Consider the following 52681-nt stretch of genomic DNA (forward strand, 5'->3'; position numbering starts at 1 on the left):
CTTGTTTAACAAAGCACACCCTGCACAGCCCAAAATCCTTTAAACCTTGAGTCACCATAGCACATGTCTCTTGCAAGGACAAGGTTGGGGGTAGGGTCACAGATTAACAGCATCTCAAATACAGAACAAATGGAGTCTCTTATGTCTACTTCTTTCTATATAGACACAGTAACAGTCTAATCTTTCTTTCTTTTCCCCACACTCCGCAGGCTGAGGCAGGAGAATCACTTGAATCTGGGAGGCAAAGGTTACAGTTAGCTGAGATTGTGCCACTTCACTCTAGCCAGGGTGATAAAGTGAGACTCCATCCCAAAAACAAACAAACAAACAAACAAAAGGTAATTATAAAAGGCAGCATAAATGCACATTTCTTTTACTTTCTTAATAGATTTAAAAAGCAATTGTATAATACAATATGTACATATTGTGTTGTTGGCCATATAACACGGAAATATAATATTTTTGACAATAGCAGCATAAAGGAAGTAAATGACAGCAAAGTTGTATTGGAGTAAAGAAGCGATACATGATAGTAACTAGAATTCACAGGAACAAATAAACAGAAGTAGAAAAATAGTTAATAAAAACACATATTAAAAAACCTATATAAATATATATATACTCTATTCAGTTTCCTTAATAGACATAAACCTATATAAGTGTAACAATGTATTATTGAGTTTGTAGCATATATAGATGTAATAATGTAGAACAATAATAGAATTAAAGTACAATAGATTAGAGCTATATAGCAGTAACATTTATATATCTCACTGGGATCAAGTTAGTATAGCTCTGAAGCTGACTCCAAGATACATATATGGTAAATCTTATAGCAGCCATTAAAAACTAACAAAAATACCATGAATAAAAAAGAAATTAAAATGTGTTATTACAGAAAATTAACACAGAGGAAGGCAGTAAGGGAGGAAATGTGGGAGTGGGTGAACTATAATACAGAGAACTATAATACAATACAACATGGCAAATGTAAGTCATTCCTTATTAATAGTTACTTTAAATGTAAATGGATCAAAGTTGGCAATCGAAAGACATAGATTGGCAGACTGGATAAGAGAATGAGATCCAACTAAATGCTATCTATAAGAAATTCACTTTAGATCTAAGGACACACATAGTTTGAAAGTGAAAAGATGAAAAAAGATATTTCATGCAAATAGCAATTAAAAAGATGGGCATGGCTATATTAACATCAGACAAAATAGACTGTAAGTTAAAAAGTGTTAGAAGAGACAAATAATATGCAACAAAAGGGTCAACTTACCAAGAAGATATATCAATTACAAATACATATACACTAAACATCTGAGCTCCAAAATATATGAAGCAAACATTGACAGAATTAAAGTAAGAAATAGTCATCTATATAATAATAGTAGGAGACTTCAATACACTGCTTTTAATAATGTATAGAATAACAGGACAGAAGTTCAATAAGGAGATAGGGGACTTGAACCAATTGGACCTAACACACACATATGTATATATATAACATTTCCTCCCAACAATAGCAGAATACACATTTTCCTCAAGTACATGTGTATTATTATCCAGGATAAACTACGTCTTAGGCTGCAGAAGAAGTTGTAATTTTAAAAGATTGAAACTAGAATTCAATAGCATAAATAAAACTGTAAAATCCACAAGTTTGTGAAAATTAAACATACTCTTAACTAGTGGATCAAAGAAGAAATGAAAATGAAGTAAATGAAAATACAACATACCAATTTTATGGAATGCAGCAAAAGCAGTGTTAAGATAATTTTGTAGATATTGGTGTTTACATTAAAAAAGAAGATTTCAAGTCAACAACCTAACTATGCCCTTAGAAACTAGAAAAGAAGAAGAAACTAAATCTGAAGCTAGTAGAAGGAAATAAAAAGATTAAAGAATAACATATTAGATAATAAAAATAATAAAGAAAATTAGTAAAACTAAGGGTTGATTCTTTGAAAAGCTCAACAAAATTGTCAAACCATTAGCTAGATTGATTAAGAAAGACCGAAATAACTAGGATCAGGAATAAAACAAAGAACATTATTACCAATTATATAGTAATAAAAAGCATTATGCAAGAGTACTTTTAACAATTGTATCGCCGGGCGCGGTGGCTCACGCCTGTAATCCCAGCCCTTTGGGAGGCCGAGGCGGGCGGATCACAAGGTCAGGAGATCGAGACCACAGTGAAACCCCGTCTCTACTAAAAATACAAAAAATTAGCCGGGCGCGGTGGTGGGCGCCTGTAGTCCCAGCTACTCAGGAGGCTGAGGCAGGAGAATGGCGTGAACCCGGGAGGCGGAGCTTGCCGAGATCGCGCCACTGTACTCCAGCCTGGGCGACAGCGCGAGACTCTGTCTCAAAAAAAAAACAAAAAAAACAATTGTATGCCAATAAATTGGATAACCTAGACAAAATGGAAAAATTTCTAGAAACACACACGTGACTAGGACAATCATGAAGAAACAGAAAATCTGAATATACCTATGGCCAGTAAGGAGACTGAATAGTAATTCAATACCTCCTAATGAAGAAAAGCCAAGGACTAGATGGCTTCACTGGTGAAGTCTACCAAATGATTTTAGATCTGTATTCTTTTCTAGCAATATAGGCATGTAAAGCTAGAAATTTCTCACTAAAAACATGTTTAGCTGCTCCAAAAATTTTGGTTGTTTTTGTTTTTATTAAAAATACATTCTAGGCCAGGTGCGGTGGCTTGTGCCTGTATTCCCAGCATTTTGGGAGGCTGAGATAGGATTGCTTGAGGCCAGAAGTTTGAGACCAGCCTGGTCAACATAGCGAGATTCCATATCTATTTTTAAGAAGTAAAATAAAAAAATTCTAATTTCTCTTATAATTTTTTCTTTGATCCATGGGATATTTAGCAATGTGTTGAATAATTTTAAAATATTTTTGAATTTTCCAAATTTCCTCAATTTTTTATTTCTAACTTAATTTCTTTGTGGTCAGAGGATACACTTAGTATGACTTTTTACAACTATTATGATTTGCCATATGGTCTAGTATATTATTTAGTTTAGAAAATGTTGCATGTTGAGTATGTATTTTATTACCAGTTGAGGGTTCAATAAATATCAGTTAAGTCAAACTAGTTGGTAGTGTTGTTTAAGCCCTCTACGTCCTTGCAGATTTTCTGTCTAGTTGTTATATTTATTGAGAATGGAGTGTTGAAATATCCAACTTGTATTGTTGAAATGTCATTTTCTCCCTTCAGTACTGTCAGTTTTTGTTTCATGTATGCAGTCTCCTGTTTTTAGGAGCATATATGTTCATTGTAGTTATATTTTTCTGATTAACTCACCCTTTTTTTTTTTGAGACAGAGTTTCGCTCTTTTGCCCAGCTGGAATGCCATGGTGCAATCTCGGCTAACTGCAACCTCCACCTTCCAGGTTCAAGTGATTCTCCTACCTCAGCCTCCCGAGTACCTGGGATTACAGGCATGCGCCACTACGCCTGGCTAATTTTGTATTTGTAGTAGAGATAAGATTTCTCCGTGTTGATCAGGCTGGTCTCGAACTCCCGATCTCAGGTGATCCGCCCACCTTGGCCTCCCAAAGTGCTAGGATTACAGGTGTGAGTCAGCGCACCTGGCCTAACTCACTCTTTTAACATTAAATAAATGTCTCTCTCTTTCCCTAGTAACATTTTAAAAGTCTATTTTGTCTGATGGTGGTATTAACCATTCCTGTTCTCTTCTGATCACCATTGGTATGGTATCTATTTGTATCTTTTTCCATCCTTTTGTTTTCCATCTGTTTGTTTTCAGCTTAAAAAAAAAAAAAAAAAAACCCTAATATACATCTTAGCTTTAAAAAATCTAATTGATATTGTTACTAATATAGTATTAACAGTGGCCAGGCATGGTGGCTCACACTTGTAATCCCAGCACTCTGGGAGGCCGAGGTGGGAGGATTGCCTGAGGCTAGGAGTTCAAGACCAGCCTGGGCAATATAGTGAGGCCCTGTCTCCACAAAAAATTAGAAATAAAATTTTAATCAAAATAGATTAAATAATACTAATAGTATATAGAAAGTTTGCTGTAATATAGATCCCTTCCTCCCCTTCCTTTGTGCTATTATAGTAATACAAATGTGACACAAATGACAACTTTATACATTATGAACAAAACAATTGTAAAATTATGGTTTTATGCAGTTATCTTTAATCAGTTAAAGTAAAAGGGTAAAAGTGTATATTATCTTTTATTTACCTATGTAATGACTTTAATCACTGCTCATTATTTCTTTGTGTGGATTCAAGTTGCCATCTGGTGTCACCTTTCATCCCAAAGAACTTTAATATTTCTTTTTTTTTTTTTTTTTTTTTTTGAGATGGAGTCTGGCTCTGTCGCCCAGGCTGGAGTACAGTGGCCGGATCTCAGCTCACTGCAAGCTCCGCCTCCCGGGTTTACGCCATTCTCCTGCCTCAGCCTCCCAAGTAGCTGGGACTACAGGCGCCCGCTACCGCGCCCGGCTAGTTTTTTGTATTTTTAGTAGAGACGGGGTTTCACCATGTTAGCCAGGATAGTCTCGATCTCCTGACCTTGTGATCCACCCGCCTCGGCCTCCCAAAGTGCTGGGATTACAGGCTTGAGCCACCGCGCCCGGCCTAGAACTTTAATATTTCTTATTATGAAAGTCTACTGTCTACCGGCAACAAATACTTTTTAAGTTTTTATCTGCAATTCTCTTGGAGTGTGTTCACATTTTGTATTCTAAGTATATGAGGGTGTGTGTGTGTGAGTGATCAACTTTGCAAAGAGTTTGGTCATTATTTTTCAAGCATTATTCCTTTTTCTTTCCTTCTGTCCCTCCTGCCATATGTATGATGGTGTTTTTCTTGGTATACTACATATCTCTGAGGCGTTCTTCTTTTTTTTTTTTTTTTTTTTTTTGTGAGACGGAGTCTTTCTCTGTCACCCAGGCTGGAGTGCAGTGGTGGAATCTCAGCTCATTGCAACCTCCGCCTCCCAGGTTCAAGCAATTCTCCTGCCTCAGCCTCCTGAGTAGCTGGGACTACAGGTACCCACCACCACACCCAGCTAATTTTTGTATTTTTAGTAGAGACAGTTTCACCATATTGGCCAGGCTGGTCTCGAACTCCTGACTTAGTAATCTGCCCGCCTCTGCCTCCCAAAGTGCTGGGATTACAGGTGTGAGCCACCATGCCTGGCCTTCTTCATTTTTATTTCTTCTTTTTTTCTTTCTGTTCTTCAGACTGCATAATTTTATTGGCCTATTTTCAAGTTTATGAATTCTTTTATCGGGCTAAATCTGCTATTGAGTTCTAGTGAATTTTTAATTTTAGTTATTGTACTTTTCAACTCTAGAATTTCTACTTAGTGCTTTCATTGCAGTAATAATTTCCATCTCTCTATTGATAGTCTCTGATTGGCAGGACATTATTGTCATACTCTTCTTTAAATTCTTTACATATGGCTTGTTTTAGTTCTTTGAACATAATTAAAATAGTTGCTTTCAGATCTTTGCTAAATCCAACATTTGTGCTATCTCAGAGACAGTTGCCTACTAGCTGCTTCATTCCCATCCCCTCTGAGTGAGCAACTTGGATTCTTTAGCTCCTGTGAAAGTTTGTTCATGCATAGATAGATGTTTAAATTGATGTTTCTGTGAGAGCTAAGTGCTGGAAAGTTCCATTCTGCTATCTTGCTGACATCACTCCCTGTTAAGACTTTCTATTTTTTCTTCAGTCAGTGATAGTTTGTGTGTTTCTAGGAATTTTTCCTTTCCATTTAGGTTATTTTGTTGACATACAATTGTTTATCATTTTTTTCTATGATCATTTTCATTTTTGTAAGGTTAGTAATGTCTCCACTTTCAGCTCTGACTTTAGTAATTTTGGTGTTTTCTCTTTTTTCTTGTGCCATCCTGCTATAGTTTTGCCACTTTTTTGATCTTTTCAAAGAACCAACTTTTAATTTTGTAAATTTTCTCTATTATTTTTCTATTATATTTAATCTAACCCCCCTGTTATCTTTATTATTTCCTTTCGTCTCCTGACTTTGGTTTTTTTTTTTCTATTTTTCATATTCTAATTCCTAAATGTACAGAGTTAGGTCATTGATTTGACATCTTTCCTCTTTTATATAGGCATGTAGAGCTATAATTTTTTCCCTGAGTAGTAAGCATCTCATAAACTTTAGTAACATGTGTTTTTATTTGTATTTATCTAAAATGTTTTCTAAATTCTCTTTTTATTTGTTCTTTGACCTTTTGGTTGTTTAAGATTCTGGTGATTTGGCACAAAACAGTGATATCATCTATCCTCACTACTATTCAGTATAGAAATTCAACAGAGTTTCAGTTGTCAGAACTTGCCAACATGAAGACAATGGGATTTAGTTCTACAAATTAAGGAAGAAGCTGAATGAAGTAATGAAATAACATATTATATACAGGATTTAATTTTGAAATTCTTCAATTTTGCATAGGAATTTCTTCAGCTATGGCAGTAGTCTTTTGATGGTGCTCCCATTTTTAACTGGATACATTTACAATTTGTGCTAGAATGGAATTCTATTGAGAAGGTTTATATTTCTGTAACACCTAAATTTGGCTTAACATTCAAAGGTATCATAAATTGAGCCAATTTGTTTGGCTTTAGGAATAATTTTTAAATAAATGTACCCTTCCTAGACTAAGTGGCCAAAAAAAAAAAAAAAAAAAAAATAGAGATGTACTGTGAAGGCAAAATACAACAACTGCTAAAATATTTGCAATCTAGTATTCCATATTCACAATACTCATGAGGATATCTTCCATTTCATTGGATATATTCTAAGACTTCTGATTACCTTAGTATATGCAGAGTATATATCTCAATTTAAAAGATATGGTGTTCAGAGAAGTGCCTTTTGAAGGTAGTTATAATTTCAAGTTTATTAACCATAAAGTCCAACGTTGAAGAGTGCATACAATTTTATCAAAGTTTAAAAATAATAGACTGCATTGAAAAAATGTCCTTAAAAATACGGTGATACTGGCTAAAAAACTGATTAAAGCATTGGAATATATACCAAAAATAATTATTCTGCTCTTTAATGTATAGTCAGTATAGATAGCTTAAAATTTTTTCCTTACTACAAAACATTATTTTGTTTTAATGCAAATATGTTATTGTTTACCCTTTAGGATATAACAGAAAATTATGATTCATAAAGGAAACTTTCAAACATTATATAATTTCAATTATCATAGTATTCATACATTTTCAAATTTTTACTACTTTGAACAATATATAGTGAGCTGTTATTGATTTCTAATTTAATTCCATTTTTGTCAAAAACATGCTTTGTATGACTTGAGTCCATTTACTCATTTATCGAGACTTGTTTTATGGCCCAGAATATGGTATATGCTGGTAAGTGTCCCCTGTCCACCTAAGATGAATTTTACTGTCTTTGAGAAGAGCGTTCCAGAAGTGTAAATGAGATCAAGCAGGTTGATATGTTGTTTAGATAATCTACACCCTGTTGCTTTCCTGTGTTAGTTCTATCAATTACCGAGAGAGATGTTGAAATATCTGATTGTAATTGTGGATTTGTCTGTCACTTTATTAATTTAACAGGTTTTTACTCACATACTTAGAAGCTGTATTATTAAGGGCATAATTTAGGTTTGTTCTTTCCACTGGAGAACTGTATCCTTCATCATTATTATGATGTAACTTTCTTTATCCCTGATACAGTCTTTTTGTTGAAGTCACTTTGTTTTTAATATAGCCACTCCAGCTTTCTTTTGACTAGTGTTAGGATGGTATATATTTTTCCATCATTTTATTCTTAACCTATTAGTGCTTTTATATTTAAAGTATTACCTGTAGGTAGCACGTAATTGGGTCTGACTTTTAAAAAAACATCCAACCCGACAACCTTCTTAAGGTGTTAAACCAGTTACATTTAATGTGATTATTGGTAGAGTTAAGTTTGTTATCTTGCTATTTGTTTTCTGTCACAGTCGGGAATGAAAAGACATTTTGCTCTTTATTATTCCATGTTTCCTCCTTATGTAGCATAGGAAACTACAAAAATCATTTTGAAAGTTAAATTTTGCTAGATTACAACAGTGAAATCGAGCTCTTCCTGCAAAAAACAAGCCCCCTTTGGCATTTGTTTAGACTATTTTAAGAAAATGTGTTAATTATTCATCCTTCAAGATAAGGCAAGTAATTCTCTGTGTACTTTTTTATCCATTACCATGCCGTCCTGAATCACGTTTTTCTCTCCAGATAACAGGAAGATTGTCTTTAAGAATCAAGTATATTTGATTCTGAAATCTCTCATGTAAACCACACTTCCTCTTCTAGTAAAACCAACATTTTTTTTTTTTTTTTTTTTTTTTGAGATGGAGTCTCGCTATGTCGCCAGGCTGGAGTGCAGTGGCGTGATCTCAGCTCACTGCAACCTCCGCCTCTCGGGTTCAAGCAGTTCTCCTGCCTCAGTCCCCCGAGTAGCTGGGATTACAGGCGCCCGCCACCACGCCCAGGTAATTTTTGTATTTTTAGTAGAGACGAGGTTTCATCATGTTGGCCAGGATGGTCTCAAACTCCTGACCTCGTGATCTGCCCCCCTCGGCCTCCCAAAGTGCTGGGATTACAGGCGTGAGCCACCGCGCCCGGCCTCTCCAACCATTTCTTTAGTTCAACTTTTTCAAATTTATCCTAAGTCCCTTCAAACAGCACAAAGTGGAAGCCTATGCTGGGATCTGAGACGAAGAGGTCAAAGCAGCTGCATCTTGACGTAATTTTACTTTAAATTCTTCTTTAAAAGTTCTGCTTATTTGCATTCTTCTGCGTGGAGAGAAAAGGTAATTTACACTGACTCACCGAGAAGAGCAACGCTTCTCTCAGACGGGGATCCTCGCTCGGGGCCGCAACCTCTGCACCCCACGGTCTGGAACTCCCACAAATCCATTAGGCTCGGCTCTCTTAGGAGCCTCCAGTGTATGCTGGGATCAACCTGAACTGACTAGAGCCCAAGGCTTCTGAGGCGCTTTCTGCTCAGGACTGCATTTCCCAGAGGCCACCGCACCGGAATTAACGGTTCCACTTCCGGCCTCCTGGGGTTGACGATTAGCTGGGTAAGGTCTTCACGTCCTAAGAAGAAATCGGTGGCTGCGGGAGGTCTTCGTGGACTGGGACTCGAACCTGACCGACCCGGCAGTGCGGGTGGGCGAGAGCGAGTCGCTCAGAGGAACCCGGGGCGCAGACGGAATCTGCCAGATCCCTAGGCGTGCGTGTGCGCGGGCATCAGACGAGGGGGATTGTGTGATCTTGAGTGACGGAAGGGACTGTGTGAGTGTGTGCGTGAGGCCCTGTGCACAGGACCGGGAGGGCTTGTGGACGCAGTGCATTTTGCTGGGGCTGTGTGAGTGTCACTGTGCAGTGGTACTAGGCTCCTGCTGCTTCCTCCGTCTTTCCCCTTCAAAGCTGCGGAGGCTGCAGCAGAGGAATTGCCCCAGTAGGGAGGTCAGATATTGAGCCGAGAATGAAGCTTTGCATAAGAAGGCGCAGATCTGGACTCGGAGTGGGTATTTGAGAGCTGGAAGTGTCTCTTGAGAGTCCCCCAGGAAGGCAGCTACATGGGAACCCAGCATCCCTTCAGATATCTGTCTCCAGGAACCAGCTTCGAATTCGGACCGATTCCTCCTTTTATTTCCTTCTCATTTCGTACGAAGTGAGGGCAGTTGTGGCCATGGAGGGTGCTTTCAAACTTAGTCTGCGCTCCAAGAAAAGCCTAGAGTCTCACGCTTGCCGTATCCTTTCCCAGTCGTACCATTATCCAAAAGAAGGACCGGGAGGAGGATGAGAGCGTTATTGCTGCACACTTAAGTCAAGGGTGAGTTTGTGCTTTGTATTTGTTTAAGACATGCGTTTTTGATTTCAGAGTATAGAAGTTCCTGCCAGGCGCCGTGTCTCACGCCTGTAATTCTAGCACTTTGAGAGGCCAAGACGGGCGGATCACGAGGTCAGGAGATCGAGACCATCCTGGCTAACACGGTGAAACCCCGTCACTACTAAAAATACAACAACAAAAAAAATTAGCCTGGCGTGGTGGTGGGCGCCTGTAGTCTCAGCTGCTCAAAGGTTGAGGCAGAGGAGGTTGAGGCAGAAGAATGGCGTGAACCCGGCAGGCAGAGCTTGCAGTAAGCCGAGATCGCGCCACTGCACTCCAACCTGGGCGACGACAGAGCGAGACTCCGTCAAAAAAAAAAAAAAAAAAATAGAAGTTCCTGTAAATTTTTAGTGAATTTCAGGAGAATATGCAAATTAATTCTTGCCCCCTCCCATCGTGTCGCCCCCGCCCCGCCCTCTCCCCACTTTTACACTTAATATTCACAGAACCATTTGGCAAATCATTCACACCTTCCTGTGCGCTCTCTTCTAAGCTGGTATAAAAATAGTCCTCCAGAGGTTTATATTAACGCTTTATTTTAGACTCTGCTTTGGTAAGAAGATTAGTTTGTGGAATCGCACACCGGGTATCTGATTGTCTTTACAGGTCTCCTTTTCAAAGCAGGGAAGAATGGAGATGGTTGGGTGATTTCCTCTGTGAGGCTTTCAGGAGTCGGAAAGTGATTGCACAGAAATTGGTATCAAGAGTCAGGATTTGTTTGGGAGGGTCCATGAGATTATTATTGTAATTATTGCCAGATCTCTCTGAGGTTTGGCAGTTCCACTTGAGTTTTGGGCTATTTGCGTGTGTGGACTGTGAGAGGCAGTACACTATCGTGGTTAAGAATAGGGGAGTGGATCCAGAGTATCTGGGTTGGAATGTTTGTTCTGTCCGTTTCTGGTCTTCTCGGACTTGTAATGAACATTAGAATGAATGAATACTGTAAAGCCTCTTAGAGCAGTGCTAGGCATATAATAATAAATGTTTAATGTTTAACTTTTGTTTTCGTGTGGCCATTTTAGGTCATTTCCCTTGACTGTCTATAGGACAGGAGCATTGGGAATGTGTGATTCGTTGTGATTGCTGCTTGCATAGTAAGAAAATGAGTTGCTCAGATGATCTAGGACAGAAATTCTTTTTAAATTGACAGATAAAATTGTATGTATTTATCGTGTGCAACATGATGTTTTATAGTATATGTACATTGTGGAATGATTAAATCTAGCTAATTAACAATGCATTAGCTCACATAGTTATCATTTTTGTGGTGAGAATACTTAATAACCACTCTCTTAGAATTTTTCAAGACTACAGAATAGTTATTAATTGTAGATATGCTGTTGTGTAATAGATTTCTTGAACTTATTTCTCTTATCTTCCTGAAATTTTATATCCTTTGACCAACATTTCCCCAACCAACACCTCCTTCCCTCCCTCACCCACATTACCCCCAACCTGTAAACAGCATTCTCTTCTCTAATTCTATGATAGCAAGTTTTTTCTTTTTTTTTTTTTTGAGAGAGTGTCTCACTCTGTTGCCCAGGCTGGAGTGCAGTGGCGCAATCTCAGTTCACTGCAACTTCTGCCTCCTGGGTTCAAGTGATTCTCCTGCCCCAGACTTCCAAGTAGTTGGGACTACAGGTGTGCGCCACCACACTCAGTTTATTTTGTATTTTTAGTAGAGACAGGGTTTCGCCACGTTGGCCAGGGTGGTCTCGAACTCCGGACCTTAGTGATCCGCCTGTCTCGGCCTTCGCCTCTGCTTTTGAAAGTGCTGGATTACAGGTGTTAGCCACCGCACCTGGCCTATATAAACATTTTTTTAGATTCCACTGATGAGTGAGATCATATGTCTTTCTGTGCCTGGCTTACTTCACTTAATATGATGTTCGCCAGGTTCATCCATGTTGTTGGGAATGACAGCATTTCCCTTTTTTTATAGCTAGTTTTCCATTGTATATATATGCCACATTTTCTTTATCCATTCATTGATAGACACTTAGATTGATTCCATATCTTGGCTATTGTGAATAGTGCTGCAATAAAAATGGGTGTGCAGATGTCTCTTTGACATACAGATTTCATTTCCTTTGGATGTATACCCAGTAGTGGATTGCTGGATCATATGGTAGTTCTAGTTCTAATTTTTTTGGAGAACTTCCATACTGTTTTCCATAATGTCTGTGTTACTTTACATTCTCACCAACAGTGTGCAATGGTTCACATTTCTCTACATTCTCACCAACATTTGTTAACTTAGGTCTTTTCAATAGCCACCCCAATACATATGAAGTGATATCTTATTGTAGGTTTAAATTTCATTTCCCTGATGATTAGTGATGTTGAGTATTTTTTCATACACTGTGGCCATTTATATGTCGTCTTTTGAGATGTGTTTATCAGGTCCTTTGCCCATTTTTTAATTGGGTTGTTTTCTTGCTGTTGAGTTCCTCACACATTTTGGATATTAACCCCTTATCAGATACATTATTGCAAATATTTTCTCTCATTCTGTAGGTAGTCTCTTCACTTTGCTGTGCAGAGGCTTTTTTAGCTTGATGTAATTTCATTTGTCTATGTTTGCTTTTGTTGCCTGTGCTTCTGACCTCATTTCCAAAAAAAAAAATTATTGCTCAGGTCAATGTCATGGAGCTTTCCCCATATGTTTTTTTCTATTTGTTTCATAGTTTGGGATCTTACATTTAAATCTTTAATCCATTTAGAGTTGATTTTTGTATAATGGTTTGAGAAAAGGGTCTAATTTCATTCTTCTGTGTATGACTACCTAGTTTTTACAACAGTATATATTGAAGAGACTGTCTTTTCCTTATTGTATGTTCTCGGTACCTGTCTCAAAAATCAGTTGGTTGTAAACACATGAATTTATTCTGGGGCGTTCTATTCTGTTCCGTTTGCCTAGGTGTCTGTTTTTATGTCAGTACCAGGCTGTTTTGGTTACTGTAGCTTTGTAGTATATATTGAAGTCAGGTAGTTTGATGCCTCCACTTTGTTCTTTTTGCTCCAGACTGCTTTTACTATTTGGGGTCTTTTGTGGTCCTATACAAATTTTAGGATTTTTTTTTTTCTATTTCTGTAAAGAATGTAGGACTGAAATTCTTAACCTGAGTTCCTGTAACTCCACTTACGCTCTTGGGGACCACAAAGCTCTTGAAATAATATATTGAAGTACTATGGAAATGTATCAATGTGGGTTTTAGAGGGAGAAATAGTATATCATATCAAGACTATCAAAACTGTATGTGACCCATGAGGCTTGGATCCATTGATCTAGATGGAACATTGATTCTCAGCAGGGATGATGTTTAAGAACTTTTGGTTGTCACACTGTGGGGGAGGTGCTACTTAGATCTAGTGGACAGAGGTCAGGGATGCTGCTGAACATTGTACCGTGCACAGGATAACCTTCCCCACAGCCCCAACAAAGGATCATACACCACAATATGTCAGTAGTGCCTAGGGTGAAAAACCTTAGTCTAGAATCAAAAGACTGTGATACCTGGAATGACACTGTAAATGATCTCATATAAACTAAGTGTCCTGTAATATGGAAATCACTAAGCAAATTATACTAGACTCAAGTGATAGAGTATTATGCAGCTAATAAAATGATGTCTATAAAGAATTATGGAAAGAAATATTTGATATACCATTAAGCAGTATTCATGCTATGAACAATAATGCTCACGAAAATGTTACATGTATATGAATCCCATATACTAAGATAGGGTTTTTGTAAGGCATTCTGTAGGAATTATATCCAAAGTGGTATTTTAATGAGTTATTTGGTGAAGAAGGGAACCCAAGCATGATGATGTCTATTCCACAGATTTTCTCATGTAGTTTCCAGATGCCACGTATCTGCATTGTGTTCATTCAGAGAAGAGTCTTGATAATGAAAATGTCTAATTATATTGGTGAGATACAGCTAAAGGATGTCAGAACTAGCTGATGTTATTTGTTATAGTCACATTAATATTTTCTGTTGATCCTCATGACAGGCTCAGTTTTTTGTTTTTTATGATTAAAAGTACTCACTCTCTGATACCTCCGTTTTATTTTTATTTTTGAATTCGGATGTAGAAATATGACCATCATTAATGCATACAAGACATTGCTTGGGGACTTGTAGACAATTTTTTGTTTTAGAAATTGTGCTAACATACATAGAAAAACATAGACATCTTAGTGTTGGTCAAGAATTGGGAAATAATGGATGCAAACTTATTACATAAAAACAAGAGCTTCCTTTTTTTGTCCCCAAGTTGAAAGGAAGATGTCTAAATAAAAGGTATCTTTCATCTAATTTGGAGAACAATTTCCTCACAGGAAAAAAAAATGTGTAGGTACATTTAAATATGTACATATACAGATACATACACATGTGTATGTGTGTGTATATATATATGTGTGTGTGTGAGAGAATATAATTATATATTCCAACTTAATGCCTGGGCATAGTCACAATTATGAAGTACTCTTAAGCAAAAAGAAAAAAATTGGGGCTACAACACAGAGATAAGTACTGTTAGCATACATACGCCTGTCTAAATTTTTTTCTATTGATGTCTATTAGTCTCTTGCTTAATATTTATACATATATTTTACAATTGTAATCATTTTGTCTATCCTGCTTTGTAACCTGATTTTTCTGTTAATTGTATGTCTGGAACATTTAATGATTACTTCGTATTCTATTACATGGCTATTCTGAACTGTACTTAACCAGCTGGCTTTTGGTGAGCTCAGAATGCTGAACACTGCCCATGCAATTCTGTCTATATCCTTTCCAGTTCTTATGCCTTGCCCCACTGCACCCAATCCTGAGTTCACAGAGAGGTTCTGGATTGGAGACGCAATCCCTTCTCAGCTCTGAAAGGTGGGGCTAGGGGAGGAGGATTGCTTACAGCAGGATCAGAGGCCCAGTCCTAAGCCAAGATAGGTATCCCCAGACTGGAGGACTGGCTGGAAGCCCTCCTGCTAGAGTGTCTTTTGAGCAACTTCAAGGCTGAAATGCCTGTGCTGGGCAATCATGCTTCTGCCGCAGGTTCCCTGGGATGTAGGCGAGAGCTTGGTTTCATCCACACTCCACCTGTTCACTGCCAGTTTATTTGTGAGAGAGTGTGTGTAGGGGAAAAGGGAGTGATGGGGGAGGCGGGGAAGTGTGCGTGTTAACAGGAGTAGTTGAGAAATAGGAATGGAGAATAAAATAGTTATTTGCTCTAGTGCTTTGGGACACAGCTTGACTTATGGCCTTTTGTTTCTTGTTGTTTTCCAGGGAAGAAGCCCGAGGAAGATTGACCAATTTTGTAATTCTAGAAACATGGTCCATGTAAGTTGGTAGTTCTCTCTTCTTCTTGAAATACGGTGACTTTCAGGTTAGGTGACTTATTTTTTCACCTGAAGCTTCTTACCTAAGGATCAACACCTTTTTTTTTTTTTTTTTGAGACGGAGTCTCGCTCTTTCACCCAGGCTGGAGTGCAGTGGCGTGATCTCGGCTCACTGCAACATCCGCCTCCTGGGTTCAAGCGATTCTCCTGCCTCAGCCTCCTGAGTAGCTGGGACTACAGGCCCCTGCCACCACTCCCGGCTAATTTTTTGTCATTTTAGTGGAGATGGGGTTTCACCATGTTGGCCAGGATGGTCTCGATCTCCTGACCTCGTGATCCCCCTGCCTCGGCCTCCCAAAGTGCTGGGATTACTGGTGTGAGCCACTGCGCCCAGCCAGCATCCACGATCTTACACCCCAGTTTGTCCCATTACAGTGAAGGTTGGTGACCAAAAAATAAAGGTCAGCGCTCTTCCTATTGATACCTCTGTTTTCCCACTGGCTTTGATGTTTTCTTTGAGCTGGTTATTCAGTCTGTGCTCTGAGCTCAGTCCTTGGTCAGAAAGAATGTTGGAACAGTGGAGGAGTTGGTCCCCACAGGGACACACGGTCTTGTGCATTTGATAAGTTACAGATGATTGTTGCATTTGACCACACTTGGGAACACCTTGAAACTTCTCCACAGACTGGAGCTTTCCAGGTAGCTAAGGTCGAATTCCGTAGCGAGTGGCCTCAGTCTGCAAGTGTGACAAGGTGTTCTGCTTTATGAGGCTTTTAAGAAAGTGATCAGTGAGGACAGTGGGCAGTAACGGAGATTATTCAGAGCATGAGTGGTAGGTGATTACAGATTCTCTGAATTGGGGAAAAGCTTAGAGACTCTGACCATCTTAAATGTATAAATAGAAAAAAATGACTAAATCTAATATGTTAGTTATTTTGAATTTTATGCAGCTTATAAAAATCAGTTGTCATTGACAAGAAAAAATCCTTTTGCTATCATCGGATACCACAATGAGCTTGAGGATTAAGGGCATTCCTCAGTTGTATGCAACTACCTTTTTTTTGAGACAGGGTCTCACTCAGTAGCTCAGGCTGGAGTGCAGTAGTGCCATCACACTTCACTGCAGCATTGAACTCCCAGGCTCAAGCGATACTTCCACTTCAGCCTCCCAGGTAGCTGGGACTACACGCACATGCCACCACGACAGTTCTTTCTTTCTTTCTTTTTTTCTTTTTTTTTTTTTTGCGGGGAGTGCATCTTGTTATGTTGCCCAGGCTGTTTGCAAACTCCTGGGCTCAAGCGGTCCTTCCATCTTGGTCTCCCAAAGTGCTGGTATAGCAGGCCTGAGCCACCATGCCAGGCCAGCAGCAGGATTCTTGAAGAATGTGTAGGCACTCCGCAATTTTCCATATTGCTCCTTTATTGCAGTTTAATCCTTCACTTCCTCTCCTTTCGTCTTGAAACAATTTTCTTCAATTTCACCATAATACATGTGTTTGTGGTTTCAGGGATCAGTGACATTCAGGGATGTGGCCATTGACTTCTCTCAGGAGGAGTGGGAGTGCCTGCAGCCTGATCAGAGGACCTTGTACAGGGATGTGATGTTGGAGAACTACAGCCACCTGATCTCACTGGGTAAGGTCATCTGCCTCAGTTAATTTAGCATCTGTTCTCTGGAATATCAGCTTTCTTCACCATGAATTTTAGGGCTGTGTTTTAAGAGGTAGTTGGATTCCTTCTTCTTATTCCCAAAGGAATGGATTGAGATTTGTTGGGTTGAAAATAGGCACCTCCCTGGAGCCCCTGCATCTTGCCTACTCCACAGTGGCCTCCTCCATGATGCTGGTCGTCTCTGTAATCCCCTCTCTCGCTTCATGACCATGGGGCTGAATTTGAAATCTTGTATATTCGTTGAATGATACTGTTCAAGAACCGGGGTTTCATATTATGTTTGACCTCAGAATTACTGTAGATTTTCTTGTTTGTTTTTGTTTTTCTGGCCCACCTATAAGGAGAAGAGTGTGTTGAGTTTTTCTATCAAAAGAGCCTCTATGATTGCTTGAGCCTGGGAGGTCAAGGCTGCAGAGAGCCGTGGTCATGCCACTGTACTTTAGCCTGGGCAACAGAGCAAGACACTGTCTCAAAAAACAAAACAAAACAAAAGCCTCAACGATTTACATATTGGGTTGACAGAATTCATTTAGCACTAAAGTCAATGTATTCCATTTCCGTCAACAAACATTCTGTTACTTGTTTTGTAGTTGAAAGTTTCAGGCCATGAAATGTATGCTTTTCTGTGGGGTGAAAATTCTTAAAATGAGCTGTAAGTGTCTAAGGATGCAAAATAAATAATGACAATAAACATAATAATTGTTAACTTTGTGCTACTACATATCAGTGAATGTTAGAAGTATTTTACATATATTATCTTATTTAATATTAGTATCAATCCTATAAAACAGGTATTGTTATCATTCCTGTTTTAGAGTTGGGAAAACTGAAGGACAGAGAGTTCAAGTGACTTGCTTAATGTCACAGTACTAGTGGATGGCAGAGACAGGATTTCAATCAGGTAATCTGGCTTGAAGGTTCCTGCTGTCAACCACTAAATTATACCTCCTCTTGAAGGATAAGTTTCTATTAGTTTAAATGAAAGTCCTTTTTTTTTTTTTTTTTTTTTTGAGATGGAGTCTTGCTCTGTTGCCCAGGCTGGAGTGCAGTGGCACGATCTTGGCTCCCTGCAAGCTCCGCCTCCTGGGTTCACGCCATTCTTCTGCCTCAGCCTCCCAAGTAGCTGGGACCACAGGCGCCCACCACCACGCCCAGCTAATTTTTTGTATTTTTAGTAGAGACAGGGTTTCATTTGGTGTTAGCCAGGATGGTCTCGATCTCCTGACCTTGTGATCCACCCGCCCCGGCCTCCGAAAGTGCTGGGATTACAGGTGTGAGCCACCACGCCCGGCCCTTTTTTTTTTTAAACATAGTCGATCCCTTACTCAATCCTCTCTTATCTGGAGTCTCTTCTCAATATTGTGTAGGCTTGTAATTTATTATAAATTTAACTAGGTCTCAGAGTTTAAAAAAAATTTTTATATTAAAAAAAATTCTACACGTGTTATTTCTTTTAAGCAGGAAGTTCCATTTCTAAGCCAGATGTGATTACGTTACTAGAGCAAGAGAAAGAGCCCTGGATTGTTGTAAGGAAAGAAACAAGCAGATGGTATCCAGGTAAGTGAGAGCGAAGCAGGCAGGGGGAAGCCATCATTGTCCTGGACAGCCCATGTGCTCAGAGAGGAGTCACATCCCTGAGATGTGGTTTGGAAAACTTTCTTCAATGACCCAAGGTCCCCCCGTTGGATAAAAATGCCCAAGACCTGGCAAGGAAATAAGATCACTATAGGAGCTATCCCCAAGGAACTTCATCATTTACTAATCACCTAATTTCTGGTGTTTTCTTCCTCTTTTAATGGAGTGAGTTTCCTCTTTCTTTCCCAGCGTAAACTTTAAACAGTTTTTAAAATTATTTTTTAAGAGACAGCATCTTGCTATGTTGCCCCGGCTGATCTTGAACTCTAGGCCTCAAGTAGTCTTCCTGCCTCAACCTCCCAAGTAGCTGATATTACAGGCATGAGCCAATGCTCCTGGTCCCCAGTGTAAACTTTTAACACGTATTTTGGATCCAGCTACTTTCCAACTCTGCTATTGCATTTAGATTTCTATATGTGTTTTCACTAAGAAATGTGTTCATATTCAGTAATTATGTATTGAGTGTACATTCCTAGAAGGCATGTGCTTAGCTCTGTCAGTACTGTAATGTACAGGTAATGAACAAGACAGAAAGTCACTGCTGTCATGGACTTTACCAGCAGTTTGTGAGACATGCCTCAAACAAGTAAGCAAATGAATATATAAGGAATGCCAGAGAATTGTACTATTAGGACAAGGAAATAGGAGTGATGGAGTGAAATGGCAGAACTTGGGTGCTCAGGGTGCCTGTGTTGAAGTGGGCATGCTTGCATAGAGATGGGCAGTAAGGGTTCAAGTTGTGTGTCCAGGTGAGAGTATTCTAGTCAGACTGAGCAGGTAACACGAAGGTGGAGTAAGTGATGGAACAGCAGGAAGAGAGGTCTGAGAGTTAGGCCGGAGTCGTATCATACAGGGTTTTTGACTATCATTGTGAGGATTGTGGGAAGTTCTTCAAGAGTTATTTATTCATTTTTAATTGATACCCAATATTTGTACATATTTATGGGATACACATTATGTTTTGTTATATGTATAGAATGTGTCATGAGCAAGTGTCAGGGTTTTTGAGGTATCCATCAAATCCACCAGAGGAGTGTTTATCATTTTTTTGTGATAGGAACATTTCAAGTCTTCTTCTAGCTATTTTGAAATATACAATACATTATTGTTAATTAGAGTCACTCTACTCTGCTAATGAACATTAGAAGTCATTCCTTCTATTTACCTATATGTTTGTAACATTAACCAACTCCTCTTCATCCCCCACCCCTCACCACACACCCTTCCCAACCTCTGGTTTCTATCATTCTGTTCTCTACCTCTGTGAGATCTTTTTTCAGCCTCCAGATATGAATGAGAACATATGATATTTGTCTTTCTTTCTTTTTTTTTTTTGAGACAGAGCCTCGCTCTTGTCACCCAGGCTGGAATGCAGTGGTGCAATCTTGGCCCACTGCAACCTCTGCCTCCCGGGTTCAAGCAATTCTCCTGCCTCAGCCTCCTGAGTAACTGGGATTACAGGCACCTGCCAGCATGCCTGGCTAATTTTTGTATTTTTAATAGAGACAGGGTTTCACCACGTTGGCCAGGCTGGTCTCAAACTCCTGACCTCAGGTGATCCACCCATCTCGGCCTCCCAAATTGCTGGGATTACAGGCGTGAGCCACTGCACCTGGTCTGATATTGTCTTTCTGACCTCCGATTCCCTCCATGTTGCTGCAAATGACATGATTTCATTTTTTAAAAGTCTGAATAGTATTCCATTGTGTATATATCACATTTTCTTTATCTGTTTGTCTGTTGGGCGACACTTAGGTTGATTCCATACCTTTGGTATTGTGAATAATGCTACAATCATACAAGTGCAGGTATCATTTTGATATACTGATTTCTCTTCCTATGGATCAATACCCAGTAGTGGGATTGTTGGATCATATGGTAGTTCTATTTTTAGTTTTTTGAGAGATCTGCATGCTGTTTTCCATAGTGATTGTACTAATTTATATCCCACCAACAGTATATAAGAGTTCCCTTTTTCCCTCATCCTCTCAGGTATGTTATTTTTTGTCTTTTAAATTGTAGCCATTCTGACTGGGGTAAGATGATATTTCATTGTGGTTTTGATTTGCATTTCTCCCTGATGAATAGTGGTGTTAAGCATTTTATCATATTCTCTTGGCTGTTTGTATGTCTTCTTTTGAGTAATGTCTATTCATATAATTTGCCCACTTTTTTAATTGGAGTTTTTTTTTTGCTGTTATTTCATTTTCTTTTTTTTTTTTTTTTTTTTTTTTTTTTGAGACGGAGTCTCGCGCTGTCGCCCAGGCTGGAGTGCAGTGGCGCGATCTCGGCTCACTGCAAGCTCCGCCTCCCGGGTTCACGCCATTCTCCTGCCTCAGCCTCCTGAGTAGCTGGGACTACAGGCGCCCACCACCGCGCCCGGCTAATTTTTTTTGTATTTTTAGTAGAGACGGGGTTTCACTGTGGTCTCGATCTCCTGACCTTGTGATCCGCCCGCCTCGGCCTCCCAAAGTGCTGGGATTACAGGCGTGAGCCACCGCGCCCGGCCTGTTATTTCATTTTCTTGTATATTCTATATATTAGTCCTTTGTCAGAGAAATAGCTTGGAGATGATTTCTCTCATTTGTCTATTCACTCTGTATATAGTTTCCTTTGCTGTGCAGAAGCTTTTTAGTTTAGTATAGTCCCATAGCAGTGAGCTATGATCATGCCATTGCACTATAGCCTGTGCAACAGACAGAGACCCTGTCTCTTAAAAATAATAATAATAATAATACAGGCTGGGCTCAATGGCTCACACCTATAATCCCAGCACTTTGGGAGGCCACCCACCTGATGTTAGGCGTTCCAGACCAGCCTGGCCAACATTGTGAAACCCCATCTCTACTAAAAATACAAAAATTAGCCAGGCGTGGTAGCACACTTATAATCCCAGCTACTCTGGAGGCTGAGGCAAGAGAATCACTTGAACCCAGGAGGTGGAGGTTGCAGCGAGCCAAGATTGTGCCATTGCACTGCAGCCTGGGAGATAAGAGTGAAACTTCATCCCAAAAAACAAACAAACAAAAAACAGTTTTTTTCACTAAAAATTCTGATTCTGTACATCTGAGTTGCTTGAATATCAATATCTTTATTAAGTTCACCAAATGGTTTTGATTCACACTTAAATTTGACAAAGTTAACCTGTTCCCTTATGTATACCACCATCTTACATAAACTTTCTTCATTATTGGCACCCTTTTTCTTTTTCAGATCCCTTCCCTGAAAGTATTATATTTTATACTTTGGCCATTTGTTTAATGGATTTTGTATGCATGTGTGTTATAGGAAAATAAAATATGTTTGCCTTCTTCATTTCTTTCAGATTTGGAGTCAAAACATGGACTTGAAAAAATATCTCCAGAAAATGATATTTTTGAAATAAATTTACCCAAACATGTTATAAAGCAAATAAGTAAAACACTTGGCCTTGAGGCCTTTTATTTTAGAAATGACTCAGAATATAGAAGTAGATTTGAGGGACTACAGGGACATCAAGAAGGATATATCAATCAGAAGATCATCAGCTATGAAGAAATGCCTACTTATGCTTCTCTTATTTATAATACACATAAACCCTATGAATGTAAGGAATGTGGGAAACACTTTAGTCGTGGTTCAAATCTTATTCAGCATCAGAGTATTCATACTGGAGAGAAAACCTATAAATGCAAAGAATGTGGGAAAGCCTTTCAACTTCACATACAACTTACTCAACATCAGAAATTTCATACTGGTGAGAAACCTTTCGAATGTAAGGAATGTGGAAAAGCCTTTAGCCTTTTCACCCAGCTTAATCGCCATAAGAACATTCACACAGGTGAGAAACTGTTTGAATGTAAGGAATGTGGGAAGTCCTTTAATCGTAGCTCAAACCTTACTCAGCATCAAAGTATTCATGCTGGTGTAAAACCACATCAATGTAAGGAGTGTGGGAAAGCCTTTAATCGTGGTTCAAATCTTATTCAGCATCAAAAAATTCATTCCAATGAGAAACCCTTTGTATGTAGGGAATGTGGGATGACCTTTCGATATCATTACCAACTTATTGAACATTGCCGAATTCATACTGGCGAGAAACCCTTTGAATGTAAAGAATGCAGAAAGGCCTTTACTCTTCTGACAAAGCTTGTTCGACATCAGAAGATTCATATTGGTGAGAAGCCCTTTGAATGTAGGGAATGCGGGAAGGCTTTTAGTCTTCTCAATCAGCTTAATCGCCATAAGAACATTCACACAGGTGAAAAACCATTTGAATGTAAAGAATGTGGGAAGTCCTTTAATCGTAGTTCAAACCTTATTCAACATCAGAGTATTCATGCTGGTGTAAAACCATATCAATGTAAGGAGTGTGGGAAAGGCTTTAATCGTGGTGCAAATCTTATTCAGCATCAAAAAATTCATTCCAATGAGAAACCCTTTGTATGTAGGGAATGTGAGATGGCCTTTAGATATCATTACCAACTTATTCAACATTGCCAAATTCATACTGGTGGGAAGCCCTTTGAATGTAAAGAATGTGGGAAGGCCTTTAGTCTTCTGACACAGCTTGCTCGACATAAGAACATTCATAGTGGTGAGAAACCATTTGAATGTAAAGACTGTGGGAAGGCCTTCAATCGTGGCTCGAATCTTGTTCAACATCAGAGTATTCATACTGGTGAGAAGCCCTATGAATGTAAGGAGTGTGGGAAGACTTTTAGGCTTCACCTACAACTTTCTCAGCATGAGAAAACTCATACAGGTGAGAAACCCTTTGAATGTAAGGAATGTGGGAAATTCTTCCGTCGTGGTTCAAATCTTAATCAACATCGAAGTATTCATACTGGAAAGAAACCCTTTGAATGTAAGGAATGTGGGAAAGCCTTTCGACTTCATATGCACCTTATTCGACATCAGAAATTTCATACTGGTGAGAAGCCCTTTGAATGTAAGGAATGTGGCAAGGCCTTCAGTCTTCACACCCAGCTTAATCGCCATAAGAACATTCACACAGGTGAGAAGCCATTTGAATGTAAAGAATGTGGGAAGTCCTTTAATCGTGTCTCGAACCTTGTTCAACATCAGAGTATTCATGCTGGTGTAAAACCATATGAATGTAAGGAGTGTGGGAAAGTCTTTAATCGTGGTTCAAACCTTATTCAGCATCAGAAAATTCATTCCAGTGAGAAACCCTTTGTATGTAAGGAGTGTAGAAAGACCTTTAGATATCATTACCAGCTTATTGAACATTACCAAATTCATACTGGTGAAAAACCCTTTGAATGTAAAGAATGTGGAAAGGCCTTTAGTCTTCTGACACAGCTTGCTGGACATCAGATCATTCATACTGGTGAGAAGCCATTTAAATGTAAGGAGTGTGGGAAGGCCTTTAATCATGGCTCAAACCTTGTTCAACCTCGGAGTATTTATAACGGTGAGAAACCCTATGAATGTAAGGAGTGTGGGAAGGCTTTTAGACTTCACCTACAACTTTCTCTGCATCAAAAACTTGTACAGGTGAGAAACCCTTTGAATGTAAGAAATGTGGGACAGCCTTCAGACATCAGTAGCAACTTATTGAACATCAGAAAATTCATACTTCGGTGAAAACCTTTGAATGTAAGGAATGTGGGAAGGCCTTTCAATATAATTACCAATTTCGTGGACATCATAGATTTCATATTTGTGAGAACCCTTATGAATGTCAAGGATGTGGAAAATGCATTACCAGTGGTAGAAACCTTAGAGTACATCAGAGAATTCATACTGGTAAGAAACCATATCAATGTGAAGAATGTGGGAAAGCCTTTAGTCATAGTTCAAACCTATGAAACATATTAAAATTCATACTGATGAGAAACTCTATGAATGTAATGAATGTGAAAAGGCCTTTAGCAGTAATTATGAACTTACTGTACATCTGAGAATCCATACTGCTGAGAAACCCTGTGAGTGTAAAGAATGTGGAAAACTTTTGGATTTAGCTTAGTCTTTACTGCACATCAAAGAATTCATACTAGTATGAACCATATGAATGTAAAGAATGTGGAAAGACCTTTACTTGTAGCTCAAGCCTTGTTCAACATGTTAAAATTCATACTGGTGAGCGACCCTGTAAATGTAAAGGATGTGGGAAGACCTTTAGACTTAGTTCAGTCCTTTCTGCACATCACAGAATTCATACTGGCATGAAACCCTATGAATGTAAAGAATGTGAGCAAACCCTTACTGTGAATGATCTGCTTACTCAACATCAAAAAATTCATAATAGAAGTTTTATGAATATAAGGAGTGTAGATAAGCCTTCACTGTGTATGAAAAATTTGCCCAACACCAGAGAATTCATATTGATGAGAAATCCTGTGAACATAAAAGAATGTGTGATGAACTTTCACTGTGGCCTGGGATTTGCTCAACATCAGAGTATTCATACTGCTGAGAACTCCTTTGAGTGTAAGGAATGTGGGATGTTTTATAGCCACACTAAATGACTTAAGAGTTCAAAGAAGGTAATTTTGGTGAGAAAGTTATTGATGTGGGGAAGGTAGAGTAGCTGCCATGTTCACAGTTTACTGCCCATGAAATATTTTACTGGATACAGGCATACTTGCTTAATTGTGCATTGCAGTTACTGGATTTTATGTACATTGAAGGTCTGCAGCAACCTTGCAGTGAATAAGTCTATCAGCACCATTTTCCAAACAGCATGTGCACATTTCATGTCTTTGTGTCACACTTTGGTAGTTTTCATAATATTTCAAACTTTTTTATTGTTATATGTGTTATGGTGATCTGTGACCAGTGTTTTTTGATGTTACTAGTGTAATTGGGGATACCACAAATCCTGCCCATAAAATATGGTGAACCTAGTTGATAATTGTTGCGGGTTTGGAAAGAATAGTAAAATATACACCCATATCCCCCCACCTAGATTCAAAATTGTTAACAATTTGCCACATTTATTTTTTGTATATTTGTTGTACCATTGAGAATAAGTTTTAGACCATTGAGAATAAGTTTTAGACATCATGACACTTTACCACTTGTTACATCAGCATGTGTGTTACCCAAACATAAAGACAATATCATATAACCATAGTACCATAATTACCCTTAAGGAAAATATTCATAATTCTATAATATCATTCCATCTTCAGATTTCTTCATTGACTGGCAAACCATCTTTTACAGCTATTCATTTTCTAAGGAGAATCCATTGCAGATTCTGCATTGCATTTGGTTATCTCTCTTTAGTGTATTGTAGCGTGGAAACCCCATGAAGGTATGCTCTCAAATTATGGTGGGTATCAGAATCACCTGTGGAACTTAGTAAACCTAGAGAAGTGTAGCCCTAGCTTATAAGCCTGGGCCTCTGTTTTTTATTATTTCTCCAGGTTTTGTGACTGTGATACCAACCAGAGTTAGAGAGCCACTGGTCTAGAACATTTCTCCTCATTTAAAACAAAATACATTGATTTGAGTAGGTCAGAAATGTTGTCGGCTACGTGTTTTGATTTCTTTCTTTATAGTGTCATTTAACCTTGTTCTTGGTTGTATTTTCTGTACAAGGGAATGTAAGTCCAGAGGCTTTCTTAGGTCTAGATTAAACATTTTGGGGAAGAATACTTTGTAGGTTATTTGTATGTCATATTGTACTGTCAGAAAACATTTACTTACAGGTCCTTGCATTAGTGAAACTAGGGATGATCATTTGGGTAAGCTGGTAACTGCCATAAGTCCATTGTAAAGATTTGGTTTGTAGTGGGTAAGTAATCTATGGAGAGATATTGTCATCTCTGAAAATTTATAGTCATGTGTATTTAAGCCCTGGATTGAATACAAAGTGAAATTTGAAATAGACTATTGAGAAATGAATGCCATTAAAGTGTCAACATAATTCAACTTGTGTGATATGGCTGACACTGTACTCAGTACAAAACTGGCACCCTTCGGATTATGCAGGGAGCCAAGATTGTCTGGAACCTTTTTTTTTGTTCAGCATTTATCACCAGCACCTATCCCATGGCTGGTACATGAGCTATTGATAAACTTTGAAAAATAAAAAACCCTTTAAATCAAGCTGTAAAACATGATACCATTGGGCTGGGAGCAGTGGCTCACACCTGTAATCCCAGCACTTTGGGAGGCCAAGGTGGGCAGATCACCTGAGGTCAGGAGTTCGAGACTAACCTGGCCGATATGGCAAAACTCCTTCTCTCCTAAAAATTAAAAAATTACCTGGACGTAGTGGCACATGCATGTAATCCCAGCTACTTGGGAGGCTGAGGCAGGAGAATCACCCAAACTCAGAAGGTGAAGGTTGCAGTGAGCTGAGATTGCACCACTGCACTCTAGCCTGGGCGACAGAGTGAGACTTCATCTCAGAAAACACCCAAAACAAAACATGATACCATTGTGGCATCATGAATTACATTAATTTTTTTTAAGATTAAGAATAATCCTTTGTGATTTTATTCCATTGTGTTAAAAAATCTATAAAGTGATAATTTATATTGATAGCTTTCTTCTTTCTATGAGTATACCCTGGTCAGATGATTATTCTTTTGATAGACTACTTAATTCTATCTTTAACCACTTAATTGCATCTATAGTCATAAGTTGTAATTTTCCAAGTGTTTTTCAGGTATTGATATTGCAATGATATACAACTTATAAAACAAGATTATATAAAACTTGGCTTTCAAATCTTATGTTCCTATTTTTTATTTCCAGTTTCTTTTTTCTATTCATTCTCTTGAACTTTTTTCTTTGAAATCAAAAGATTCCCTAGGTATTAACCCAGCACAACTCCTTTATGGGTCATTGCACATCCCGGCAGTATCATTAAGAATTGTCATAAAAGAAATCCCTGGCAGCCTTTCAATGAAACTCTATCATCATGCCATCTTGGCAGTACTATGTTGGAAGTCAGAGTCCCTTTGCAAACATAATAAAACACTTTAATATATTTGTTAAAGTTACAAGCCAAGTATGTACAAATTTAAAAATCATGGCCGGGCACGGTGGCTCACACCTGTAATCCCCAACTTAAAATGGTTTGACTTCTAATTTTCAGCTTTATAATAGTACAAAAGTGATATGCTGCTATAGTTTAGATATTTGTCCCCTCCAAATCTCATATTGAAGTTTGATCCCAATGTTGGAGGTGGGGCCTAATGGGAGATGTTTGGGTCATGGGAGAAGATCCCTCATGAATAAATTAATATCCTCTCTGGATTGGGGGTGAGTTATCACTCTGTTAGTTCCTGTGAGAGCTGGTTTTTCAAAAGAGCCTGGCACCTCCTTCCTCACCCTCTTGCTTCCTCTCTTGCCATGTGATGTCTGCATACACTGCCCCTTTTCATCTGCCACGAGTAGAAGCAGCCTGAGGCCCTTACCAGAAGCAGATGTTGCACCATGATTCCTGTAAATCCTACAGAACAGTGAGCCAAATAAACCTCTTTCTTTATTAATTACCCAACCTCAGATATTCCTTTATAGCAACACAAAATGGACTAAGACATAGAGTATGCTCCTTGACTTAAAATGGGGCTATATCTAGATAAACCCATTGTTAAATTGAAAATATTGTAGGTCATAAATACACATATGGTGTATGATGTTTTCTATTTATGATGGGCTTATTTGGATATAACCCCATCATAGGTTGAGGAGCACCTGTAGTAATTATGATTATTTATGCTCAAATTGACATAATGTGGCCAGTAGGAATCCATTTACATTTTTTTTTTTTACTTCTTATTTTTTTCTTTTGATGTTTTAAAGGAATATTGTTTTCAGGCCGTAAGAAGATGTTTTAGACTGATCCTGTTTGTTGGTTCATGTCCCCCATGCCTCTTGTCCTGAGTCATGGAATCAACTCATGATTTAATACCCTCTTAGGGAGTCCTGGTTCCTTTTAGAGGAAAAAAGCATTAAAGACCAAAAAATCTGGCTGCTGTGCGTACACATGGCAGTTACAGGTATGGAAAAAAAGATGCTGTTTTTGTTAGAATTATTTTAATAGTTTCAGAGTTGAAAATGTCATCATAAGGTCAGAAGTTCACTCTGATTTTTCTCAACTTAAATTTCTGTGATCTGCTCTTTTTGCATTTGGCATTTTATTGAATTATAATGTTTTATGTATGGTGATAGCTGAGAAGTTTATCTCCTATTAAGGCCTGGCTGAAATGATACATTAATCTGTGTCCCATTTTTGGAAATATTGCTCCAATTCAAATTTGTCATGGTGTTTCTGAGCAGCATTGTGAAGAAACTTGTTTTAGAATAGTCAATGATGGATGTTATCTTGAATGTTCATAGACTCCCCAGAAAAGAAGAAAAAGTAGACACAAGATTTCTGTCATCCTTTTGTAAGGTATTGTGATCATCCACCTTGGGGTATGAAGGATAATGGACCTATGTGTCTTAATTTCCAGAATCCCGTTCCATTTCCATGTGTCTTCTGCACAAGTTGTGGTCTCTAGGGATTCACTGTCTTCATTTGTAATTGATCAAAGTGAAACCATCTCCATGGATTCCTCAGTGGGTCAGGATCTGTTGTTTATTAGGCCCCCATATCCACTCTACCCTGCTTTCATGATTATAGAACCAGTAATTTTTATTAACAGTTGGCTATGACTATCTAGAATAAGGACTGCAGTTATTTCTCCAAGGTGTTGTCATGTGACACAACTTATGGCAAGTAGGATATAAGTGAATATTTTGGCAATTCTGGAAACCTCTTAAAACACACTGGCTTAATATATTAATATTTGAGAAATCTGGGTGAATTATTTACTATTCTTCCAAGTTCTGTATAAGTCTGAGTGTTCATTCCATTCTGATTCCAGAATGGTAAAATTCATGATTGGTTTGGAGCAAGGCCACAATATCAGGCTTACATCCATAATATATGATAGAGAAATGAACTTTTATTATCTTTTATTCACTTTAATTTGGGGCAATTTTACTGTTTTACTCACAACCAAATTTAATCTTAAATGCTACAACTAGATTGTGACATGTTAAAAGTAATAACCATCAATATATCTTTTATGTTCTCTAACTCAAAAGCACAGAGCTATAGAGAACAGAGTATCTATCTCATGCATGTTGTCATGTACTTATCCCACACCCTATTGAAATCACAGTACCTGTGAGGGAGATATATTTTTTTCTTCAGGAATATGTATTTCTGCCACATCTATGATTCTCCAGAATGAGATGACAGAAAATGCTAAACTATTGTTAAATGACTATATGTAGTTCCACTTCTGGATGGTAGATGTGGGGCTCTGCAAACTCATTTTCTAGTAAAACTGGGAAAAAAATGTATAAAAACCTTGCCATTTGAGGTCTGAAAGTGTCCAAAGAGTATATAGGAAATGAAATATCAAGAAATTCTACTAACACTTGGTAAGAACAAAGAACTTGGTAAGAGAATTTGTGGTGTTTAAGACACAACCGACTCCCTTTTACTCTTTACAGCTCAATTTGATAGAAGCTTCACTGTGGGTGGATGCTGCCAAGAGGATGGGGCTGCAGCTGTCAATCAAGGTTTGTCATATATCAACAGGAGGGGCATGCCTCCCGGGTTTCTTATCACCCCCTCTTGGTTAAAGTGGCTAAATTCCTGGTGAACGCAACTAAGAGGTTTGGGGCTCCTTGGCTTCCCTCAGCCCCACCCACAGTTTGGAAAGTCTACCCAGGCACAGTGAGCTCAGATTTGGACCCAGATTGCCCTTGCCTCCACTTGCTTGTAAGGCAGTGGTTTCATAACACAAAAAACAAGATGGCTACCATCCAGCCCATTACCCTGAACGGTGGTTCAGAGATTTTGTCCAGAGGGAGTGGTGGTCCATAAGAATAGAGCTCTGAAGCTCTCTCCAAAGGAATGGAATTTATCTGAAACAGTGTCAAACAAATAGCTCCCCTAAAAAGTAAACACAACAACATAAACCATAGGCCAGGGATTTAATCAGATAATTCCATGGGCAGAGACAGCTAAGGAGCCCTCCAAAAGGTCAAAAGAAACCTCAAAAACTGGCCTCAAAAACTAGCCCTGCCTTAAATTATATTAAACTGCTTAATAATTTATGCTCCAAGGAAATGTTGAAAACAATAGAGTGACCAGATAGAAGGCAGTGGAGCCTAGTGGGCTGGAAATAATACCAAAGAGGCAGTCATCTTAACAAAGAGATAGGGAAAGATAGTCAAAGAGACTCCTTTTTAAAACCATTGTCACACCAGGGTAACTGTGCATATGTTTAAAGCTGAGGAACAACACAAAATAGTTCACACTGCAAGGGGAAAGGGAAACAGATTTTACTAAAATAGCCAAAACACAAAATACATAACCAAGCAAACAACAAGAAGAACAAGCTCTGGAGAGGGGACAGGCAAATCACTACAGTATGTTTCCTAATATGTCTGCTTATTAGGAAAATAATCAAAAATGAAGGCATGCAAACAAATGGGAAACTTGGACTTATACACAGGAGAACAGCAAGCAGGCCAGGTGCAGTGGCTTACACCTGTAATCACAGCACTTTTGGAGGCCAAGGTTGGCAGATCACTTGAGCTCAGGAGTTTTGAGACCAGCCTGGACTACATGATGAAACCCCATTTCTACTAAAAATACAAAAATACTAAAAATAAAAATACAGGTGTGGTAGAACATGCCTATAACTAGGCTAAGACACAAGAATTGCTTGAATTCAGGAGGGAGAGGTTGCAGTGAGCCAAGATCATGCCACTACACTCCAGCCTGGGCAACAGAGCAAGACTCTGTCTAAAACAAAACAAAACAAAACAAAACAAAACAAAACAAAAAAAACAGGCAACAGGTTGGCCTATGACAGGGAACAGGTGTCATATTTAATAGACAAAAACTTCAATTTAGCCATTATATATTCACAGAAGTAAGGAAAATGTAAAGATAACGTCTCATCAAATAAAGAAAATCAATAAGGATAAATGACAAAATGAACCAAATGTAAGTTCTGGAGTTGAAGACCACAGTAACCAAAATAAAAAATTCATTAGAAGGGCTAAATAAATTTGATCTGGCAGAGTAATTAGAAAACTTTCAAATAGATCAATGGAAATTATGCAACCTCAATTCCATCTTCCCACTAGAAAAAAGAATAAGAAAATAAAATAGAATGAGAAAATAGAACAAAGAAAATATGAACAGAGCCTTTAAGAAATATAAGACACTTTTAAGTGCACCAACATACATGTAATGAGAATACCAGAAGGAAAGGAGAAAGAGAAATGAGTACAAAAATATTCCAAGAAATAATGGCTAAATTGCTGGGCGCGGTGGCTCAAGTCTGTAATCCCAGCACTTTGGGAGGCCGAGATGGGCAGATCATGAGGTCAGGAGATCGAGACCATCCTGGCTAACACAGTGAAACCCCGTCTCTACTAAAAAAATACAAAAAACTAGACGGATGTGGTGGCAGGCGCCTGTAGTCCCAGCTACTCGGGAGGCTGAGGCGGGAGAATGGCGTAAACCCGGGAGGCGGAGCTTGCAGTAAGCTGAGATCCGGTCACTGCACTCCAGCCTGGGTGACAGAGCGAGACTCCATCTCAAAAAAATATATAGTAACAGTAATGGCTAAATACATCCATAATTTGTTGAATAAACATTAATCAATACCCACAATCATCTCAACAAACTGTAATCAGAGTGAATGCAAAGATATCCATGAACAGACCCATCATAGTAAAAGTGCTAAACGTGAAAGAAAATGTTGAAAAGTATAAGAGAAAAATGATGTGTCACTTAACAATGGAACACCAATCAATTGACAGCTGACTTCTTATCCAAAGCAATGGAGGGGATGAAGGCAGTGGGATGATATATTCAAAGTACTCAAAGGACAAAAGCTCTGTGAAGCAGTAACATACTGTCTTTCAAAAATGAAGATGAAATAAAGCCCTTCCCAGATCTACCATATAAGAAATTGTAAACGTTATTCAAACAAAGTAAGTAAATCCACATGGAAATTCAAAACCACATTTTTAAAAAGAAAATATTTATAATATACAAAAGGCAGCAAAAATGCACATTTCTTTTACTTCTCTTAATAAATTTAAAAGACAATTGTATAATACAATATGTACATAATTATACTGTTGGGCCTATAACATGGAAATGTAATATATTTGACAATAGCAGCATAAAGGAAGTAAATGACAGCAGAGTTGTATTGGAGTAAGGAAATGATACATGATAATAACTAGAATTCATAGGAACAAATATGAGAAACAGAAATAGGTGGCCAGGGGTCGTGAGCTGGTGGAGGACCTGGCCATGGAGGAGGCTGGGGAGTCCGTGCTTCTTCCCTTCCTCTCCCACTCCCCTCCCTGCTCCCTCCCCACCTCCCCAAGAATGTTCCACTATGAGTCTTGGGAGGATTGTCTTCTGGATGAAGATGAAGATTACTTTCAGGGACTGAGAGAAGATGATGAAGAGATTGATCAATTCAATGATGATACATTTGGGTCAGGTGCAGTTGATGATGATTGGCAGGAAGCATGAGCGCCTGGCTGAATTGGAAGAAAAGCTACCAGTGGCAGTTAATGAACCAACAGGCAACGGAGAAAGGGAAGAAATAGACTTGTTGGGTGACCATGAGGAGAATCTGGCAGAAAGGCTCAGTAAGATGGTGATTGAAAATGAACTAGAAGATCCAGCTATGAGGGCAGCACAGACCAGGCCAGTTTTACAGCCCCAACCAGGAAGTCTGAATTCCAGTATCTGGGATGGATCTGAAGTTCTGAGGCAAATCCGAGGACCACTGCTCACTCAGGAAATGTCTACAGTGTCTGTATTAGAATATGCCTTGCCTCAGAGGCCCCCCAGGGTCCAGAAAATGATCAGGACCTTTCTGAACATGCATTACCAAGATGGTCAACTTCACCTATTATTGGCAGTCCTCCTGTTAGAACTGTTCCCATAGGTACCCCATCTAAGCAGATGGCTTTACCCAACAGAGCCTATGCAGTCCTAGTCCATAGACTTTCCTCCACCTGAAACCAGCAACTGAAAAGGAAGGCCAATTTGGAAGATTCTGCATTCGAAGCCTGTCCATGTTCGGCCCCCAATGCCACCGTGTTATCCTGCTCCCTATGATGAGACGATGTCTCCAAATCAGTTCTACAGTGTCCTGAACTCTTCCGTCCTGGGTCACCCTTTTCCTCCTAGTGTTCCTCCTGTTCTCAGCCCCCTTCAGAGAGCACAGGTTCTTGAAGGAGCACAACAGGCTGGACAGATGTCTCCCAGCCAGTTTGTATGGGTCCCTGGATTTGTAGTCCACTTGCTGCTATGAATCCCAAGTTGCTACAAGGGCAAGTTGGGCAGATGCTTCCCCCAGCACCAGGCTTCCATGCCTTTAGTGCTCCACCCTCCGCTACACCACCTCCACAGCCCAGAACCTCACTTGCAAAACCTAAGATCTCAGGCCCCAATGTTTAGACTGGACACAACTCACCTCCATCCACAGCACCATTGACTCTTGCATCAGAGACAGCAACAGAATAGAAATCAGCATCAGAATCTCAATGGTGCAGGAGATAGAGGAAGTCACTGGAGCAGTCATCACGATCATCTCTGAAAGGATCCATATGCCAATGGATATGGATGCAGCAGGAAAAGGATTGGGCCTCTAAAATTCAGATGATGCAACTGCACAGCACTGATCCCTACCTGGATGATTTTTATTACCAGAATTACTTTGAAAAGCTGGAGAAACCATCAGCTGCTGAAGAAATACAAGGTGATGGCCCTAAAAAGGAGTGCACCAAGGTTATCACCCCTCAGGTGGCCAAACTGGAGCATGCCTTTAAGCCAGTACAATTTGAGGGCTCTTTGGGAAAGCTTACTGTTTCTAGTGTGAATAATCTCCGAAAAATGATTGATGGTGTTGTAACGTCTTGGAGTGAGGATGATGAGACAAAAGGAAAACAAGTACGAAACAAGAGGAGAAAAACCCCTGTCACAATTGAGAAAACTTACAGTTTGCTCCTTGACGTGGAGGACTATGAAAGACATTATCTCCTAAGTCTAGAAGAATGACCTGCTCTAATGGATGAGCGAAAGTACAAAATTTGTAGCATGTATGACAACTTAAGGGGGAAATAGCCTGGACAAGAGAGGCCTAGTGATGACCACTTTGTACAGATCATGTGTATCCGAAAAGGGAAGACAATGGTAGCCTGTATTCTTCCTTTCCTCTCCACAGAGCAAGCAGCTGACATTCTCATGACAACAGCCAGGGACCTCTCTTTCCTTATCAAGAAGGATGCACAAGATGAGGTGCTGCCATGCTTACTGAGTCCCTTCTCTCTCCTCCTCTATCATCTTCTAACAGTGACTATCACTAGCCTTTTGCAACAGCTAATGAACCTACCTCAAAGTGCAGCTACACCAGCACCCGCCAATCCTCACTTCATTGCTGTGCTCAGAACAAATTCTGACAGGATTCCACTGAATCCCTAGATCAATTTGAGAAATGACTTCTAAACATTGGGTCTTCTCATCTGTGATTATGGTGCATGTTTCAATTTATTAAGGCCTTCCCTAGCTTCTCTCAACAAAATTGTGTAATTTTTAGGTAGTAGTCTTGCATGTGTTTTATTAAATATATTCCTAAGCATTTTATGTTCTTTATCAATGAAATTTTCCTGATTTCATTTTCAATTGTTTGCTGTGATAGAAAAATTCAACATTTTTGGTATATTGTCCTTGAAACTACCATTAAAAGTCTTTTCCGCAAAGAGAGGTTGATTCAGATGACTTCAATGGCAAATTGACCCAAGATTTGTCAAAAAAACAAAAAGAATATCTAGGGAAAATATACAGCTAACATAGAACTTTATGATAAATTATTGACTGCTTTTTCACTAAAGTCAGACTCAAGGATGTCTGCTCTGAGAATTTTTTTTTTTTTTTTTTTTTTTTTTTAGACAGAGTCTGGCTCTGTCCCCCATGCTGAAGTGCAGTGGCACGATCTTGGCTCACTGCAACCTCCACCTCCAGGGTTCAAGCTCTTCTCCTGCCTCAGCCTTCCGAGTAGCTGGGATCATAGGTGCACCACCACGCCCAGCTAATATTTGTATTTTTAGTAGAGATGGGATTTCGCCATGTTGGCCAGGCATGTCTCGAACTCCTAACCTCAGGTGATCCAACTGCCTCAGCCTCCCAAAATGTTGTTGGGATTACAGGCATGAGCCACCACGCCCAGCCTTGCTTTGAGCATTTCCATTCAACACTCTACAGAATGCCCTAGCCTGTGCAGTATGGCAAATAAATGAAATATAAATTAGAAGGAACTGTCTTCACAGATATCCTGATTGTGTTTATAGAAAATTCTAAGTAATTTATAAAAAAATAAACCCTGCTAAAGCTAAGTGAATTTAGCAAGTCTCATAAAATATCAAGATACAAAAATGTAAATACTTTAAGGACAAATTTTTTCTAGGTGTTAAAGAACAGATCATTACAACTCTAAAGTCTTATCAATAAAAGAAAAAGAAACTATAATACTGCCTCATTTGACTATAGATGGAAAAGTTCTAATTAAAATATCACCAAATGAACTCTAGTAGTATGACAAAAATTATAGCATATTACAAGAAATGTTTAAAATTTAAGAAAGTCATAAGTACAAATCAATACATCAATAAATTTAAGGAGAAAAACATAAAATAGATAACAAAATGTCCTTAGACAAAATTCAGCAGTTTTTAAATTAACAATCACTACAAAAGTAGGCATCCTCCCTCTACCCCCACATATACTGAAGGAAATTTAAAGTCAGCAGAGAATTTATCCCCAAATGAAAAGTGAATATTATAGTAAATGATTAAATGTAGGTTCTGAGGAAACATAAGACCAAAGAAAAAAATGTTGGGAAATAGTCCATTAAATTTGGAAAAACAGATACCTGTTACCATAATATTCAACTGTGTTCTGAAGATTCTAGCTATTGCAATAAGAAAATTAAATATGAATACTGGAAACTAAAATTTTATTTATGTAATCTGCAAAGATTACATAACTGATAACCTATAAATCTTAAAATGTCTCCTAAAAATAGAATGTATGGTCAGACTATATGCATGTAGGTAGAAAATACTGCATCAATATAGCAAAGTATCCAGAATGACATTCAAGTCAATTAGAGAGAAGAAAAAAAACAAGACAAAAATAATGGAGAAAGCCAAGAATATGAAAGTCAAAGTAAAGGAATGATGACAGGCCAAGAAATACATTTCAAAAGTGGCTTAAGTCAAAATTTAGGAATACATACAAAAACATACCTAAACTGAAGCTACAGGGACACTCAGTTTACCAGTTCACAGGATCTAAGAGAACAATTTGGAAATATCTAGTAGGGTATATAGAACCTATGATTGATTTAGTATTATCTAACATAACTGAAAGAGTGTATCATGTATGAGCAATTGTTCTTCCATGTATATACAGCTACTGAAATTCCAGTTCACATAAACCAATGATCACAGACAAGGATATTTATTGAAGTATATTTGAAATAGTGAAAACCTGTTAAAACATAAATATTCACCAATAAAAGTTTAAATTCATTATAGTATGTTCAAATAAAAAATTGAGCCATCCTCATTAGTATAGTAGTGAGTATATAAAAACAAAACTGGGCCAGCAATTTATTGCAGAGGAATATGTGAGCAGCAGAGAAATACATCATTCATTTCCTTTCCCAGCATAGCTAAACATCTGCCATAAGATCTGAATATTCTATCTTTAGGGTCACTGTGTTTGGGTTATGGCATTTCCAGTGTGGGTTCACATCCCAAAATACTAGATATTCTGAATGAGACTCCCTTAGTAAAGTTTATCATGCACTAAAGTTAAGCAAATTTTTATTGTAAGACTCAAATCTTTTGATAGCCTGATAATAAGCATTTTTTTAAAAAAAGGGATTTAGTATTCAAAACTTCACAAGGCTGTGTGCCCACAAACCATTTCTCAAGTGCCATTAAGTACTACTAATCCCAGAGACGTTCTTTTAGATATGTTGTGTTAAGGCACTGGTACTTTGAAGGAACAATCCACTGATACGGTAACAAAATTTTGCATTAATATATGTCTCAAAATACTCTGCTTTTTGTTACATCCAATTAGCGTTATTTGTAAAAAGAATTTGCAAATGTTGAGCAATGATATAACTAGATAGTAAATGACTTGTACAATGATATATTATGGCTGTCTTAGTGGCATAAAATGGACCTGGAGTTGCAAACCATAATGGATCCATGAGATCACAGACATTTTGGTTGACAATGGACATTAGTTTAAGTTGAGGAAAGTGGTAGTATGGTAGCCTTAAAAAAATGAGTTACAATTATTTTAAGAATTGAATTTCAACTGTATATATTCACGCAAACCCCTACATGCCATTAAATCTATATATTTTGGTGCAGATGCTTTTGTGTTCTTACCAGGAAGGCTTCTCACAAAACTGCTTGATGACTGCCACCTGGTTGGAAGTATTGTCAGACGCCATAAATTGTAAGATACACCTTGATTTCAAATATGTGAAAAATTGTGCTCAGTGTTAAGCATTGAGGAAATTATCATATCCAATCTAGGCCATACTTTGGCCATCTAAAGCTAAGAAAAACTGAGAACATGGATCTTGAAGATATTTGGACTGGATCAGCTCTTCCTTTCCCATCATCAATTTGGAAAACTAGAACAGATCCATCCCTGGACAGTCCAAGTAAAGAAATTGTTTTGCTTAACTGCTTTACTAGGTTTTTGAATGAATGTGCTTATGGTTTAGAATTTCTGCTTTCTTCATAAAGACTCACCTACATTTTTGTCTTTTAAGAACTATCCTCGTCTGTTGTATTATGAGGATTATAATATCAGTGTACAAAGAGCTAGTGAAATTTTGATATTACCTCCTTGAAATTTTTGATAAAACAAAAAATATCTCCTCCATCTGTACTTACATCCAATTCTCATTCACAATGCTGTAATTATCTTTTTCCTTTGATCAGATGTGCTAAAATCAAGATTAATATTTTTTCACAAAGCCTTAATAAGTCTATTTTATTTTCAAATTCATTAACTCCTTTTAATGATCCTTCCTTCTTTCTTATATTGACTTATTTTTCCCTTAGTTTCTTGAGTTTAATGCTTCTTCATTATTTTAACAGTTTTATAAGCGATTACTATGTTAAAGAGACAGTATTAAGTCACTGGGAGTAGAGTGGTGAGCAGGAGAAACAAAGCGCTGACCCTCAATATTTGTTTCCTGAATACATTAACAGGTTATTGATTTTTCACTGAGCACAGGTTTGACCACATTCACAAATTCTGATCTCACATTCATTTCTAAATTGTCCTTTATGGTTTCATTTTCTTTTTAATCTAGTGTCATTATATGATTGGAGATTTTAAATTTCCGAAATGCCAAAGTACTACCCTACAGATCATTTATTAAATTAAAAGAAATACTTAGCTTTACAACAGAGAAATCTGGCGATTACCATATGAAACAAGTATTTCAGTTACCTATTGCTGTGTAACAAACTACTCCAAAACTTAGTGGCTTAAAACAGACAATATTTTACACATAAATCTGCAATTTGGGCAGGCTCATGGGGGAAAGCTTTTCTCGGCTCCACTTAGCACCAGCTAGGACAACTTCTGAAGGTTAAGGGTTAGAATCATCTGAAGGCTCATACCCTCATACGCTTGGTGCTGGATGCCAGCTGTTACCTCAACTACAGCTGTAATCAGGACAGCTTTACTTAGCTTTTCTGTGTGGTTACTTGGCATCTTCGTAGCATGGTGGCTGGGCTTCATCCCAAGTGGGTCAGGCAGAAGTTGTATTGCCTTTTGTGACTTAGTCGTGGAAATCACAGTGTTACTCCTGCCATAAACACAGGCCCACCTGGCCAGATTCAAAAGAAAGGACCATGAGCTCTACCTCTTGGGGAGTGTCAGTATCACATTGTAAGGTGAACATGCAGAATGGGATATATTGGTGTGGCCATCTTTGGAATGTACGTTCTGCTACACCAAGTGAATGAACTAAGGATACCATAGTAGTATAATGACATTGTATGCCACCTAATGGGTTACAAATTAAAATACAAAATTTCTCCTATGAAGTATTCTTGCCAAAATATTTAATCTGTACCTAATTGGGTCTCTAATCCCAAATTCCAGTTAATGGGAAATACTGGGGATAAAGAAGCACATTAAAAAATACTTTGAGAAAACGAGAAAACTCCAGAATGTGATATTCTATAAGACAACTATCCTGAGTGCTTAAAAAGTCAATATTGCAATAGAGTTGTGGGGGGAAGGGACATTCTTATTTTAAAAGATACAAATAATGCACAGATGTAATTCATGAACTTGGTTCCTGAATTTAAAAATAACCTATGAAAAGCATTCGTTACACAAGTGAAAAGAATGAACACAACTGAGAATATGAACACAGACTGAATATTACAGATTATGGAATTATTGCGAATCTCCTTAGGTGTGAAGTTACTGGGGGGTGGGGGTCCAATCTTTTGGCTTCCCTGGGCAACTCTGGAAGAACTATCTTGGGCCACACATAAAATATACTAACGATGGCTGATGAGCTTTAAAAAAATCGCAAAAAAATCTCATGTTTTAAGAAAGCTTACAAATTTGTGTTGGACTGCATTCAAAGCTGCCCTGGGGCACAGACAGGTTGGACAATTGTTATATAGCAATTAAGCAGGAGGCAGCCTTTATTCTTAGATGTGATGTGTTAGTATCTACAATTTATACTCAAAAACTACAGCAAAATATGTAAATATTATGTATAAGCAAACCAAATGTGACAACACATTAACCATTGCTGAATCTAGATGGAACATAACAGTGTTCATTATTCTTTTAATTTTTCCAAATGGATAGTGGCTGTTAGTTTCTAATTTATCATTAATTGTGGGCAGAAAAAGCAGACTGACATACCTGCTTTTTGGGTTATAAAAAGGAAAAAGCATTATAGCTATCCCTGAGTCTTTAAAACCTTTACTCTCATAATCTTCACACCCATCAAATCTAGAGATCTCTTTCTCACATTAATTTTCAGAGATAGGTTCTGACTTTATAAATGGAAGTTTAATCTATTTTACTGGATATTATCCTGTTAATTATCCCAATCTAAATAAGGAGTGAAAGGTAATAGATGGTTTTTACAAATTCCTTACACCCACAGGGCCTTGCTCTCACATGAATGTACTAAGTGTATCCCTAATGAAAAAAATAAAGCACTATTTATTGATCAAATGCTATGTGCCAAATACTCTTTTAAAGGTTTTGTCTTTTATTAGCATTGCATCCTCACAAAAATACTATTAGGTGGTACTATTATTACCATTTTAAAAAACAAAGGCACAGGGGCATGTTTTGCCAAACACCACATAGACAGAAGTGGAATTGTGAGAATTATATTATTTATATATATCAAAAAGATATGCCAAGGCTGGTCTTTCCCATGTTCATTACATTAACAGAATCATTTTCTGTTACAGCGCTATATAAAGTGTGGTCCATGTGTTGACACTGGTCCACAAATTGTTTGCTTCTGGTCTCTGCAAAAGTTATAGATACTGAGAGCAAGTATTTAGAAATGTTTGCAGCAATCTGACAGAGTTAACTCAGTTAAATACCATAATAAAAAACTGAGGCTTTTGTTTTGTGCATCAGTTTTTTTCTTTTCATTTTTCTGGTATTCTAGTATTATTTATTTATTTAATTAATTAATTTATTTATTTAAGAGAAGGAGTCTTGCTCTGTCACCCAGGCTGGAGTGCAGTGGCACGATCTCGGCTCACTGCAACCTCTGCCACCTAGGTTCAAGCAATTTTCCTGCCTCAGCCTCCTGAGTAGCTGGGATTACAGGCACCTGCCACCACGCCTAGCTAATTTGTGTATTTTAGTAGAGACAGGGTTTCACCATGTTGGCCAGGCTGGTCTTGAACTCCTGACCTCAGGTGATCTGCCCACCTGGGCCTCCCAAAGTGCTGGGATTACAGGTGTGAGCCACTGTACCTGGCCTACATTTTATTTATTTATTTAGAGACAGGCTCTCACTCTGTCACCAAGCTAGAGTGCAGTGGCACAATCATGGCTCACTAAAGCCATGAGGCAGGGTCTCACTATGTTGCCCAGGCTAGTTTTGAACTCCTGTCTTTCCACAGTGCTGGGATTACAGGTGTGAGCCACTTCACCTGGCCCATTATTACTGCATTTTAGAGAAGCACTGTTCAACAACAGTTTGCAGGGGAAAAGGTCCTTGATGGTTTGGGATGCAGTGCATCGGTATCAATCTTCTAAAGTCTAACAGGGACTGAGTGATGCTATAGTCTTTCAACTCTTTAACATATTAAATAATTTCTGATAAATTGTGAGCATGAAGTAAAAGGGATTCCCACATGTTCTGTAACAAACAGAAAATTTCTTAAATTATAAATTATCTGCTAAAGGGCATTTTCTAACGGCCATCATATTCTCTTGACATTACACATAGGAGGACTTCCTCACTAACATGATTTCTCTGATGTAAAGTAAGTTGATCACTACGAATAAAGGCTTTTCCACATTCTTTACACTTATAGGGTTTTTCACCAGTATGAATTCTGTGATGTCGAGTAAGCTCTGAGTTAACACTGAAGGCCTTCCCACATTCTTTACACTTATAGGGTTTCTCACCCGTGTGAACTATGTGATGTCGAGTAAGTTCTGCTTGAAGACGAAAGGCATTCCCACATTCTTTACAGCTATAAGGTTTCTCACCAGTATGAAGTCTAAAATGTTGAGTAAGATGATACCGACGACTAAAGGTCTTTCCACATTCCTTACATTCATATGGAATCTCACCAGTGTGAATTCTTTGATGTAACGTAAGTCGGTAACTGCAAATAAAAGCATTCCCACATTCATTACATATGTAGGGCTTCTCACCAGTATGGCCTCTGTGATGTTGCGTGAGATGATAGTGCCGACTGAACGTCTTCCCACATTCCTTACATTCGTAGGGTTTCTCACCAGTATGAATTCTGTGATGTTGCGTGAGATGAGTGCTACGAATAAAGGCCTTCCCGCATTCCGTACATTTATAGGGTTTTTCACCAGTATGAATTCTGTGATGCTGGGTAAGTTCTGTTTGAAATCGAAAGGCTTTCCCACATTCATTACATATGTAGGGTTTCTCACCAGTATGAATTTTAAAATGCTGAGTAAGATTATAGCGACGACTAAAAATCTTCCCACATTCTTTACATACGTAGGTGCTCTCACTGGTGTGAATTCGCTGGTGTGAAATAAATTGATTGCTATGAATAAAAGCCTTCCCACATTCCTTACATTCATAGGGTTTCTCACATGTATGAATTCTGTGATGTCGGGTAAGTTCTGCTTGAAGACGAAAGGCTTTTCCACATTCATTACATATGTAGGGTTTCTCACCAGTGTGAATTCTGTAGTGTTGGGTAAGATTATAGCGACTACTGAAGGTTTTTCCACATTCCTTACATTCATAGGGAATCTCACCAGTGTGAGTTCTCAGATGTAAAGTAAGTTGATAACCACAAATAAAGGCCTTCCCACATTCCTTACATTCATAGGGTTTCTCACCAGTATGAGTTCTATGATGCCGAGTAAGCTCTGTTTGAAGACGAAAGGCTTTTCCACATTCTTTACATTCATAGGGTTTCTCACCAGTATGAATTCTATGATGTCGAGCAAGTTCTGCATGAAAACTAAAGGACTTACCACATTCTTTACATTCATAGGGTTTTTCACCAGTATGAATTTTCTGATGTTGAACAAGGTATGAGCCATGACTAAAGGCCTTCCCACATTCATTACATTTATAGGGTTTGACACCAGTATGAATTTTCTGATGTTGACTAATATGTCGTTGTACCCTAAAGGTCTTGCCACAAACCTTACATTCATAAGGCCTCTCACCAGTATGAATTCTTTGATGTTCAGTTAGTTGATAATGAAGTCTAAAGGCCTTCCCACATTCTTTACATTCATAAGGCCTCTCTCCAGCATGAATTGTCTGATGTACTCTAAGGTCTCTAACACGACTAAAGGCCTTCCCACATTCCTTACACTCATAGGGTTTCACACCAGAATGTATTCTCTGATGTTCAGTAAGGTGATAATGAAGTCTAAAGGCCTTCCCACATTCTTTACATTCATAGGGTCTCTCCCCAGCATGGATTGTCTGGTGTACTCTAAGGTCTCCCACTCGACAAAAGGCCTTTCCACATTCCATACATTTATGGGGTCTCTCACCAGTGTGAATTCTCAGATGTTGAATAAGGTATGACTGTTGTCTAAAGGCCTTTCTACATTCCTTACATTCATATGATTTCTCTCTAGCATGAATTTTCAGATGTAGAGGATGAGATATTTGTTTTTGGATTATCATTTGACTAACACAACCCATCTGGTGTCCCTCTTGTCTCTCAAATTCATGTTTGCACTGCAAAGCATTTCTGAAAATGGTGTCCTCATGGATGGTGTTTTTACTTTCTTCCCCTGTCTGCAATTGAGATAAATAGAGTTTGCAAACATTCTTTTCTGAAAGTAAATTCGTGGTGATATACTTGTATTCCAAATCTGCAAAAAAAAAAAAAAAAAAAAAAAAAAAGAAAAAAAAGAAAAAAAAGAAAAAAGCAAACAAATGCTATAATGCTATTTTTCTGTGTTGGGGCAGGGATGGGGGTTGTACCTTATAGTAGAAATAAAAGATAAAACAGAAATAACATACATTAGAAATAAATGGTTTAGAGCAGGAGTCAATAAACTTTTTCTGTAAAAGACCAGATAGTGAAGGTGTTAGGCCTTGGGAGGCATATGGTCTCTGTCACAATTACTTAGCTCTGCTATTACAACACCAAGGTAGCCACAGATGATAATAAGTGTGGCTGTGTTATAATAACACTTAACTTATGGACACTGAAATTTGAATTTCAAAAAATGTTTACATGACACAAAATCTTGATTTTTTCAACCACTGAAAAAATGAAGAAACCAGTTGTAACTTATAAGCCATGCAAAAATGGGCAGTGAGGTATTTGGCTCATGGGCTATAGTTTGCTGGTTCCTAGCTTAGAGAACTCCAAATTATTGTAGTGCAATTTAAAAGAACGCAAAATACCTCAGAAAATGATATGACTTTTAAGAATGGTAAAATAGGCTGGGAGTGGTGGCTCATGCCTGTAATCCCAGCACTTTAGGAGGCTGAGGCAGGTGGATCATGAAGTCAGGAGATTGAGCATCCTGGCTAACATGGTGAAACTCCATCTCTACTAAAAATACAAAAAATTAGCCGGGCATGGTGGCGGGCACCTGTAGTCTCAGCTACTCGGGAGGCTGGGGCAGGAGAATGGCGTGAATCTGGGAGGCGGAGCGTGCAGTGAGCCAAGATTGCGCCACTGCACTCCAGCCTGGATGACAGAGCAAGACTCTGTCTCAAAAAAAAAAAAAAAAAAAAAAAAAAAAAAAAAAAAAAAGAATGGTAAAATAGGTGAGTAGGAGAATAGGGTACATCAGTGGTCCTCCTATTTAGGATGGATTTAGGGGAGTTTCTTACATATACTGTTGTTCAGGCACCAAACCAGACAAAATCAAAATCTATAGGCACAAGTCCTGGATATGTGCATTTAAAATCTTTTTCATCAAATAGCTTTGATGGGGATCATTTTGAAAATCTGTACATAATTCTTTTCCCTTTAAAATAGAGTTTCTCATTCCCCTTACAATAAAACCCAAACATATTACCACGGATAAAAAGTCCTTTCTTATTTGTAAGACCTTTGCAAACCACCTCTGTAAATATTACAAACAAGTCACCGAGAAGGCAGCTAAGTATCATAACTTAATTTCCCCAAATTACAACATAGTTATGAAATACCTCCCTGATTCCAATCTCATCCTAGTCCAGCAATTAAATATGCTCTTTCCTAGATGACTTCCCTTCTGAACGGGAACAAAGGTACATCCAAAATTGCTCAGTCAAAAGTATAAATGGAAAAGTCATTTTTGTATTTCGTCATCTTCCAATTACCTATTGTCACCTTGAACATTAGGTATCTCCAAAACTGTTTACATTTGCCCTATGTGTGTGGCTACTGTTCCTTCTCTTTGTCTCTGTCCCATCTCAAGTACTGAGATATTTTATATGGTGAGCATCAGTTGTGTTTTATCATTACTCATTCACAGATCCTCAAACTCACTGCTAGTCAGTAACTACACTGCAGGTCCTGGCTAGTAGAGTGGCAAGGAGAAGAATACAGGCTTTAGAAAGGAGAAAAATAAACACCTTTATTCTCAGACATAGTAGGCTGAATTGTGGCCCCCAGGAAAGACATGTTCCTAACTCCCAGTGCCTGTGAATGTGACCTAATATGGAAAAAGGGTGGGCCCTAAATCCAATAACAGGTGTACTTATAAGAGCAAGGCATAGGGAGATCAAGAGAGGGTGCCATGAAGATGGAGGCAGAGACTGGAGTGATGCATCTGCAAGTCAAGGAATGCCAAGAATGGCCAGTAACTACTATTCTTTTCATGAATTGTTGGATTCAAATGGCTAAAACTTTGTCTAGAATTTTTGCATTTGTGTAAATGAAAGATACTGACTTATAGATTTCTTTTCTTATAATGCCTTTGTCTAGTTTTGGTATCAGGGTAATGCTGGACTTGAAGAGTGAGTTTGGAAGTATTCCCTTGTCTTAAAGTTTCTGGAAGACTTTGTGTACAATAGGTACACAAATGCAAAAATCTAAAACTATAAAGTATCTAGAAAGGCTAGGGGCAGTGGCTCACGCCTGTAATCCCCGCACTTTGGAAGGCTAAGGTGGGCAGATCATGAGATCAGGAGTTCGAGACTAGCCTGGCCAATATGGTGAAACCCTGTCTCTACTAAAAATATAAAAATTAGCTGGGCGTGGTGGCGGGCACCTGTAGTCCCAGCTACTAGGGAGGCTGAGGCAGAAGAATCGCTTGAACCTGGGAGGTGGAGGTTGCAGTGAGCCGAGACTGCGACTGCACTCTAGCCTGGGCGACAGAGAGAGACTCTGTCAAAAAAAAAAAAAAAAAAAAAAATTTCTAGAAGAAAACAGAAAATTTTTGTACTTTTTATATTGGGCAAAGATTTCTTAAATATGATCTGAAAGGACAGTCCATAAGAGAAAAACGTGATAAACTGAACTTAATCAAATTAAGAGCTTATGCTATTCAGAAGACACTGTTAAGAGTTTACAGATCATACATTTGATAAAGGACTTACATCCAGAATATATAAGGGACTCTCAAAACCCAATAATTAGCAAACAACCAATGCGATTAGAAAACGGGCAGAAGGCCAGGTACAGTGGCTCATGCCTGTAATCCCAGCACTTTGGGAAGCTGAAGCAGGTGGATCTGAGGTCAGGAGTTCAAGACCAGCCTGGCCAGTGTGGCGAAACCCCATCTCTACTAAAATACAAAAATTAGCTGGGCATGGTGGCACATGCCTGTGGTCTCAGCTACTTAGGAGGCCAAGGCAGGAGAATTGCTTGTACTCAAGAGGTGGAGGTTGCAGTGAGCTGAGGTTGCACCACTGCACTCCAGCCTGGGCAACAGAGCAAGACTCTGAAAAAAAAAAAAAAAAGAAAGAGAAAGAAAGAAAGAAGGAAGGAAGGAAGAAAGAAAGGAAGGCAGGCAGGCAAGCAGAAAACTGTAATAGATGCTTCACCAAAGAAGATATATGGATGATAAATTAAGAATAAAAAGTTGCTCAGGATTATTAGGCATTAGGGAAATGAAAATTAAAACCACAATATGATACCGTAACTCATCACCTATTAGCACAGCTAAAATTTAAAAGACTGCCCACACCAAGCGCTGACAAGAATGTGGAAGAATTGGAATTTTCATAAACTTCTGCTGGGAAAGTAAAAGGATACAACCACTTTCTTCTTTTTTTTTTCTTTCAGACATTATCTTGGTCTGTCACCCAGGCTGGAGTGCAGTGGCACAATCTCGGCTCACTGCAACCTCTGCCTCCAGGGTTCAAGTGATTCTCCTGCTTCAGCCTCCTGAGTAGCTGGGATTACAGATGCCTGCCACTATGCCTTTTTAGTAAAGATGAAGTTTCACCTTGTTGGCCAGGCTAGTCTTGAACTCCTGACCTCCAGTGATCCACCTGTCTTTGCCTCCCAAAGTGCTGGGATTACAGGCATGAGCCACCGCTACTGGCTGATACAACCACTTTCAAAAACAGTGTGGCAGTTTCTTAAAAAATAAACATATATTTATCATATGATCTACCCATTCTACCCCAGTAGTTACCCAAGATAAATGAAAGCATAAGTCTATACAAATAATTTTACATGAAAGTTTCCAGTAGCTTTATCTGTAATAGCCAAACACTGGAAATAACTCAATGTCCATCCCTATAGATAAATGGATAAGTAAATTGTGGTATATCCATACAATGGAATACTACTCAACAATAAAAAGGAATGAAGTACTGATACATACAGCAACATGGATGAATCTCAAAATAATTTTGCTGAGTGAATGATGCTAAATTTTAAAAATCACCATATTTTTAAAAAAGAAAGAAAAAAATCACCACATAATTCTGTTACACAAAATTCTAGAAAATGAAAACTAAGTTATAGTGACAGAGAGATGATCAGTGCTTACCTGGGCAGTGGGTAGAGAGGGACATGAGGGAGGGATTTATTTTGGAGGTGATGGATATGTTTATTATTTTGATTGTGTAATGGTTTCACAATATACAGGGTAACTTAGCAAATTTTATACTTTAAATGTGTGCAGTTTACTATATGCCAATTATATGTCAATAAAACTGTTTTAAAATGTTATAAAAATTGGCTGGGTATGGTGGCTCATGCCTGTAATCCCAGCACTTTGGGAGGCTGAGGTGGGTGGATCACCTGAGGTCGGGAGTTCGAGACCAGCCTGACCAACATGGAGAAACCCTGTCTCTATTAAAAATACAAAATTAGCCTGGTGTGGTGGCGCATGCCTGTAGTCCCAGCTACTTTGGAGGCTGAGGCAGAAGAATGGCTTGAACCCAGGAGGTGGAGGTTGCTGTGAGCAGACAGCGTACCATTGCACTCCCGCCTGGGCAACAAGAGTGAAACTCTGTCTCAAAAAAAAAAAAAAAAAAAGTTATAAAAATTGACACTTAAAATGAGTACATTTTATATTACATTAATTATACCTCAACATATATGATTAAAAAAATACGCTGGTTGGCTGGGCACGGTGGCTCACTCCTGTAATCCCAGCACTTTGGGAGGCCATGGCGGGTGGATCACAAGGTCAGGAGATCGAGACCATCCTGACTAACATGGTGAAACCCCATCTCTACTAAAAATACAAAAAAAAAAAAAAATTAGCCGGGTGTGGTGGCAGGGGCCTGTAGTCCCAGCTACTCGGTAGGCTGAGGCAGGAGAATGGCGTGTACCCAGGAGGTGGAGCTTGCAGTGAGCCGAGATGGCACCACTGGACTCCAGCCTGGGCAACAGAGCAAGACTCTGTCTCAAAAAAAAAAAAAAAATACACTTGTCCTATGACCCAGAAATTCCACTTCCATATATTCCCAAGAAAAATGAACACCCAAGAGAAATGAAAACATCTGAACACAAAAACAATTGTGCAAACATGTTCACATCAGGTGGCATAATCTGCTTTGGGAATAAACACAGATGGTTCATCTCAGAACCTTTACATTTGCAGCTTTTTCTGCTTGTAATGTTCTTCCTCAATATTCACATGGCCTGAGACCTTACTTTATGTCTCTGGTTCAAAGATCATCACCTCAAAATGGCCTTTCCTGATCTTACCTAAATTAGCCCTACTAACTCCCCAACACTCTAGCTCCTTACTCTGCTTAACTTTCTTTACAACACATATGAAAACCTGATTATTATCTGTTTACTTATTGACAAAATGTTTCTATAATATCAACATCTCTACGACAACAAGAGTGTCTCCCAATCGTGCCTAATCTCTAGCACAGTGCTTGGCTTAGGTTAGGTAAATGGGAAATATTTGATGAATAAAACTTGGACAATGGAGGAATGAAGATAAATCAAAATGTAAAAGGAGACCTGGAAACAAAGGTAAAATGGTCATCGATGGGGAAGAAAGAAAGCACCCCCACTTTGAAAGAGGAGAGAAATATGAGAGAAGAGAAACAAGGAATATGGCAAATTGGGTAAAGTTCCTTTAGTAGCTAATGTGGAGAGAATCTGAATGCTTCTCAGGTATCAGTCCTTTCTCCACAGGTCTCAAGCCTTTGAAGGGAGCTTTCCAAACAACTCAGTGCTGTGCCTCCTCCCTGACATCATGGGTCACAACTTGTGATAGCACCCTCCTCCCTGATTTGCTGTCACTCACCTGTGTACCAACTCCTTGTCCCTTCCCTCATTACTATCCAGGGCTCTTGCTGTTGCTCCAATAAAGTAATCACATCTGGCTTAGGAATGGTATATCCTGCTCACGAGAAAAGAAACGACACATGTTGTAGAAAAACACAAAAACGACCATAACCTTGACATGACAATTCACACTTGGTTACATCTGTAAGAAACTGCAGGTGAAAATGGTACTAGATAATGCCATGACAGCAAAGAAGAAAAAGGCCATCTAAGAATATTCACGTTAACATGGACTCACAATTACAGGACTAAAGAGGCAAGGTAAGAGAGTGAAAAGGTCTGCTTTGCTGTTGAAGGCAGTACAGAGAGGGCACCAGTGAGCACGCCCTCTGGAGCCCTATGGCCTGGGTTCAAATCTTCTGCCACCTACCAGCTGTGTGACCGTGAAAGTTACCCTCCACATGTTCACTTTTATCAAATGCAAAATGGGGCTGATATTACTGACTTCTTAGGGCTGTGGTGAGAATTAAATGAATTAATATATGCAAAGGCATAAAAATATGCCCAGTATATAGTATTATTTTGTTGTTGTTACTATTTTCCTAAGAGAAATATACTAAGTTTCCTAAAACATTTCCAGGTTCTTCCTCGGATATTCCTTCAATGGAAAATGTAAATTCACAGACTTTAACTTTCAACTGCAAAGCAGGTTAAGGAGAATATGTCTCCTCTAGGATGGGGTGTGTTGGCTTGAATTTTAAATGACTATTGTTAACTCTATCCACCACTGTATAATCCATAGAGGTTCTTTTGATAATTCAGGAAAACTAGAATTCTGAGACTAGCTGTTGTCTTGTAGGAGGGCCAGATATTAACACAGAGCAGCTATAGGAATTCTGAGTATATGCATTATATGAAATCTGGTTTCTCTGAAAATTTCACACAGCTCAAACCTGGAAATTATTGAGAAAAGCAAGCAATAACAGGAAGAATCAGAGGGAGGAGGGAATGTCACTGAGGGACAGAAAGGTGAAGCTGCTTAACACAGGTGCCCATTTCCACCCCAACACTGCTGAAACTATGACTTTAGAAATAGGGGGAGTCAGTCGGCTTCTTAAAGCAGAGTTCTGAAGTTTGACAGTGGAGAAAGCTGATACTCCAGAAAACAGATTGTAAACGATTTTGGCAGATACCTTACCCAGTGAGACCAGGTTGCTGTAGTTCTCCAACATCACATCCTTGTACAAGTCCCTCTGCGCAGGGTCCAGGCACTCCCACTCCTCTTGGGAGAGGTCTATGGACACATCCCTAAATGCCAAGGATACCTGAAATGACAAGCCTATGTATTAAAAAAAAAAAAAATTAAATGTATTTTCAAGATGGAAAACTGCTTTGCAGGAAAGAAGCAACATAGTAAGCAAATAAACTGGGGCTCAAGCCTGCAACGTGTATAAAAGAATAAGGAAATTAATACTTCTGAAATACAGTGTTTATATGCTTTTAAAGAATATTGTTGATGCAAATTAAGTGAAATAGCATAAAGAAGCACATTGCCCATTATGTGCCTGCAGTTTAAGTTCTGAATAAATGCAAGTTCCATCATCCTCTCTTCCCTTCAAAAAATTTTTGGAAAAAGAATTTTTTCACCAAAAAGTATTCTAAAATTTATCTTAGAAAACAGGATTTGACTGACATTACGTGATTTCATTAAAACTCAGGTTCATCATGATGCAAAATAACCTCATAAGAAAAGTCTTCAGTTAGTATATTTATTGGCTAGCTAATAATATCATCCATCTTGTGGATACAGCAGACTAATTCTTCTTTTATTCTTAGGCATTTGGATTGGCCAAAATGTTTAAGGTCTTCCCCAATCCTGTTTCCACCCATCATTAGGGATCAGAGCCTATTTCCAGCCATCATTAGGGACTGGAGGATCTTCCTATCTGCTACCCCTGCCATACCTCAGAAACAATTGCTTTGTTCCTAAGCCAGAGGATGCTGACGTATCCACAATGACACTGATGTCACTGGAGACCAGCACAACCTCCTCAACCACAAAATTGACTTTTGTTTTCTTATTCATCCCTTGGAGATTCCCTGGCTGGATCACTGAAACTACCATATGCAGGCCCCAGTCATACTCCAACCTAGTCCTCTAAGCCATACATGGGATCTCACCTCTGCCTCTGAGGCTGACATGGAAGACAATGTTTGAGTCACTGCAGAAGACAAAACACTGAACACTAAATCCCATCCCATCCACCCACAAAACTCAGGTCTGTGCAGTCTAATGGGACCACCATCTGTGTGCCATAGAACCACGACTCCTGGTCAGGCGCGGTGGCTCACACCTGTAATCCCAGCACTTTGAGAGGCCGAGGAGGATGGACCATCTGAGGTCAGGAGTTCGAGACAAACCTGGTCAATATGGTGAAACCCCATCTCTACTAAAAATACAAAAATAAGCCAGGTGTGGTGGCGGGTGCCTGTAATCCCAGCTACTTGGGAAGATGAGGCATGAGAATCACTTGAACCCAGGAGGCGGAGGTTGCAGTGAGCCGAGATGTCGCCACAGCACTCCAGCCTGGGCGACAGAGCAAGGCTCTGTCTCAAAAAAAAAAAAA

At 38.7% G+C, this 52681-nt stretch overlaps 2 protein-coding genes and 1 pseudogene across 19 annotated transcripts in view; 2 read left to right on the forward strand and 1 right to left on the reverse strand.

The window, feature by feature from the left end:
* The first annotated feature begins 8595 nt into the window (after positions 1-8595).
* Positions 8596-26465, forward strand: ZNF780B (zinc finger protein 780B). Of its 17 annotated transcripts, none has more exons than XM_021931101.2 (7): positions 8596-9226; positions 9828-9896; positions 10560-10697; positions 15250-15303; positions 16811-16937; positions 18432-18530; positions 21934-26465. In XM_021931101.2, the coding sequence occupies exons 4-7, from the start codon at positions 15295-15297 to the stop codon at positions 24195-24197; spliced, it is 2499 nt and encodes an 832-aa protein (XP_021786793.2). In that variant the 5' UTR covers positions 8596-9226; positions 9828-9896; positions 10560-10697; positions 15250-15294; the 3' UTR covers positions 24198-26465. The 17 variants fall into 17 exon arrangements, with proteins under 17 accessions (XP_021786793.2, XP_021786794.2, XP_009192750.2 ...); XM_021931102.2 differs by having other exon boundaries at positions 8596-9138; XM_009194486.4 differs by lacking the exons at positions 9828-9896; positions 10560-10697 and adding an exon at positions 9945-10025.
* Positions 26466-32128: 5663 nt separating this feature from the next.
* On the forward strand, positions 32129-35294 carry LOC101023019 (annotated as a pseudogene).
* A 6486-nt stretch (positions 35295-41780) lies between these two features.
* The window catches only part of ZNF546 (zinc finger protein 546), an 18905-nt gene continuing 8004 nt past the window's right edge, over positions 41781-52681 (reverse strand). Inside the window, exons 3-5 of one of the 2 annotated variants that reach the window (XM_003915545.5) lie at positions 51253-51379; positions 50074-50169; positions 41781-44274 (exon numbers count right to left, since the gene is read on the reverse strand). In XM_003915545.5, the coding sequence (XP_003915594.1) occupies positions 42134-44274; positions 50074-50169; positions 51253-51379 (2364 nt within the window). In that variant the 3' untranslated portion in view covers positions 41781-42133. Of the gene's footprint in view, positions 44275-50073; positions 50170-51252; positions 51394-52681 lie in introns of both variants that reach the window. The other variant, XM_009194494.4, reaches the window with a different exon arrangement.

This window comes from Papio anubis, chromosome 20, assembly GCF_008728515.1.
Source record: "Papio anubis isolate 15944 chromosome 20, Panubis1.0, whole genome shotgun sequence".
Lineage (NCBI taxonomy): Eukaryota > Metazoa > Chordata > Mammalia > Primates > Cercopithecidae > Papio > Papio anubis.

Coding starts and splice junctions, on each gene's coding strand:
- ZNF780B (XM_021931101.2), top strand. Junction 16,938..18,431: donor CAGCCACCTGATCTCACTGG/GTAAGGTCATCT, acceptor ATTTCTTTTAAG/CAGGAAGTTCCATTTCTAAG. Junction 18,531..21,933: donor AACAAGCAGATGGTATCCAG/GTAAGTGAGAGC, acceptor CATTTCTTTCAG/ATTTGGAGTCAAAACATGGA.